The 72,089-nt window shown below is 41.5% G+C and overlaps 2 protein-coding genes and 1 long non-coding RNA gene across 8 annotated transcripts; 1 reads left to right on the top strand and 2 right to left on the bottom strand.

Moving 5' to 3' along the window:
* Positions 1-1,280: 1,280 nt before the first annotated feature.
* npy5r (neuropeptide Y receptor Y5) lies at positions 1,281-20,579 on the bottom strand. Of its 6 annotated transcripts, none has more exons than XM_062981344.1 (3): positions 20,482-20,579; positions 11,937-12,031; positions 1,281-3,424 (listed from the first exon to the last, which is right to left on the bottom strand). In XM_062981344.1, the coding sequence occupies exon 3, from the start codon at positions 3,413-3,415 to the stop codon at positions 2,078-2,080; it is 1,338 nt and encodes a 445-aa protein (XP_062837414.1). In that variant the 5' UTR covers positions 3,416-3,424; positions 11,937-12,031; positions 20,482-20,579; the 3' UTR covers positions 1,281-2,077. The 6 variants fall into 6 exon arrangements, with proteins under 6 accessions (XP_062837414.1, XP_062837415.1, XP_062837413.1 ...); XM_062981345.1 differs by having other exon boundaries at positions 20,142-20,574; XM_062981343.1 differs by having other exon boundaries at positions 19,709-20,573.
* Positions 20,580-35,225: 14,646 nt separating this feature from the next.
* Positions 35,226-46,092, bottom strand: LOC134299206 (uncharacterized). The gene is made up of 2 exons (XR_010006373.1): positions 45,951-46,092; positions 35,226-36,734 (listed from the first exon to the last, which is right to left on the bottom strand). It is a non-coding gene; the product is annotated as an uncharacterized LOC134299206 (long non-coding RNA).
* npy1r (neuropeptide Y receptor Y1) lies at positions 46,017-71,500 on the top strand. Its single transcript, XM_003221700.4, has 3 exons — positions 46,017-46,154; positions 68,813-69,669; positions 70,614-71,500. Exons 2-3 carry the CDS (start codon positions 68,974-68,976, stop codon positions 71,067-71,069), a joined length of 1,152 nt encoding a protein of 383 aa, XP_003221748.1. The 5' UTR covers positions 46,017-46,154; positions 68,813-68,973; the 3' UTR covers positions 71,070-71,500.
* Positions 71,501-72,089: the final 589 nt, after the last annotated feature.

Raw genomic sequence — 72,089 nt, 5'->3', positions numbered from 1 at the left:
ATTGTCATTGTCCTGTACATCAATCCAAAGTTTCATGGAGCATATGCTTCCACTCTACATGTTTCCAAACACCTCTTGGACCACAAAGACTCCATTTTTAGTATGTACATTATATCTGTACATTACTACTATATGTTAAAAAGGTCCAGTGTGGCCTCGCTCACAGCTTGGGATTGACAACAAAAAAAGGTTGTATTATTTTCCCCCAGTTGAATTTTAGAGTGCACCTACACTGCAGAAGGAATGCAGTTTCACACAATTTTAACTGCCATAGCTCAATACTAAGGAATCATGGGAGTTGTATCTTGGTGAAGCACCAGCATTCCTTGGCAGAGAAGGCTAAGGACTTGCGACAACTTCCATTATTGCATAGCTTTAAGCCAATACAGTTAAAGTGGTATCAAACTGCATGAATTCTAAGTATAGATTAGGTTTCTAAAACCAAGATTCTCACATTGAGGTAGTTTTCAAAAACGAAGCCATGTTAGTATCTTGCAGCATAAAAAGGAAGATGGGAAACAAAGGGTTGGGGGGGGGGGGAGAAATGTAAGAACCCCATAAACACTGACTCTGGGCTGAACCCAAAGGAACTGACTTTTGATAATCAGATTTATTCCTTTCACACATCAACAGCAACTGATCGCTGTAAGATCCTTATCACTTTAAGCAGCCTTTTGAAAATGTTGGGCAAGGTATATGGTATGTGACTTTCTGGAGCCAATTACCTTCTACCCCACTCCCACACTGTTTAAATGTATACCTAAGGCCTTAATATCACTTTGTACCAGTGAAGTGGATTTATAGCCACAAAGGTAAAGGTAAAGGTTTTCCCCTGACATTAAGTCTAGTCATTTCGGACTCTGTGGGTTAGTGCTCATCTCCATTTATAAGCTGAAGAGCCGGCATTGTCCATAGACGCCTCCAAGTTCATGTGGCCGGCATGACTGCATGGAGCACTGTTATCCACAAAAGCTCATGCTAAAATAAAAACCATTTAGTTTTACAGGTGCTGCTATGTTCTTTCTTCTTTCTCCCCCTGTGTCTCCCTGTTTTCTTTCTAATGACAGAAACCTGTATCTTTTATTATCCAAAGACAGGGCTGGGCAATTGCTTTACTTTACCTTTTATTACAATGCAGTAAAATCCTATTTGCTTTTAAAACTCAGTAGCAGTAAACTGTATGGAGCAGATGTCATTTCCACATAGGATTCCTTTCAACAAGCTTAACCCCCAAATCCTTATAACGAATTACTTAGAAATATTTTACATTATGTAATAAATAGAATACCAGTTTTATTTCCATTAATACAAACAAGCTGACATTTATTTTAATTTGCTTAAAATTTGTTTAAAGGAGCAATGAGTTTATTTTAACCATAAATAACTGCTTGATAGCTCATAGCAGTAATACATTGTTTTTCTACATTTAATAGCAAGATTTGTCATTTATGTATTTTCCAATACCACTAAAGCAGGATTCAACAGAAATGTGTGGACTAGAACGATAATCCAGTATTTCTGCCTGTAGCGAACATACTAACAATAGTATATCTTATGAAAAGACCCAGCATGGTGTAGTGATTTAAGTTTGGTACACAGACTTCATAAAGTTATGGTTGGAATCCGTGCTCAACCATGAAAACCCATTGGATGACCTTGGTCAAGTTATACTCTCTCAGCCTATGAGGAATTCAATGGTATACTCCACCTTCAATAGATCTTTCAATGGAACCTTATGAAGGGCTGTCAACTTGAAGGCAAAGAACAACAACAGCAACTACAACAAATCTTCAGAACCTCAAACAGAAGACTTTTGGCCTGAGTATCCAACTTAAAGATAGTCATAGTTGAAAGAACAAGACAGCCTTGAAGTGACTGCTCAAAACTTCATTATCTGACATGTCTGCCAATGTGGGGAAGTAATCCAAACATCATCCAATCAGTGAGTTAACCATTCTCACAATAAGTTCTCAGCCACTACTTGCCACCATCTTTTTTCACAAACTGGCTAAATACTCCACAGAACCTTGTGGGTATAACAATTTGTTTCACATTTTACTATTAACTTGTAGACCATTCATGATATTTGTAAGCATGAAATAAGGGACAACAAATCAGCTTTTATGCCATTGTTCAGAAACCCATACAAAATTGGGTTTAAACAGCAAGACATCATGCCCAACAAATGACAAATACAGTAGACCAATTTAAAATGCTTGTTTGAGATGAGGTTGCCATTGAAATCAGTTACAACATGGAAAACATGAAGGGGCATCCAGCTGACCGCAAAAACAACAATCAGCACTGTCAGTCGCCAGAACACCTTGCGAGATCTTTTCTTAATCTGAGTGGTGGATCGAGGTACGGTCATCCCATCTTGCAATTCTGAATTTTCTGGTTTTGCTTCAAAACAAACAGGTATTCCTGGAATAAATCTGCTGGATGAAGAAAGCTGGCTTTTTTCAGTACCTGATGTTTCAGGGAGGCCTCCAGAGTTAAGATCTTGGGGGCGCATTAAAATTGTTGGCATCACGCTAGCTGTCTTTTTACTGTACCTCTTTCGGTGCTTCCTGACAAATGTGTAACTCCACCTTCCAGAGCTAGAGAGCTCTCCTTGAGGCCCATGGTGCTTGGGGGCATGAAGGGTTAAATTTATCATCTCAGTTTCTTCCAACTTGTTTTCCTTACCTAGCAACCGGGAATTAACAGATCTACAAACTCTAGTATGACTTATGGTTAAACAAACCAAAGGCAAGACGTACTGCATGACTAATAAGGAAATAGTGAAAGCAATCCGGTACCAAGCAGACGGCCATGCTTCAACACACAAGTGTTTGCTTCTGAGTGCTTCCAGATTAAGGGCATCTTGGAGATTGACAATCTTGTGGAAAACAGGCAGAGGGGAACAAATGGCCAAACCAAGAGCCCAGATTATTAAAATGAGGTAACAGCCATGTTTCAAAGTCAAGTCACTCGAAAGAGGGTGGCGTATCAAGCGGTACCTGACCACCGCAATAGAAATCAACATCCAAGTGGAAACCAAGACAGACACACACTGGAGGAAGGGCATCACATGGCACATGATTCTGCCAAATACCCACTGATCAAGCAGAACAGATGTCAAGGTGAAGGGGGAGCAGAAGACTACCACTAAAGTATCTGAAAAAGCTAAGTTCCCAATGAGAAAGTTTATTATTGTTTTTTGCTTGCACTTCCCCAAAGCCACAAGAATAAGGAGGTTTCCCAGAAAACCAGCAAGACTGATCAAAGTATACAGGCCTATGAGAAAATACTGTATGTCATCCACGCTGTTCCTGTAGTCTTCCCAGGTAGGAAAATTGGAACCCACAGAAGGAGCCGAACTGTTCTCTGAGGCTACTGTCCTGTTAGTATAGTCTTGGAACTCTACATCCATATTAAAATCCTGTTTGGAACCAGAAATAGAATAATTATTAATTGCAGCAACAACAACATTTATGCAAATAAGTTTTAAAACTGTTCTTTCTGTATTTAAAAACACACATAGTATGATATTTAACTTATGTTTTTAATTTAACCAACAGTTAACAACAATTATGATTTCTTAAAAATGAATGAATAGTATTTTATCTAATGCTTTGCTATGAAGGCATTCTTCAGTGTTTCCAACAGTGAACATTTTTCAGTCATCTTTGAGAAATTACTTTTTAGATGTCTGCTTTTAAAATGTATGTCCCCTCTTGTTATGAGGGATGTTTGTAATAAAGGGCAAGTACAAACAATAATGCCCAAATATCCTAAAGGTACCAGATTCTGTCTAATCTTGGAAGTTAAACAGGACCAATCCCAGTTAGTTCTTGGATGGGAGACCATAAACCAATACCAGGTGCTATAGGAAGAAACTGGAAAAAGCACCTCTAACTATTCATGGAATTCCTATGACATTGATGGGGTCACCATAAGTCTATGGGCAACTTAAAGTCACAAACACGTACACTACACATGAAAGCCAAGAAAGACAATCTGTTTGAAATTAATTGAACTATCTTTGATACTTGTCTATCTTATGGAGCCCAGGGGAAGTAACCTCTATAGAAATTCTAGATTTTGGGTAGCCAAGTTGGGTTATCACAGACTTGCACAACTATATTCTGCTCTCATGCATTTAGGACAGTGGTTCTCAACCTGAGGTCCCCAGATGTTTTTGGCCTACAGCTCCCAGAAATCCCAGCCAGTTAACCAGCTGTTAGGATTTCTGAGAGTTGAAGGCCGAAAACATCTGGGGACCCCAGGTTGAGAACCACTGGTTTAGGACATTAAAGGTCACACTTGAAGTAAGTTATGAATTTCTGCAGCTGTCACAAGACTGAAGTAAGACAGGGCAGGATAACCTGTGGACAACGTCTCCAGGACTTTGGAGGACCATACCTGTCTTGCTGGGACTACTTCAGCCTATGACGACTACACAATCACTTTTTAAAAGGGCAATTGCATCATCTAGGGGGCAGGACTGGCATTTCTGTGTATTCTAGGTGCACAAGGAACATTTTTCAAAATCAGAAGTAACTAGACAATGAAATGTCTAATCACATAATTGACCTTTCAGTGACAAATTTTGTGGGACAATGTCAGAGACCAGTTCACTGGCCCTGCTATAATATGATTTGACTGACTGGCTCTACTCAGAATTATGGTGGCTTCATTTTAAACCAGTTGCAGCTTCTTCAGAGGCAGTCACATTACATCTATAATTCCTAACAGTATTAATAACTTTTATTAGATCAACAAATGGGTTCCAAGACATAGCCAAGCTTCCAAAATGTCTACAAGATCTCTTCTTCAGGCAAGATGTTACAAAAAGTTGGGTAAAAGAGGGAAAAGATGTGATGTTGAAAGTATTGAGCTTGCATGGTATGCTGAGATAAAATAAGGGAGGAAGATGTTTTGAATTTGAAGGTGAACCTATCATATCAGCTTCTATACACATTCATTTTGATGTTTTCAGATATCTGCTTCCCATTGCATCTTAAAATTTCACAACACCAATACCAAATCTGTTCCTGCACCAAACCAGCTCTTTATAGCATCATGCTTGTTGAACTTAGATGGTTTTTGTGTTTTTATACTCTTTTAGTTAATCTAATAAAGGTATTAAACTAATGCAGCCTTTGGGATTTTTATGATGGACAGCATGGTTAATTTGTTTGTTTTTGTTTTTTGCAATGAGGACTGGAACATGAATGACTAGACCATAACAAGAACATGAATGACAGTGATCAGGAAATTATTGTATGAATCCTTCTTCCACACTTAAAATCGGAAAGCTTCACCTTCTCACTTCTGGTAGATCATAATTTCTGCAAATCTCTCTCCTTCCTACTGTTTCTGCTGCGTTGCTTCATCTAAGACATGTAAAATGTCTGGAAATCATGATGCTATGGTGGTGGTGGGGAGCTCTTTCTCTTCTTGGTTCAGCAAGAAAAATCCCCCACAAATTTTCAGAAAAATTGAAAATGAAATATTAGCACCCTTTAAATATTGAAAATGACCTTCTTACTTTAAAAACATAAAATACACATGCATAGCTTGCATACCGTTCTCATATCTGATATATTAAAAGTACAATTTAGTGAGTACATAGTTACAAATTATTTTGGAAAAAAATGTTGCTACAGATAGAGATAGAAGGTTCTCAACTATAAGGAACACTCAGACTCAGACTTGGTTTTCCCATTATAAGGAATGGGGGGGGGGGGGCAAACAACCAATAAAAAGAGAACAAAAATCCTCAGTAGTCTCCACTAATTCTCCAAAACATTGGGCAGGTGTAGCATGCTTTCTCATGTTTCTCTTTTTCCCAGTCTCAGAAATTTTAACTTGAGAGAGCCTTATCCTCTTTTCTAGCTACACTGTCTCCATCATTACCTGGATATACACCAATACCCCTAATACACCGAAAGGGACCTTCTAATTTCCTACTCACCCATTCTTTATTTCAGGATCTTTTCAACAGCATTTGAACTTCAAAATCTTTAGAGCAATTCATTGCCCTTTCCAGTCTTCCCACTTATGTCCCTGCCTCAGAAATGTTGGCAGTAATACTTCAAGGAGATGTGTCCTGTTTTTCAGTCCTTCTTTACGTTATTTCCCAATGAGTTGTGTCAGTCCTCTTTTTGTGCTTCACAGAAGCCCCACATTTCATCACTTGAAACTGGCCAAATTGGCTGATCACCTAAACTACCCTGCAAATGTTGATGTATGATATTCCAAAGAGTCATGACAAGTTTCTTTTATTTTCTCTGGTAGCCCTTCCCTTGAAATTTCAAATTTTTGAATAAATGACATATTAAAAAAATACATGTATCAAATATGGAGGGGTCTACCACAATTTCCATCAATGTTTAACATTTACACAAATGATCAGCCACTGCCAGAAGAGACAGAGAGTTTCATCTATGCTGATTATAGTACCATCATTGCTCAAGCAGGGAGCTTTGAAATGGTTGAACAGAAGCTCTCTGAAGCTTTAGATGTTCTTACACAGAAGAATGGGTGACTGAAGCTTTAGGTGTTCTTGCACAGAAGAATGGGTGACTCGGAAGGCACTGAACAGACTGCACTCTGGCACCACGAGATGTAGAGGTAACCTTAAAGGAATGGGGCTACCAAATGTAGTCCATGACATGTGAGAGTGGAGAAGAGCAAACCACAGACCCTTTACAATGCAGTCTGAGCCCTGCCACATGCACAATGGAGGACCTTCTTACAGTGATACCAGAGGCACTCCAAGTGACCAGCTTCTGGTCAAAGGAAATTTAGTATGATGCCAAGTTTTTAACTTTGTTTGTGGTCTGTCTATACATTATAACTGTATTCTCAATATACTTTTGACACTAAAAATAAATAAATCACAATTTCCTTAAGACTGGTCTCTAGTGGCTTCCAGAAGTGCCTGAGGGTTTGGTATTATGATTTGAAACTCAAGAGCATTTAAATTTTGACATGTCTAGCATGATAGCTTGATGAATTATGGTTGTTCCCCTTCTGATTATTATGTATTCTTGTAATGCATAATGCCAGACAAGGACTTGGGTGACGCACATTCAAATCCCAGTTCGACCACCAAGATTACTATCTGAATTTCCTTGCTATCTATGAACCTAAGAACTTCATAAGTGTTGGAGTCACAGATGCCTTAAAAGGCCAGACTTAAAAGTGTCTTCAAAACAGAGTTTATTGAAACAAATGGAAAAGGACGCAGGGGTACTTAAATGCAGTTCCAATGGTCAAAAACTCAAAAACCCAAACCAGACCTGGTCCAAAAGGTAAACAGAAATGTAATCCAGATCAACTGGATACAAAAAGCAACAAGTCAAACAAAGTGCTCTAAGGCAAAACAAAAGGCACAGTACACAAATGGTTAACAGAGGGAGTTGCAAGTAGAGAAGCGTTGTCAGCCAAAGTCCAAGGTTGAAGCAGGAGGAATCCAAAGCAGCATTGCTCCAGTGTCTGCAGAAGCAGCGTCTCCAGCCAAACCGGTTCAAGTCCAAACTGCAGATCCGAGTCCAACACTGAACATAAAACAGGCAGCAGCAAGACTACAAGAAACTTTCCCAATACACAGCACCCAGCACACAAATGCACATCAACACCTTGCCTTCTGCAAAGACTCCTCACCCCTGATCCCACTTTTACCTACAATCCATCATCAGAGAATGAACTGACCACCGCCCCATCACCATCCCCCAAAGCTGCTCCCAGCTCTTCACGTGAATTCCTTTGACTCTCCCTCCAATTCCTCCATCTCCTGTCAAGACTTAGATCCCCCAAGAATCAGTTGGATCCCCTGATCGACAGTCTTCACTCCCAGAGAACCCCATAAAGGTATCACTAGTTGTTGGTGCCTCACAAATAGCTTGCACTTCTCTTATCTTAGTCCAATCCATGGTGTCTCCTTCTTCTCCTTCACTCATTGACCCATCATCCCCAGAGAATCCCTCAAACAACTCTTCATTTGTAGGTGCTGTAAGTATGTCCCGGATCCTCTTTCTCTGCTGCTCATCATCGAATTCCTGCTCCCGAGTAACCCTTTTCCCCCTTCTGACACCCATACATTTGTAACATTATTCACAGGCTCTACTACAACAATAAGGTTCTTGTGATGAGAACTTTGGGGAGTAGGATTGATGCCATATCCATATTATACCAAGTACAGTAGAGTCTCACTTATCCAACATTCGCTTATCCAACGTTCTGGATTATCCAACACATTTTTTGTAGTCAATGTTTTCAATCATGATATTTTGGTGCTGAATTCGTAAATATAGTAATTACTACATAGCATTACTGCATATTGAACTACTTTTTCTGTCAAATTTGTTGTATAACATGATGTTTTGGTGCTTCATTTGTAAAATCCTAACCTAATTTGATGTTTAATAGGCTTCTCCTTAATCTCTCCTTATTATCCAACATATTCGCTTATCCAACGTTCTGCCGGCCCGTTTATGTTGGATAAGTGAGACTTTACTGTATATTAGTTGTATTTCATGTGTTTATGTTTTATCTGTTTGCATACAATGTTGCTGAGAGGAAACAGTACACCTTCTAACAACTCTTTTAAGAAAGCCAGACATACTCAATTACATTATTTCAATAGCCAGCTTTTCCCATTGGACACCTATCACTAATGCAAACACTTTCTGGGTCCTTGATTTTGTCCTAAGGTCAACCAAGGCACTTTTCTGATTAGATGAGGGATTTTGTGTATAGTTGACATGATGATTTTATGATTTTCTTCCTGATCTGTCCTTTCTTCAGTCCGAAAGGAACTGGAAATATAATAGCCTTTTGTTTTTAAAGGGTAACATACATTCCTCAGAGATTATTGTCCTATATTTGATAATTAAGTTTTGCAACAAATAGAGATGAGACAATTCCAGAAGCTTGTCTTCTAGCAAAAGGTTACATTTTCATGGTGTGACAATAAATATTGCTTGCCTAACTTTCAGACATTGACTTCCCTGGTATTTGACTGCTGTGAAATAAAACAGACTTCCTATGTACTTCCAATAGCTGGTCATAATTTTTCTCCCCTCTGCCTCAAAACAGATTGTAAACATGTGTTAGTAGATAAACAACCAAATCATTCTGAACCTGTCGAGGAAAACAGGGCTGGACTGAAGGCGAACAAACATTTCAGCAAATCAATATTTCTAGTTTCCTAATTTCTCTGACCTACATTTGAGAATGCATCCTCAACTACATACACACAAAGAACTATACATTTCTTCCACATTGTGTTCATTCAATGTCTCAAATCCACAATGGTGTAGACAATGTAGTCAACATCCTGAATTTCATGATAGTCCCAACATTTCACATATAACAAGCTGGAAGTATAGCCTTTATGTCCAAGTGGTTTAAGAACAGCAGCTGTGCTCTAAATTACCTTTATTCGAAGAGTATGGCTCAATTCTCTTTTTCAATTGCTTCAAGGGGGTGTGTGCTCTATTTTGGCTCTGAGCCTTTGCCTATTTATATAAATTATCTTTCAGAGGCTACTAAGAATTATCATTTTTCAAATGTCTTGCTTGTAAAAGCTTAGCAGAGCAAGGGGGAGGAGCGATCAGGCAGCTTAGTTACTGGAAGTGCAGTCTGATTGGCTGATGAAAATGGAGGGAGTTACTTAGCAACTAGAGATGGGCGGAGCCAGGGAGGGTGTAAGAGCTATCCAGCCAGAGTTAGAGTCAGTTAGAAGTCTGCAGTTTTGAAGTTAGGAGTTTGGTGCTTGAAGAGAAGCTTTGGATATTTGAATTGGAAGGAAGAGAACTGTTATTAGAAAGATACCTCTTTGAGGAATATAGTTAAAAGCCTTCAGGGAAGAAGGGCTAATAACTATAGTTAGCCTCTATAGTTTAGAGTGTGGTGTTTCAAGCCTCAGGAGAGGAGGGTTTAAAAGGGTTAAACAGACCTGTTGTGTACTCCTGTGTGAAGGAACATTGTTTCCACAGAATTCAAGTTATAGAACCAATTCTCTGTAAGAGTAAAGCCTAACATTTTTATTGAAACCAATACACATCTTTACTGTTCAAGTATAAATACTGTAAACATCATATTCTTGTTTTACTTCATCTAAAGAATTTGTGTGCCTTCCTGAACATCCTAACAAAGAGGTGCCTCATGAAGTATTAAATTGTGGCAGCTAGAGAAACCTGTATAGTTAATTGGTGGCAGTAAATAAGAAATAAAAAATAAGAAATGTATAACACGCCATTTATAATATAATAAAGTTAGGCATCTCCCCTGCCTGTCTTTGACCATGAGTCCTCTGCAAATATTGGTGCAGGCAATCCCTAAGTTACAAACAAGATAGGTTCTGTAGGTTTGTTATTAAGTCAGAATAGGTACATTTTTCAGTGGAATTCCAGCCATATGTGTGTGTGTGTATGTGTGTATTATTATCTGAATGTCTGATCACTGTCTTCCAAAGCAGTTCATATACTCTCAACTCAAGAATAGAAAACAGAATGCTGGTGGACAGGAAAAGAGATTTAAAGGTGGGCTTACAGCTAACCTTAAAAACTCTGGCACAGACACTGAGAACTGGGTAGTCCTGGCCCTTGAGCACTCTAACTGAAGGTCAGCTGTGACTAGCAGTGCTGTGAAATTTGAAGAGACTCACATGGAGGGCAAAAGGGAGAAATGTACCAAGAGGAAGGCATGTCAAGTCAACCCTGACTGGGACTGCCTTCCACCTGAAAATTGATTTCCTTACTGTGGAAGAACATGTGGGTCAAGAATAGGGCTCCCCCGTCACCTACATATCCAGCGCCAAAACACTTGACTTAGAAGGCCATTGTACTCGGACAATGAGGGATCAATCGCCCAAGTGTGTGTGTGTATGTGTGTATGTGTGTGTGTGTGTGTGTGTATATATATATATATATATATAAACTTCGTGCCCCTGTTCAGAAGATTTTACTTCGCTTTCTGTCCCTGTGATAATTGGATTTTGAAAAATTTGGCCTATTGTGGAAACAAGGATTGGTGATAAAGATTCAGTGGAGACTTTTTCTTTCCGAGGGGTAGATTTCTTTAATTTCCTGTTGTCTTGCCCCTGTTCTTAACTATGAGTCATTTGTAAGTCAGTTGTTTGTAACTCTGACCTGCCTGTAGTTGGACATGTCACTTTTTGAGTCATGAAATCCCAGTGTCACAGAATTAGATCCATCTGTAGTAGTAGATTTCCTGAATTGGCATTAAGCTGGGTTAGATTGAGGGAAGGTGATCTACACTTTACCTGAGCCCTGCCCTACAACTCTCCCCCACACTACATCCCCAGAAACAACCAGATTTGTTAAGAAGCAGAAAGTACAGAGATGCTTCTAGTTGTAAACTCAACTTCTTCTAGGAATTGTTCTTCTTAGAAATGGTACAGGAACAGAATCATCCACCCAAGTCATTGTTCCCAGCAGAACTGGAACAAGAGCTGTCATATCCAGTGACGACAGGTTCAAATTTCCCTGACCCTTCATGCAGAGATGAAGGCAGTCTGTGCGTGTGTATATGAACACAGAAGAATGTGTCCATGATGACTGGACATGTACAGTTATGATGCATATTTTTGGCATTTGATGAACCACTTTTTTCCTTATGGAGTTTAAAGGTTTCTCCTCACTCCTGAAATTGATAATCTTATGAAGTCCCTTTGAAATCTATGATTCAGTCACAGAATTGAGACAAGATGAGCCAGGGTATCATTTTCCATGCCCTTGCATGAGCTGGTTTACAAAATGCCTTCTCATTATACTACTACTTTCTGCCAATAACTAAACAAGTATGACTCAGCATGCCAATAACAGAACACAGATGAATCAGAAGCATTTGATACAAAAACGATGGGCTGATAGGTTCTCAGATTCCATGCACTTTTTTTCAAAATAACAAACACTTGCCTGGCCCAAGCATTGTTCCGCATGAATGATGCTGGATGATCAGGGAACCTTCCTGGCCCCAGCTCAGCAAATTCTATTGCCACGTTAGCTGTGTTCTGCAGCAGAAATGAACAAAAATAAATGAAGAGACGTATGACCCCAGTGTCTTAATAACAAACTTATCAGTTTTAGTACATCCTGCCACAGGCAAATGTCTCCGCTAACATCTGCTTTCTTCTCATTGCAGCGTGTCTATTGCAGCACATGAATTACAACTGCACAAAGGCATTGGACAACACTTAAATTCTGAGTATGTAAGACGCTGCCTAATTAAAAATCAGACAATAGCTCAGCAGGGTCTGCCCCAGCCTTCTTCAGATACATTAGACAACAACTCTGCCAAATCCTAGCCATCAAAAGGATGGCTGTGAATGGTGGGAAGTAGAGACTGACACAAGGTGAAAAGTACAAGGTTAGAAAAATAATTCTTCCCAGGCATTCCCGAGATGTTATGGATTGAACATAGAACTTCCTGTTCATTTGAGTTGCTGTGAGTTTTCCGGGCTGTATGGCTATGTTCCAGAAGCATTCCCTCCTGACGTTTTGCCCACATCTGTGGCAGGAATCCTCAGAGGTTGTGAGGTCTGTTGGAAAACTATGCAAGTGGGGTTTATATATCTGCAGAAGATCCAGGGTGGGAGAAAGAACTCTTGTCTGCTTGAGGCAAGTGTGAATGGTGCAATTGGTCACCTTGATTAGCATTGAATGGCCTTGCAACTTCAAAATCTAGTTGCTTCCTGCCTGGGGGAATCCTTTGTTGGAAAGTGTTAGCAGGCCCTGGTTGTTTCCTGTCTGGAATTCCCCTGGTTTCTGAGTGTTGTTATTTATTTACTATCCTGATTTCAGAGTGTTTTTAATACTGGTAGCCAGATTTTGTTCATTTTCATGGTTTCCTCCTTGTTATTGAAATTGTCCATATGCTTGTGGATTTCAGTGGCTTCTCTATGTAGTCTGACATGGTGGTTGTTAGAGTGGTGCATCATTTTTGTATTCGCAAATAATATTCTGTGTTCAGGTTGGTTCATCAAGTGCTCTGCTATGGCTGACTTCTCTGATTGAATTAGTCTGCAGTACCTTTCATGTTCCTTGATTCGTGTCTAGGCAATGCTGCATTTGGTGGTCCCTATATAGACTTGTCCACAGCTGCATGGTATACGGTAGACTCCTGCAGAGGTTTTGTTTATTTAATTCTGTCATTTTTCCTTTCCCTTGAACATACAGTCCTATGATTGTTTCTCTCTTGCTACTTGAATCTTTTATTCCTGTTAATTAAGAGAATGTGTCCATGCTTTCCAACACAGATAATACTAGAGCAATTGAAAACTAGACAGAGCTGCAAGGTGATGTTTTCTGCTATGGGAATAAAATACTTTCAGCTGGAGTTATGACATCAATTAATTCCTATTCCAGTGAATGACATGTGATGACAAAGTTGAAATGTAAACTTCTTAAACTTTTTAAAAAACTTATATTACCTGGCCATGTTTTCATTTGTACCATATTTGCTACTAAATATCTTTCATGTATTTAGCTGTTTTCATTCAAGATGCAGAATACCTTCATAGAATCACAGACTTGGAAGAGACCTCGTGGGCCATCCAGTCCAACTTCCTGCCAAGAAGCAGGAAAATTGCATTCAAAGCAGCCCTGATAGATGGCTGTTCAGCCTCTGTTAAAAGCCTCCAAAGAAGGAGCTTCTACCACAGTTCGGGGCAGAGAGTTCCACTGCTAAACAGCTCCCACAGTTAAGAAGTTCTTCCTAATGTTCAGGTCTTGTAGTTTGAAGCCATTGTTCTGCTTCCTAGTCTCCAGGGCAGCAAAAAACAAGCCTGCTACCTCCTCCCTATGACTTTCCCTCACATATTTATGTATGGTTATCATGTCTCCCCTCAGCCTTCTCTTCTGCAGGCTAAACATGTCCAGCTCTTTAAGCCGCTCCTCATATGGCTTGTTCTCCAAACTGTTGATCATTTTAGTCGCCCTCCTCTGGACACATTCCAGCTTGTCAACATCTCGCATCAACTGCGGTGCCCAGAATTGGACACAGTATTCCAGGTGTGGTCTGACCAAGGCAGAATAGAGGGGTAACATGACTTCCCTGGATCTAGATGCTATACCCCTATTTATTCAGGCCAAAATCCCATTGTTTTTTTTTTTTTTTGCTGCCTTCAAACTGGGAATGATAAACTTCTCTCCTAACAACTTATACCAGGCATGGGCAAACTTTGCCCCCCAGGTGTTTTGGACTTCAATTCCCATACTTACAAACAACCAGTATGCTGTTAGGAATAATAATAATAATAATAATAATAATAATAATAATAATAATAATAATAATAATAACAAACAGACTACAAACAGAGGCACAACCATGTGGCCCAAATGATTCATTGGAACTTATGCCTCAAGTACCACCTCCCTGCAGTAAAGAACTGGTGAGATCACAAACCTGCAAAAGTATTGGAAAATGAGCACGCAAAGATACTGTGGGACTTCCGAATCCAGACTGACAAAATTCTGGAACACAACACACCAGACATCACAGTTGTGGAAAAGAAAAAGGTTTGGATCATTGATGTCGCCATCCCAGGTGACAGTCGCATTGACGAAAAACAACAAGAAAAACTCAGCCGCTATCAGGACCTCAAGATTGAACTTCAAAGACTCTGGCAGAAGCCAGTGTAGGTGGTCCCGGTGGTGATCGGCACATTGGGTGCCGTGCCAAAAGATCTCAGCCGGCATTTGGAAACAATAGACATTGACAAAATCACGATCTGCCAACTGCAAAAGGCCACCCTACTGGGATCTGCATGCATCATCCGAAAATACATCACACAGTCCTAGACACTTGGGAAGTGTTCAACTTGTATTTTGTGATGCGAAATCCAGCATATCTATCTTGTTTGCTATGTCATAATAAAATAATAATAATAATAATAATAATAATAATAATAATAATAATAATAATGACAACAACTTTATTTTTCTATCTTGCCTCCATCTCCCTGTAGGGACTCGGGACAGCTAACACAGGGCAAAGCCCGGATATATTAAAACAGAGTAAAACAGGTAAAACAACATATTCAAATAAGTAAGACACAATAAAATCAGGCATGAATACAAATGCAATACAATAACGGTGAAAAGGCCAATTTAAAACATGAAATGATGAGATGGAAAAGACCGCCAATTTGGAGAAAGGAGTAACATGGGAGGGCAATTAGAACTAAAATGCAATGATTATTATAAGGTGCCGATATAATTATGGGAGTTGAGTCCAAATCACCTGGAGGGCTGAAGTTTGCCCATGCCTGGCTTATACTCTCCACCCTGCTTCTCCCTCAAATCCTGCCAAACCAATTAATACGTTTTTTCCTATGAGATTGTGTGATCCTCATTGCAGAAGACAATTGCTGACCTCCGAGCCACATTCAACAATTAAGATTAAAGTTAAAATAACAGCTGCCAGAAAATGAGGAGAAATGAACATGGACAACTAATGAAGAAAAAAAGGAAAAGAAAAGTAGTACTTTTTGTTTAACTGTAACAGATTTGCCTCAATATATTTTTCTCCTCAATTACCACTAATTGAACTGATATTAAATCTACTTTTCTTTCCACCAGGGATGTCGGTGTTTTCGCACTACCTTTGAAAATGGTAATTAGTTCATCCAATCTCTTTCTCTGCAAGCAGCCTGCATTCTAATGTTCTATGACAATCTGCAGAGAGTGCCTTTATGTGAAAACTACCACAAAAGCCCCAGTCGTACATTTGTTGCAGGTTCGTGTCAGGGACGTGGCTACTAATGACAGCTTCCATGACAATCCTAAATCAAAGCTCCTCTTTTGGACTACAGTTTCCAAATTCCAGCGATCATGCCAGATGAGGGATTCTGAGGGCTGTAGTCCAAAAGAAAGAAGAGCTTTTTGAAGTTCTGCACTGCTGGACTAGAAACTCTCCACATCAGAAAGAAGAATCTTATGTCCCGCTGGCTGTGACACATAGGTTACGGAAGGCTGGCAGTAACACTGCATGGAGGCTCTTTTGACATGGCTGCATCCAGGCTCTTTTGACAAAGGTTCACATTTGCATGCAGGCCTCACAAAAATGTTAAAAGAAATCTGTTTCAGCTTTTTTTTTAACTTTCTGGCACCAAGACAGCGTGTCAAATATCATACTTTGAAGGAGGGGGATTAATACATTCATAGATTCCAAGAAGGAGTCAATGCTGTGGAGAAGAATCCTATACTTGGACAGTTATAAAAAGAGGAATTAGCAAGAGCTTTACATGCAGAACTGCCAGCTTTAGTCTCTAGTGCCAGTCCTATAAACCAGCTATCCTCAACAAGTGGCTGTGATAACTCCAATGTACTCTGAATGGGAGACAAGTGTTTTAACCATAAAAGGTAAAGGTTTTCCCCTGATGTTAAGTCCAGTCATGTCTGACTCTGGGGATTGGTGCTCATCTCCATTTCTGAGCCAAAGAGCCGGCGTAAGGTCATGTGGCCGGCATGACTGCATGGAGCACCGTTACCTTCCTGCTGGAGTGGTACCTATTGATCTACTCACATTGGCATGTTTTCGAACTGCTAGGTTGGCAGGAGCTGGAGCTAACAGCGGCCACTCCCGCCGCTCCCGGGGATTGAACCTGGGACCTTTCGGTCTCCAGCTCAGTGCTTTAACGCACTTCGCCACCGGGGCTCCTTGTTTTAACCATAGCCATAAACATTTCCAGTAATGTTGTCAAAGGCTTTCATGGTCAGAATTACTGGGTTGCTGTGGGTTTTCCGGGCTGTATGGCCATGTTACAGAAGCATTATCTCCTGACATTTCACCCACATCTATAGCAGGCATCCTCAGAGCTTGTGAGGTCTGTGGGAAACTAAACAAAGGAGGTATGGGATGTCCAGGGTGGGAGAAACTATCTACAAATCTACTAGGAAAATCCAACAAATGCTGTGTTCACCAAAGGACAAGTGGGATCCTCTCACCTCTGCAGGAGTCTATTGTACTGTATATCATGCAGCTGTGGATAAGTCTACATAGGGACCACCAAGTGCAGCATTACCCAAACATGATTCAAGGAACATGAAAGGCACTGTAGACTGGTTGATTCATCAAGTACTCTGCTATGGCTGACTTCTATGGTTGAGTTAGTCTGCAGTGCCTTTCATATTACTTGATTCATGTTTGGTCAATGCTGTGTTTGGTGGTCCCTATGTAGACTTGTCCACAGCTGCATAGAACATGGTAGACTCCTGCAATCCAATTCACCATGGAAAAAGAAAATGAACATTTCTAATGGTTGTAGTCATCCACAAACCCAATCAACAATTGGGCCACACAGTTTATAGAAAACTTACACAAAGAGACAGATACCTACATAAAAACCCCAACCATCACCCAAGTCAAAAAAGTAGCACAATCAAAGCTCTGGCAGACTGTGCAAAAAGAATCTGTGAACCCCACCTCTACAGGCCAATGGATACTTCACCATAGACATCAGAAGAGCTGCAAGACCAAGACCAAGCCAAGAGAGGAAAGACAAAGATCTACCCAGAGGAAAAGTGTTCTTGCCACTTTTACATCAGGGCCAGCTAACACCTCCTAACAAAGGATTCCCTCTTATCCTACATCAAGGGAACCACTGACCGCATTGGAAAACTGATGAAGAAACACAACCTACAAACTATCTACAGACCTACTAAGAAAATCCAACAAATGCTACATTCATCAAAGGAAAAGGAGCCTCCGATGGCCTAGGGGATAAAAGCCTCATGACTTGAAGGTTGGGTTGCTGACCTGAAGGCTGCCAGGTTTGAATCCCACCCGGGGAGAGCGCGGATGAGCTCCCTCTATCAGCTCCAGCTCCATGCTGGGACATGAGAGAAGCCTCCCACAAGGATGGTAAAACATCAAAACATACGGGCGTCCCTTGGGCAACGTCCTTGCAGATGGCCAATTCTCTCACTCCAGAAGCAACTCCGGTTGCTCCTGACACGAAAAAAAAAAATCAAAGGAAAAGAGGGATCCTCTCACCTGCAGGAGTCTACCCTAAACCATGCAATTGTGGACAAGTCTACATAGGGACCACCACACGCAGCATTTCCCAAACACTTATCAAGGAACATGAAAGGCACTGCAGACTAACTCAGCCAGAGAAGTCAGCCATGGCAGAGCACTTGAACCAACCTGGACACAGCTGGACCACTCTAACAACTACCATGTCAGACTACACAGAGAAGCCATTGAAATCCACAAGCATGTGGACCATTTCAACAGAAAGAAGAAACTATGAAAATGAATAAAATCTGGCTACCAGTATTTAAAATAACTCTAAAATCAGGACAGTAAATAAAGAACAACACTCTGAAACAGGGGAATTCCAGACATGAAACAAACAGGTAACTAATAAGAAAATGGATTCTCAAAATCACAAAGACACAAATCCACTACAAGCAGTAGTAAAACAATCACAAGGTAAATATTTTTTGCAACTTATATACAACAACAATGAAAATGTATACAAAGAACCTATGGGTGTTTTATACACAGTGATTGATTATAGCCAAGAGAGTTCTACCAAAGAATCTTATATCAATGATTTTCTTCTGGAGAGCAGTGAAAAGATCTTTAAAGTTTTTGTGCTTGATGCCTTCATCCCAAGCAAGAAAGAACATTCAATACACCATGTTATAAACTCTTGACATTCTTTGAAGATCTTTTCACTGTGTATATAACAGTCTTATGCTCTTTGTATACATTTTCATTGTTGTTGTATATAAGTTGCAAAAAATACCTCTGTGATTGTTTTACTACTGCTTGTAGTGGATTTGTGCCTTTATGAAACAAACAGGGCCAGCTAACACCTCCCAACAGAGGATTCCCTCAAGCAGGAAGAAGCAAGGCTTTGTATCAACAAAGCCATAAAATGCTAATCAAGATGATCAAATGAGACAGTCACATTTGCCTCAAACAGACAACAGTTCTTTCTCCCAACCTGGACTTTCCACAGATATATAAACACCACTTGCCTAGTTTCCAACAGACCTCACACCTTTGAGGATGCTTGCCATAGATGTGGGCAAAAAGTCAGGAAATAATGCTTCTGAAGCATGGCCATACAGCCCAGAAAATTCAGAGCAACCTAATCCTGGAGTTGGTGTTCTATCAAGTCCTTCCCAGTAGTTTGGGGCCTCACCAAACTACAAAACCCAGGATTCCACAGTGTTGTGCCACAGCAATTAAAGCAGTATCAAAAGTGTGTTTAGATGCCTCCTAAACCTACATTGATCATGGAAATTTTTTAAAAAGGATTTGGCCATGGAAAGGGGCATTTTTGTGCTCCACCCAAGATCTAAATCCAGTTATAAATAGAGTCAACACACTAAATCTAAGGCCCCTTCCACACAGATGAATAAAATCCCACATTATCTGCTTTGAATATATGGCAGTGTGTGGACTCAGATAACCCAATTCAAAGCAGATATTGTGGGATTTTCTGACTTGATATTCTAGGTTGTATGGCTGTATGGAAGGGCCCTAAGGTTGCATTTACACTGCCACATAAAACCCAAATGACCTGCTTTGAACTGGATTATATGGTAGTGTAGACTCATATAATCCAGTTCAAAGCAGATAAAGCGGATTATCTGCTTTGACAATCTGTGTAGAAGAGGTCCAAGGAACTTTCACCAGTATGGACTTTTTCATAGCTTTGGTTGGGGCTTACCATGGAAGTGATGCTATCCTGTCCACAGTGGTGGGGGAAAAATATCTTTTTTTGGAAATTAGAAAAGCTGGAGGAGGAGAACCCTCTCCACAGGGCAGCTGGCAAGCAGATCCGAAGGCTTGGCTTGGTCAAAGGAGGAGGAGATGCTTCAGGAGGCTTCTTCTGGATCTGGAAGGAATGCCACACCTTCCCTTCCTTGAAGCCGGAGCCCTTCCAAGTTCCTCTTTCTTCTTCGGAGGTCCCCAATGATTCAGGTCGGAGGGGGGCAGGGAGATCTTGGCTTTCCTTTCCCGTTCAGCCAACAGATCTGTTGAAGCTCTTTCCTCTGGGGGGGGGGCACCCTTTCTCCCTCTCCTCCCTGGGCAGGCGTCAAGTCTGGAAGGAGAAGCGCCTGTGTCCTCGGCAAAGCTCTCCGCCGCGCAGCTTGGCTCACCTGTCTCATGGAAAGCCTCCCTGGGCTGGACTCTCTTCTTCCCTTCTCTCTCGCCTTCGCAGGGAAGCAGCTCATTCCTTGCCTCCGATGCCTTCGCAGCCCATTCAAAGCGCAGAGCTCTCCAAGCCCCGCCGCGGAAGGCAAGGCGCCTTGGCTGCTTCCCTCTTCCTGGGAGCCAACGCTCCGTCTGTGGAGCTGCTACTCGATCCTAGCATCCAAAGGCCATCCAGTCCAACCCCTTCCCACCCTCCAAGCCACCCACCTTCTGCCTGGACAACCCCAGAGAAGAAGATTCCAACACACTCCCAGGTACCATCTCTCAGACTCCCACCTCTCTTACCGTCTTCTCAATGTTTAGCTGGCATCTCTTTCCCTGCGGTTTGAATCCACTGTTCCCTGTCACTGGAGAAGCAGCACAACAGCTTTCCCCCCTCCTCACCGTGACATCCTTCCCAATATTTAAATATGGCAATCATGTCACCTCTTCACCTTGTCATCTCCAAGCCAAACATTCCCAGTGCACCTCCGAAGGCTTGGCATCCAGATCTTTGATCATTTCAGTCGCCCTTCTCTGGACACATTCCAGTGCCCTTCTTGATTGGCAGTGCCCAGAACTGGAGGCAGTGTTATTCCAGGTGAGGTCTGACCAAAGCAAAATAGAAGGCGACTATGACTTTCCTTGATCTATTCCAGTGGTTTCCAACCTTTTTTTGACCAGGGACCACTTTGACTTGGGCCCACTATGATCAGGGCCCACTTTGATCAGGGCCCACTTTGACCAGGGCCCACGTAACCAGGGCCCACTTTGACCAGGGCCCACTTTGACCAGGGCCCACTTTGACTTGGGCCCATTTTGATCAGGGCCCACTTTGATTAGAGACCACTTGACCAGGGCCCACTTTGACTTGGGCCCATTTTGATCAGGGCCCATGTTGACCAGGGCCCACTTGACCAGGACACACTTTGACCAGGGCCCTCTTTGACCAGGGCCCACTTGATCAGGGACCAATTGACCAGGGCCCACTTTGACCAGGGCCCACTTTGACCAGGGCCCACTTTGACCAGGGACCACTCTCCAACATTAGTACCAAAAGGGTTATGAATCAGTTTTTGTTCAACTTTAAATTTGGTTTGTGTATCTGAGATGCTGTTTCAAAAAATGGCATTGGATAAACCACATCACCTCTAGTTTCTGATACATAACATATGGCATCCAGTAGTCGCCATCTGCTTGCCCACAGAAAACCATAATCTAAAAAATAATCTAGAGTTTATGTGGTCTATCCAGTGCAATGGTTAGCTCTGCGGAAAGGAGTGGAAATAAAATCAATTCAATAAATAAATAAAGAGGAAGGAGGTTCGTGGACCAGATTTTCAATCTCACAGCCCACTGCTGGGCCATGACCCACAGATTGAGAACCACTGATCTATTCTCTTGATGTAGCCTAGATTTGCACTGGCTTTTTAAGCTGTTTCATCATACTGTTGTGTTTAGTTTTGAGTTGCTGCACTTCATCATTATGTGAGGGCACATCCACATTTTATTGGATTCAAGGCATAGTAACAAAGATGGCACAAAGTGTCCTTCCTGTCTAGTTAAAAAGCAAAAAAAAAAAAAAACAGCAGAGGAAAGGTTCTGGTCCATCTACTTCATGCTATTAAAAAACATAGTACAAAGATGGTACAAAATGTTCTTCCTGTCTAGTTAAAAAGCAAATATATATATATACTAATTCAGCAGAGAAAAGGTTCTGGTCCGTCCACTTCATGTTCTTCTATCTGCAAGGAACTGTTTCCAAAGCCTCTCTTCATTTTTGAACAGAGGAGCAGTTGGCCCTCCATCGCCACAGAGTCTGTATCCATGGATTCAACCAATCAGGGCTTGAAAATATTGTATTTCCCAAATAAAATCCAAAAAGCAAACCTTATTTTTGCCATTTATATAAGTGACACCGTTTTGCTACACTGTTGTATGCAAAAGTGTTGGAAACAGCAACCTTCTTCAAGCTTCCACTAGTTATTTGTTATGTATATAATTCAGATTGCTTACTGTATTGTATATGTGTATATTGGTTTGCAGTTTTCTTTAACTCCATGCTGTAGGAGGGGCTGCAGACCATGTGATCAGATCTGGGCTTGTTCAGGTCTCAGACTCCGTTTTAGAAATAGTATGGTTTTAGACTTTGTAGGAAAAGTTTGCTTTAGATGCCAGTAGGAACTGTATGCTAGAGACTTCAGTAGGAACAAATATATGCTTTAGATTTCAGTAGGAATTATATTCTTTTAGTAGTCTGCAGGAACAGAATGCTGTACAGAAACTATCAGACTCCACTGGACTTTCAGACTAGACAGAGACTCTATTAGGCTCTCAGAACAGAGATATGCTTTAGATTATGGACTGTTGATTCTAAGAAAGATGTCCTGTGTTACTTACACAGAGAAACTACATCAAATCCTATTTGTAACTGGATTGATAGGCAAAGTACCATGCTGAATACATGAAGTCTGTGAGTAAACCAACTATGTTACTTTTAAAGAAGTCTGCTTATTTTTGTCTCTTGTAAGCATGGTTTAAAGGCAAATATATTTTGAGGGTGAGTGAATGTTTTTGGGCAACTAAAAACACTTTTGAAACTGCTATATGTGTGTGTGTGTGTTTCTTTTTGCATAAGCATATCTTTGTCCTAACCATCAAAGACATACCTAGGTACATCAGTTTAACAGCTGAGAAATCTAGTTGCCTTGTAAGAATGCCATTTCCCCAAAAGGTTATGACTTCTAACAAGGTTATGCCTTTCTAAAGATCATAAAATCTCCAAAAGGTTATGGAGATTTCCATTTTCCAAAAAAAAGGGGGGGGGAGGGGACTTGAGCATCCTTGGATTTTGGAATCTATAGGGGTCCCAGAAACAAACCCTAGATACAATTTACATTTGACAATGTGCATAGTCAATTATAGAGTCAATTACACCAGTCCAGGACCTTGCTGCCTCATTTTGCTGCACATGTGTATGAACTGTATCCATGGCATCAGAATAGCAACTGAACACTCGGAGAAGCTCATCTGCCCAATTTCATTTTGGTGACCTGAGATGAGCATCAACTTTGCCCGCTTCAGCTTAAAAGTTGACCTACTTTTCAGGGCTCTTGTCAGGACTACTGGGATTCAGGTTGGAACACTTTGAAAACTTCAAGATGCTACAGGCATGATAAGTAAAAACAATAATATACCTGGCATGCCTTTAAATCTAACGGATGATTTTCTTTGGAATGAGCATTTGCAGGCTGAAGCTCACTTTGTCAGATGCATGCATTTAAAAACACACACCCCTTTTTAGCATACAGAATGATTAGTGTATATCACATATGTTTCAAGGGCAATAAGCATTTTGAAACCTCATGAAGCACCCTTCCAAACATGTGTCAGTTTGAATTCTAGGTTGCCATTCAAAATGTTCATTGCTGCAGTGAGAAATAAAGAGATAACAAACATCAAACTGTTATCAAAGGCTTTCATGGCTGGAATCACTGAGTTGCTGTGAGTTTTCTTGACTGTATGGCCATATTTCAGAAGCATTTTTTCCCTGATGTTTTGCCCGTATCTATGGCAGGATTCCCCCAGGCAGGAAGCAGCCAGGTGTTGAAGCTGCAAAGCTATTCAGTGCTAATCAAGTTGGCCAACTGCAACATGCACACTTGCCCCAAATAGACAAGAGTTCTTTTTCCCACCTTAGACATTCCACAGATATATAAACCCCACTTTCCAAATTTCCAATAGACCTCACAACCTCTGAGTATGCCTGCCATAGGTGTGGGCGAAACGTCAGGAGAGAATGCTTCTGGAACATGGTCATACAGCCTGGAAAACTCACAGCAACCCAAACATCAAACTGTCTGACATTTCCGAATTTGCTGTTTTTCCAGATTGTGTGCAAACTTGTCAGAAGAGGCTATTGTTTAAATATTGGTCATCTGTTTCCCAAAGGTGTAACCTTCCAGCATTTTTCAGCAGAATGCAGCTTTCTGGAGATGTCTGCAGTGGTACTTTAAATTGCAGATTATTGTGACAAATAAAGCTTTTTGATCTTCACGTTGCCATAAAACTTTTACTGTCTTTGCTGCAAAACACTGACACATTGTCTCCTTTGTGGTTGTTGTGTGCCCTCAAGTCAACTGCAATTTATGGCCACCCAATCACAGAATGTTTTTGTCAATATTTATTTAGAGGACGTTTGCCATTTCTTTTCTCTAAATACATCCCATAGGGCCTGGTGGGCTTCTTTCCAAGTATTTATTTTCGTTTTAACAGTTCAATAAAAGAAAACACACAAGCTGTTTACATTGCAAGATGTATATATAATACAATATAAACTCAACATCAGCAATATAAAAAAACGTTTGAAATAATGAGCAAAACAATCCAAGCAACTATTAAGAAGAAGGAATATAAAAATATGCTGAAGCCATCCATAAGTGAACCCAAAACGTCAACCTACTAGTATTCAGCTATGGATAGTTTTCATGTATGGTTATATTCCATCTTCCTCCCTTGCTTGCATTAACAGCTGAATCCCATGGTTGTGTCATGATTGATTACCATTTCCAGGTCCTCAAATCTGGGCATCTAATAATTGCATATTAATAATTTATATTTAATTATGCAAATCCAGAATATTAGTAGTTGCATTTTTCCTAACTGTTTCAACCTCATTTTTTTTGGAAAAAATTAGTAACTACTTTTCAAAGAGAATCAGTACAGAGCAGGATTTTAGGTATTGGATTTGAAACATGGAAAAAAACAAGTTCAATTTTCTACTTGGCCACAGAATGTGCCATGTGAACTTGGTACAACACTAACTCTCAGCAAATGTACCTCACAGAGAAGAATTACCATCAAGAACGTGGTCATGTACATTCCTGTACCATCATGATCTTTTTCATACACTGTTCTAATACTATTGCCATCAGATCACTCCAGTTTTGTTGGTTTTCAAAACCAGTTTCTTTACTGATGGCCAAAAGCTGTAGATCTGTGAACATATCACAAGAAACCCACAAGGTGGACTGTCATCTGATTGATAAGGAGATATTAGAGGAAAGAAAGGACAAATATGCAAACTACATTTTCTTTTCTTGCATTTGTCTCACCTGTCCCTGCGTCTCTTGCTGCTTGGGTCCTCCCACTTTGTTTCTCACTCTTTATTTATTTATGTATTTATTTATTATTTACTATAGATCTACCCCGCTCTTCTCACCCCAAAGGGAACTCAGAGCGGCTTACTGTTTGGCCACTTTACTGCCGTGAGAAACATGAGCCAGTGAAAAAATTAAGAGAAGTATTCACAAAATAAAATAAAATAAAATAAAATCTGAAAATAAAACAAAAACAAAAGTCCCCACGAAAGCCCAGGAGGAACAGAGTCGAATGTTGAGTGTCGGCAGAGAAGTCAATGGCCCCAAGCCAAGCCAAGCCCGGTTTCAGTACTAAGTTGATGGACAAAGGGGGGCTGGTTGGTAAAAATTCCCCAGTAATGTCATCCTATAAGGTATTAGTGACTTGAAGTAACTTTGGGCTATGGCTAGCTAGCAGCGAGGTCACTGATTGGTAATGCGAAATGGCAGTGATAGTAGAGTGGTTCTACTGTGCGGACCTCTCCAGGTCAATGCTGGGCAGTGGGAGAGAAGGCTGAGTGGAGTGCAGCTCAGGGAAGCCGCCAATCAGGTCGCAGCACTCGTTGCTCTCGCCGGTGGTCAGGTCTGCGTGAGACCATAGGTGCCCCAATGGAATTAGGTCTTCAGTAGAAACCTAGCCAGCCGGCCAGCCAAAGGAAAAGGCTGCCCTGGAGCAGTTAAAGATGGCAGGAGAGTTTCTCAGTGGCTGTTGGACTCTTTCCTTCCTCTCCTTTGCTTCACATTAGGTTTTCAAAATATCTCCATCCCTTATTCTGTGCCTAAATCCTTTTCTTTAACTTGCCTCATCTTGCTCCTTTGCCATATTGTCTCATTTAGCTAATAGTATCCCCTTTCTTCTCTCCCTCTTCCTCTCACCGTCTGCAACTGCTCTTTCATCTCTTCACCTTCCATCACTTCATGCCTAGCTCTTTAGCTACTTATGGTATCTCGCTGTGCACTTCAACTTCCCCTTTCCTTTTGCTCCTGCCTTGCCTCATTTCATACCTTTATCTTGCATTTCTCCATTTTTCTAGCACTCTGTCATTTGCATGTCTCACGTTCCCTCCCTTGACTTGCCCCTTCACCTTACTTCTTTTGAAACTTGGTGTTCCTACTACCCTCCCTGCCTTTCCCCAGGTTGCTTTACCTCGTTTTATCCTTCCCTTTTTGCAAACCAAAGTTATCAGCAGGTAAGAGCCAGGTAAGTAGGCTGCTGATGCAAAGCAAAGAGCAGTAAGAGAGGAAGATAAAGCCAAGTGAGGAGAGGTGGTTGCAAGAGCAACAGTTGAGTGGGACAAGCTGGGGTGGAGAAGAGGTGGCAAGAAGGGCAAAGTCTTTTCTTCTCTCAAATCAAACCATGTGAAAACTAAATGGCCCTTCAATTAATTTTTTTCTAGCTATCTAATAAAAAGGATTATATTGGTAGGTTAAACAAGTCATTAAAAAAGTTAAATACTAATCACTATAGAATCTTAGAGTTGGAAGAGATCTCATGGGCCATCCAATCCAACCCCCTGCCAGGAAAATCGCATTCAAAACACCCCCGGCAGACGGCCATCCAGCTTCTGCTTAAAAGCCTCCACTGCACTCCAGGGCAGGGAGTTCCACTGCTGAACAGCTCTCACAGTTAGGAAGTACTTCCTAATGTTCAAATGGAATCTCCTTTCCTGTAGTTTGAAGCCATTGTTCTGCATCCTAGTCTCCAGGGCAGCACAAAACAAGCTGCCTTGGAACTATATTGCAGCTTTTACCCCACTTTATTGAAAGATCACTCCAGCAGCTCAACTGTTTTCTGTGCAGTCCTTTCCAGGAGTCCTGGAAAACAGACTTCAGTTAGACTTTCCTCCAAAAGATAGATTTTCCTGTAAAGCTGTAACACTGTCCTATGAAAACGGAACTGAGAAAGGTTACCCAAGCGAGTCATGGGTGTGAGACTTCACCCATTGGCTAAACACAAAAAGAGGAAGCCTTCTCACATAACAGTTGGACAGGATCGTGACTGTGTATTTTCCAGCATAGCTCCACTTTTACAATGATTGGAGATGTACCTTTTAATGTGTGTGTGTGTGTGTGTGTGTGTGTTTGTGTGTGAAGTTTGGAATTCAGGCTCAATGAAGGTTTCAATGAATTCAGGCTCAATGAACGGGAAATGGGTGGATTGCCTAGAACTGGGAAAAATCTACTAGAGGTGTGTGCGAAAAAGTTTCCTTAATTTCCTTCATGCTATTATTTTGTTTCGACCGTTTGTCTACACAAAACGAATGATGACATTTTCGTAGGAAACGAGAGGTGACATGAAAATAAAAGCTGCACAATCATCATACTTGCTTTCGTTTTCCTTTCATTTCAGCCCTGTAACAATAAGCAAGTACTGGCAGAAGGCTACTTTCCCACTACAACTGATGTGTACCAATGGGTGCTAATAATAATATTAAGATAAATAACCATAGTTACTCTGGTACCCTAAGCTGAATCTGAGAGAGGAGTGCCTCCCAATTACATCCGATGTGGATCCATGGGCCGTGATAATAATATTTATATTAATAACAAGAATACTTTGGGGGAAGACCCAAACGTTTTAAAAGTTGGTGGGCTAAAAGGGGTCGAAATGCCTTCCATGTGTGGCAATTTTCATCCCCAAAAACTGAGCCGGGGGGGGGGGTGAGCCTTGGAAGCCCCCCCTTTGCAGCCAATGGTCTGAATATTTTCATTTTTTCGTAAGCCAGATGAAAATTTGTGTTGTATAGGCAGCCCATTTTCGTTAGCGGGACACAAATACAAAAATGAGTTGACACGAATGAAACTATACATAATGGACAGCAATTCTATATGAATGCACACCTCTAAAATCTACTCAGTTACTTAGCATGGCAACTATACTCTTGATCCACACATAAATTGTTTATATTTCATTGTACATATATTCATGTAAAGCCAAGTTGAACATAAGTTGAAGTACACAGTGATCATTATTATACCATGGTTCTGTAAAAGTACATGAGTCTCAAACTAGTACCTTTGTAGAAGATTGTTCCTTGACAGAACTTTGTCTAGTAGTTAACCATGTCCAGAGTTTTGAACTCTATTTTTTTATCAGTGGAAGGAAGCCGCCATAATGCTGGGAGACAGTGTTCCACACTTATGGGCCAATTATACTGAAAAGGCAACTGTTCATTTGAAGGGGTAGGATCGGGGCGGGTGAGGTAGAAAAATACCATCAATCAGCTTGGCTTTGATAAATCCAGATCTCTTTATTTATTGATATACTTGCTACAATAACTGAGAGAAAGAAAGAGTCTTACATTAAGAGCTCACACAGTGAGATTAAACAGCTCTTCTACCAAAGAACATTAACATCAAACAGGTTTGCATAATGTTGAATAATAACAACAATTATTAAAATATTTATATCTTTCCTTTCCCTCCAATTAATGTCATTGAACTCTTCTCAGTGAAGCAAATCCTTGTTGCCATGGCACGAGGCAGCAATGACTGCAAGCCTTATTCACCCATTCCTGTTTGCAGAAACCATTGAAAAGGGACACTTTCTCTGAGGTCTGCAGAAACCAGCATTTGTAACATTATTACTGGTGACATCAAGGCAAGAGTGTTTAAAAAACAGCTTCATTAAAAGGGCATCTCTTGGCAAATGTTGTAGAAGTGCAACCCCCCCCCCCCTTAGTTCCACACCTCACTTGAGTGGGCTTTTTGGAGTCTTGTGAATGAATGTTTCATACTGAAGTTATCCTGAACTTTAGATTATATATTCTGTGGCTGCTATGCCATTTCTGCCAAGGTAGCTGATCCTCGATGGAACATTCAGGCTAAATAATCCACTCCACTGCCAGAGGAACAGAAGTGGCACTCTCTTTAAAGATGGAAAATGTTGTTAAAAGCATCCTTGCCTTGTCAATTTAAGAAAGTGCCGTGCATACAATATCTCCAAAACATTTGATTTAAGTCCAGTGGCTATTCCCATTGAATTAATAATATTTGCTGCACAGCACTTGGTTCAATGGACACTTCCCAGGTTGAAAAAAATTAACAAAACATATGTTAAAATATAAAGGATGATATATTAAAATAAAATAAAATAAAATAAAATAAGCCCAAATTGTACTACCTTCAAGATGTTGAATGGTGTTCCCTCCTTTATGATTTTCGGACATGCTTGTGCAAGTAAAATACAACCTTTCCATACACAAAAGGAAGGCACTAGCAAGATTAAATGTGTGTATGTATGTCTTCGGAGCCCCCCGATGGTGCAGCAGGCTAAACCACTGAGCTGCTGAACTTAACGACCGAAAGGTTGGCGGTTCGAATCCGGGGAGTGGGGTGAGCTCCACTGTTAGCCCCAGCTTTTGCAAATGTGAGTAGATCAATAGGTACCACTTCGGCACGAAGGGAACAGCACTCCATGCAGTCATGTTGGCCACATGACTTTGGAGGTGTCTACGGACAATGCTGGCTCTTCAGCTTAGAAATGGAGATGAGCACTAACCCCCAGAGTTGGACACAAGTAGACGTAATGTCAGGGGAAAACCTTTACCTGCCTTTACCTACCTATGTATGCCTTCAAGTTGCTGGTTTAATTATGGCAACCCTATGAAATTCACAGGTCATTCTTAGGCAAGGAATACTTAGAGGTGGTTTTGCTAACTTCTTCCTCATTGATGGCCTCCCATCCATGAACTAACCAGGGCTGACCTGCTTTAGTTAAATTTTGGTTTATAGAAATAACTAAAACCATTGTTGCCAGCCTGTTTTTTAAACACTTTCTATTCTTGAAAAAAATTTTTTCACCCTTTCCATAAAGAAGCTTAGTTCATCACCATAATAAAATAAATGAGAAGACATATGTAGACTCATACTATTAAAACATTATGAACAAACTCAGCATCTGAAATCATGCCAAGAAGCTATTAATAATAGGAAACAATTCATACAACAGACCACTAGCATTGTATATGCACTGGGATCAACTACTTTGGCAGAAACAGCATAGATGTCATGGATGAGTCATTCTCAACGTTCTCAAAAAATGTCATTCCTGTCAAATTACACCCAGAGGTAGATTATTTTAGAGTAGGAAGCAAAATTTGAAAACATTATTTGGGAACAACTACAAATCCCAGAGTTCCACAAATGGCATGGCCAAAAATCATGGTGGCTGGTTAGGATATTCTGGGAACTATAGACTAAAGAAATAATGTTTCTAAACTCTAGATGCAAATTGGAGATGAATGGATAATAAAACCATCATATTGCATTTATGGTCTATGCCCCCCCCCCCCCCCCCCGTGCTGAGGAGGAGATAATATCTATTTTGATTTCCTATTATATTTTGATTTCTCATTCAAAGGTTGAATGGGCAAATCCAGTAGGGGTGGGGGCCAGTTTTATAATCAGCTGAGCCAGATGATTGCATTTTGGGGGCCAAAAGAGGTGTCACTTTCTAGAAAGGAGTTAAATTGCCTAGAGGTTAACTGTTTATGCCTCACATGGGCCTCAGGAATGACAGAACTGCTTTGATGCCATATGTGGGCAAAAATCTGCCCTCCTGTCTCCCCAGGCATGTAAGAGACAGAAAGACTAAATTATGAATTAGATGAGAAAAATACCTAAAAAGCAATCAATGTACAGGAGAGGAATAAAGATGATTGCTTTCCCTTTGCAAACGACATGGCAAATTTGAACAGGCAATGTAGTAATGGACCATGAGAGCTGCCTTTATCTATTTATTGCATTTTTATGCAGAGACCAACCTATGAATGCTTGTGTATGCATGAGGATTACTTGAAAACATAGTATTGAGGTATAAAGTAAGATTGGGAAAACCCTCTTTTGGATCATAATTCCCAATATCCATCACTTAATGTGTAGTGAAGGACACCAGAAAATAGCATCAGCAAGGAAGTTGGGCTTGGTTCTACCACAGTGGTTGATCAATGAATGTGATACTCACTTACCCTGAGTAAACTCCACTGAATGAAATGAGGCTGCTTCTGAATAGGCCTGTGTAGGACTGTTCTATATTTGTCTATGTGTTACAGAAGGGAGAGTTTTTTTTTTCATGTTGAGAAGCTGCAAGTCGCTTCTGGTGTGAGAGAATTGGCTGTCTGCAAGGACGTTGCCCAGGGGACACCCAAATGTTTTGATATTATTATTACCATCCTTGTGAGAGGCTTCCCTCATGTCCCTACATGGAGCTGGAGGGATAGAGGGAGCTCATCTGGGCACAGGGGGAATGAGGCAGTATTATACCCAGTATGATCCCATGCCTAGTGGATAGTTCCATGACAATCTGAATATCTGATCTTGCCTGCTTCCAGAAGCTAAGAAGGACTGGTGTGGTAAAGGAGACCATCAGAGAATAGCAGAAAGGGCTAGGAAAGATTACCTAAAATATTGGGAAATTGCTTTCAACCAGAACTGTCAGTACTGGGCAAGATGGACCAATTTTTGAAGATGGCTTCCTATGTTTATAATGGATGGAAGGAGAACAAGATCTTTCCTTGAATCCATGGTAGATTGACCTGGGCCGAACACATTAGTGAGACTGGTCACTTCCATGTCTATGAGATGGTGAATCTACTTCAGACTTTAGCCCAAATTTTAAAGGAGAACTCCAAAGTGCTGGACCTGTTTAATAGTAGAGCTTACTCCATCACTTTGGACAACTTCTTTACAATTTGACTAAAACTTAGAGTTACGTGAAAACCCCACTGGCACTGAAGCCACAAGCTTCCCCTATGCAATTTGACAAAGATTTCTATATACTAAAAATCTAGTTTAAGAAACAACAGCAACCTGAACAGAGTTAGAAATAAAATCAATTTTGATTAAAGAGAAGTCTCAAATTACCAAAAATACCGTGACCTGTCCAGGATCAGAGACCAGGACTGCCAATGAAGTTTCCGTGAGTAATGGTTATATCCTGCTTGTTATCAAGGCAGCAATAAAACCAGTGATGGGTACTGGGCTTTATTTACTCAACATTTATTTATAGAAACTTTGTCTATAAAGGGTGTGCAACTGCCAAGTCTTAAAAGAACAACCCAATGCAAAAGAAGAAGAGGTCCCTGTACCTCTACACAGTTTGGTAAAAGGGAGAATTCTGACCAGAATGTTTAGTGCTACCATTAGATACAGTAAAACAGTAGATTTTGATTTAATGAAAATATACTGGCATGTGGAGCCCACAGCGGTGCAGTGGGTTAAACCACTGAGCTGCTGAACTTGCTCAGCAATTCGAATCTGGGGAGCAGGGTGAGCTCCCATTGTTAGCTCCCACTTCTGCTAACCTAGCAGTTCGAAAACATGCAAATGTGAGTAGATCAACAGGCACGGCTCCAGCAGGAAGGTAAAGGTGCTCCATGCAGTCATGCTGGCCACATGACCTTGGGGGTGTCTACGGACAATGCTGGCTCTTTGGCTTAGAAATGGGGATGAACACTGCAAATTGGCTATCATAACATCACATCACCATCACAATCATCATTCAATCATTCCTCTATCACAAATTGGTGGCAGCGGTGGGATCAAAAGGATTTCTCCCTGTCACATCATCATCCATCACAAACACCAACCCCCAGAGTCAGACACAACTAGACTTAATGTCAAGGGAAAATCTTTACCTTTACCTTTATATTGGCATGTAATCTGTTACTTTTTTTTTAATGGTGAAAAGTGCTTCAGGCCTCTAGTGTCAACATAATATGCACTGTAGCTTTGGGCAATATGCACCGCAATTTGGATGGGTGGAGAGTGTCTTTTGAGAGCATATCTTGGGTAGCACTATCTGTGGTGTAGATCACCATGCTGAAATTGAAAACATTGCTCTGTTGAAATGATCTCATTTGGCTGCCCATGTCTTGGAAAGTATAATGTTCTCCATGTGTCAGTTCTGTGTTAACATGTCCATCAGATTGACATTTTTCTCTCCTTCCCAGTTATAGTTCCATCAATAGTCTTTCCAGTACTTCTTCATTATCCATCAGTTTAGTGGGAGTCTGTTGTGTATGACTGATCATTATTCACAGCAGTCATCTGGCACTCTAATTTGACAAGCTGGCCCTCAGCATGGGCCCACTACAAAAAGTACAAAACAAGATGCTTTCACATTTTTGTTGCTTGTGTGTGATAGAAGCTACTTTTTGAAGCTTGGTTTGAACACATTTTCTAATGTGATTTATGTTGGCCAAATACCTCCGTTCTCGGCTGTTAATTAACAATAAAGGTACCATGGGATGAGTGGGACATTACCTTTTAGACAGTAAACCATCTAGGCTGCCTTATACCATGTGCGAGGCTCCATTTCCAGTCAAAGAGGTGATGGTACCTGAGCGGGGAGATGTATTTATGTTACTACCTTCTGGGTCCTCGGGCACTTAGTCACGTTCCTGGTGTTTTCACATCTATGTCAATGGAAACTAAACTTCTGCTGTTCCTCATTGTTTTGTCTTTAAAGCAGGGACAGTCAACTGAGGGCCTTCAGATGTTTGCAGGACACAGTCCCTCAATGTCTCACCATTGGCTATATTAACTAAGGTTACGGGCGATTGCAGGCCAAAAACTCCTGGGGCCAGAGCTATTTCTGTTGCTCCTCATTGGAACAACTGTTGCTCCTAATTGCTTTGTCTTCAAAGCAGGGATAGTCAACTGAGGTCCTTCAGATGTTTGCAGGACACAGTCCCTCAATGTCTCACTATTGGCTATATTAACTAAGTCTACAGGTGACCGCAGGCCAAAAAACCCCTGGGGCCAGAGTTATTTCTGTTGTTGTAACTTGTTGTCAAGTCAACTTTGACTTATGTTCACCCTATGCCTGAGACAAGTCAGTGTGGCGTAGTGGTCTGAGCACTGAACCATGATTCCAGAGACCAGGGTTTAATTTCTCACTCCTCCATGGAACTCCATTAGGTGACCCTGAGTAGGTCATTTTTGTGTGTGTCAGGAGTGAGTTGAGAAACTGCAAGTTGCTTCTGGTGTAAGAGAAATGTTGCCCAGGGGATGTCCAGATGCTTTTACCATCCTTGTGGGAGGCTTCTCTCATGTCCCCACATGTAGCTGGAACTGATAGAGGGAGCTCATCCATGCTCTCCTCAGGTTGGATTCGAACCGGCAACCTTTAGGGCAGCAACCCATCCTTCAAGTCAGCAGTCCTGTCAGCACAAGAGTTTAACCCACTGTGCTACTGGGGAGCTCCTGAGCGGGTCATATGACGATATCACATTAGAGTTCTAAAGTGCAGGTCTGTGTTTCCCAATTCCCCGGTGTGCTCCTGCAGAATTCTGGGAAATGTAGTTTAGGGAAGCCAGGACCACTTTGGCTGAGAATTTCAAAGACTCTGCCTTAAACTATATTTCCCAGAATTCTGCAGGAGCAAGCCAGGTGACTGGAAAATTGGGACCTGCGCTTTAAGCTCTAGTGTGATATTGTAATACGAGGCTCAACTTAGGGTCGACAAAAGTCAAGAACAACTTGAAGGCATGTAAGAACAATGAATGAGTCACCTCCAGGAACCCCAGTCATCAACCTCTCAGATCTTTCAGACTAAGGGCTGTTGCTTCCTTTGCTGCCTCCTTCTGCTCCAGACAAGGGCCAGGTCATGCTACTTGATTCCTGCATACGTTTATGTAATATGCTCCAAAAAAACTGGTGTTCATTTTAAACAAATATCAAGGATCATGGCATGGATCCTCTTAAATAGTTAATGAAAGGGGGAATGATAGCACTTCTCTATCAGTTCAGGACGTCCTTGGCCAAATCAGGTGTAGAAGTGTAGTGCTTCCAGGGAGCAGGGCTAATGGGTGCATCAGTGGGGTAATGCAAAGTATGTGGACATCAATCATTGAGTTGGGATGGAAAGAAGAGGTTTGAGTATAATAAGAAAGGTTACTAATGAAAATCTTCACAGATTTGGAAAGATTATTTATTTATTTACATCATTTATATTCCGCCCTTCTCACCCCGAAGGGGACTCAGGGCGGATCACATTACACATACTGTATTAGGCAAACATTCAATGCCTTTTTAACACAGGACAAAGACAAACAAACATAGCTCCAGCGGGCCTCGAACTTATGACCTCCTGGTCAGTGACTCATTGCTCTCCCGTCTGCGCCACAGCCCCGGGCTGTGTGAAAAGTGTATGTGGTTTTCTGCATTTCAGTGCAGAAAATAACATTCCTGCTTAGAAAGTGTCATTTTCAGTGCAGAAAAACAATGTGCATTTTTTTAAAAAAAATTCAGCCCAGATTGCAAATAACACAAAAGCTGCACAGCTTTTGACAACTTTCTTGCTGCAAGGAAAATAATTGGTATTTATTCTTCCCTGCAATAACTAAATTTATCAAGATTTATATCCCTATCACTCAGTCACAGATGCTGTCTTGCAATCTTTACAACACTCCTATAAATCAACATTAGGGCCCAACAAGATATAACAGTGGAGTAATCACCTATGCAAAATCATTTTGTTTGTAAAGTAAGGTAGAAATGGGAGATGCTGTCAAGGACAGCGTGTGTTGAATAGAGAATGTCTTCCACAAATGCACACACTTGCATCACTTAAAATCATCTTCAGCTGTTTTGCTCTTAGTGGATGCCAAGATTGGAAATTACCTAACAAGAAAAAGGTGTGTGCATTTAAAGTGGCTTCAAATAGAAAATGATCTCACCTCTCTCCCTTTACTTTGCAGGAAGGCCACAGCCCTCAACAAGGCAGATGGTGAGAGGGTTCCCACCGCTTCTTGCAACTTTCCAGCATCTGTTGCCTGGGGTAATTGCTTCATTCTGCGCAATTGTGAGATTGTAGAGAAAAGAACATTAAGTGGACCTTTGGCATCTTCTGGTGTTTGGTACTAGAACCACCCATCTCTACTCCCATGGATGCTCAGCTCGAAATGTATACAGTGATGTAGCAAAATCATGTCCCTTATACAAAATGGCAAAAGCAAAGTTTGCTTTTGGATTTTGTTTATATACCACGCCTTTCCCCGAAAGCTCAAGGTGTCTTATAACATAAAATGAATTACAGGTAGAAATGCACAGAGCTAAAAACATTAAATAATATAAATTGCCTATAGAATTAAAACAGTTTAAAACATTGATTAAAAACAAAGAACAAAAACAATAAAAACACACTGGGAAAAGCATAAATATGGATAAATAAGCTAAGAATAAAAGTAGTATAGTATCCATCTCTCATTAACGGATCGGGCAGAATTATAACATAATGTCTTCTCTAATAGGTAGGATAAGAAACTCAAAGGGCTCGTGGAATATCTGTGCCTTCTGGCCATCCGCTCTCAGTAACAAGGTGGCATTCACTCTAAAGGCATGCCACATTGGGAGAATACAGGCTGTAGATCTGAACAGGAAGAAACTGTGAGACTGGGTGTGCCAGGACAGAGCATCCTGCATAGGTAAACAAGAGAAGAGGAGAAAACACCGACTGTTAAGTATAATTGCTGTGACTGTCTGCTGTGTCTTCACTATATTTAGAAATTGTGTCTCATCTGGACTTTTCTACTGCCAACAGTTTTTTTTCTTCCAAGAAGTGTAGGAGCAGGGCCTCCTCTTCTGTTTACATACCCAAGTATATACTGTCGGTAGCCAAAGCTCAGGTACACTGTGCAACGATCACCACTGCCAAACAGATGTAGTGTCAAGGCCACAACCTAAGGCATAATCTATCTGAGTAATCCACAAAGGATTACTGGGGGGCAGCATGAGAATTCGTCAGAAAATGGGGGAAACTGGCTTTAAGTGCTTCGCATTGCCCTTATCATCCCCTTCTCCATAACATGGGGGTAAACATCACTGTCTGGCTTTCCCTTGTGCTGTCCCTGGCTTAGGTAATAAGAACACAGGTAATGTTCTCAGGGCTCCATCCTACGATGCTTCAGGATGGAGCACCGCCAGAAATAGCCTTGTGTCATGTGATGGGCTCCATCGGACTCTGTACTGGAAGCGTCATAGGTCGGGAAAAAGCCCCATGTGATGAGGTCGTATGATGCCAAATACTCAGAGGAATAATCAAGAGGGAAAGCTAAGTGTTCATTCTAGGGTCAAAAGCCAATTACCAGTAATATCTAAGAAGCAGGGTTAAGTCTGCAATTCCAAAGCCAATGTTGGAGAGCAATATAAATTCCAGAGAGCACGAGAGTTAAGGGTCCAAGGTATTGGCTCAAATACTGTTGTTGCAGCCAGCAATCAGGTAACAAACTCGTATTTTGCTGGCCATCTTCTCACCTAGCCTTAACCATGTCCTTTCTTTTCTTAACTCCTCCTCAGCCTTCTCAGCAGGAGTCTCTTGTGTTTGGACAGCAGGTTGAGTAAATATTCCTTCAATAGATGTTTCTTCAGGACATGGCTGAGGGAATGCTTTTCATTGCTAGACTCTAGTTCAGGCATGGGCAAATTTCAGCCCTCCTGTTGTTTTGGACTTCAATTCCGAGAAATCCCAGTCAACTGTTAGGAATTAGGAGAAATCCCAGCTGTTAGGAATTGTGAAAGTTGAAGTCCAAAACACCTGGAGGGCCAAAGTTTGTTCATGCCAGCTGCTATAAATCACTACTGACCAAGAGGTCATGAGTTCGAAGCCCGGGTTGGGTTAAGCCTCTGATCATTAATAGCCCTGGCTTGCTGTTGACCTATGCAGCCCCGAAAGACAGTTGCATCTGTCAATTAGGGAATTTTAGGGACGCTTTATGCGGGAGGCTAATTTACAACACCATAAAACTGCCAGCAAAACACGAGGAAAGGAATGCGGAAGTACAGCCACTACTGGACGGTGAAGCAACAGCTCCCCCTGTGGCCGGAATCGTGAAGCTGGAAAAATGTTAAAAATGCCTCTGAGTCTGTCTAATGTATGTTGTTTGTCTGTTGGCATTGAATGTTTGCCATATATGTGTTCATTGTAATCCGCCCTGAGTCCCCTTTGGGGTGAGAAGGGCGGAATATAAATACTGCAAATAAATAAATAAATAAATAGTTCCATAGCTGAGCCTTCTATCAGCAACCTCCCATCCACACTATCCATGTGAATATGTGGGTTTTGTCTTGCATAAACCCCATAAACTACAACCTCCAAGTAGGAAAGGAGGCTTACACTTATTTATTACAGCTCATCTCTGTCTCATTGAGCTGTAGTCTCATTTGCACTCCTTTCCCCAGGACAAATGTTCAGGTTCAGCCTTCTGAGAGTTGCCATCTTCAAGGTGTGTTAGACTACTTCAATCACCCCAACTACTGTGACTATTGAATTGCTGGATGGGAATAGGTGTCAAGTAGGGGAAACTGGGTTATGCAGTCCAGTTGTGCTTTCCATCTCTCTCCACACAGGCAGTTGCCTTGCAAACCAGGGTGTGCTTCTGATCATGTCTAATTTTTATTTTTATTTCCTTTATTCTCCTAAGATTGGGTAAGCAACAGCAGCAGGGACATTGGTGCACACATGGTGAGCCACATGATAAGAAGCATTGATTCCCTTCCTCCCACTATCCACCCATTCTATGTATATTACCCTTTTTTGGAGAAACAAGTGCTTTACAAAAGAGAGTTACAATAAAATACACAAGTGGAGATTAAAACAGCAATAAAGTAACAACAAACAGTTCAAAACATTATCTGAAAACCAATATAAACAGTAGAGCACCATAAAAATTCAATGACTGATGCTTATACAAACAGTATACAATTTTTTCTGCCCAACATGGAGCTGATGCTTTGAGGCACAGCTTGCAAAGTAACTTTTTTTGGGAACTAGAACTCCCAGAATCCCTCAGCTGGCATGCACACAGGTTCTGCACTAATAGAGGCTCCATCTGTGCCCCATAGTTTGTCCACAGTGCCCCATCTCTCCAACAAACCCATTTGCTACCCATCTTTTCAAAGGGTGGAATACTTGGAACACAACAGCCATCAATGCTCATACCCTTCTGATACCAGCTTCAGGAAATACATCAAATACATTGAGAGCCAAAACTGTCTGCATAAATCCAATAAATAATATTTACAAAAAGGCTACTGTCTTCAGAGCATAGTAATATTCTCCCCCCTGCCCCCCCCCCAATACTCTTTTTAATGAATTAATTTTTTAGGTGAAAACCACAATACTTGAATTGTCTTTGTTAAAGGTCAGTGCTAATAATATCATTGTCCCTGGATGCATTTTCTGTATCCAGTTTTGCTCTGATCCCATGCCTGTTCATGCAGACTGTGCATATGTTCCTCTTCAGATGATACTTGTTCTGTTTCCAATGAAATCCACAAAAGCTCAGGCTATAATCAAGCGATTGCACAATCTTTGTTGTTTTGCTGCAACAGACTGACAGGGCTACTCTTTTCAAATTATTTTCTTTGTCAATGAAGCCAGATTTTACTTTCTTTTTTAAATGTACCCCCATCAGTTGAATTTTATCATGAGAAAGGCAAGTGTTCATTTCCAATACATCAGAAAATGCTGCCTTAACCCAGGGTTTCAAACTGCAGCCTTTCAGATGTTTTTGGAGTGCAACTCCCAGCATTCCTTAACATTAATTATGCTGGCTGGGACTGTTGGGAGTTGCAGTCCACCATATTTGGAAGTCCACAGAAGAGAGGACAAGGATGTTTGGAAATCCACGCCACTGTCATATCCCAATCTAAACATAACTAGATATGTGTTATCAAAGGCTGTCGTGGTCGGAATCGCTGAGTTTTCTGAGCCCTATGGCCATGTTCCAGAAGCATTCTCTCCTGATGTTTTGCCCACATCTATGGCAGGCATCCTCAGAGGTTGTGAGCTTTGTTGGAAACTAGGCAAGTGGGGTTTATATATCTCTGGAATGTCTAGGGAGGGAGAAAGCCCTCTTGTCTGTTTGAGGCAAGTGTGAATGTTGTATTTGATCACTTTGATGTGGGTGAAACGTCAAGAGATAATGCTTCTGGAACATGACCATACAGCCTGGAAAACTCACAGCAATCCAATAACTAGATATGCCCTTAGCCTCCTCTCACCTTGCAACTCTTGGTAGGAGGGCATTTTCAAAGAAGCTGTTATTGCATGCCAGTTTTCGCATTCAAATGTTTTATGTATGAAGATTGTGGCATTTGGATGCTGGTAAATGTGATTTTAAAAAATGGAGTGACAGGTGGGAATGCAGCCTCGCAGACCTATTTACACACAAAACTAGCCTTGGCAATTCTATTTTCATTCGCTTCCAGCGCTTGACTCTAAGACTCAGACTTTTAAAAAGTTGCTTAAAGCACAACCATTTGGGGAGTAGGAAAAATATACTTGGGGTTTTTTTGGGTTTTTTTACTTTGCAGTTACTTAAAGAAGGTATTAAAATTACCACACAGGGCATAGTGAAAACAAAAAGAATCATCTAATGCTAGAATGTTATGTTTGCAGTGGAATTGTTTGTGGATGAGACAGGATTGGAAATTCTTTGCATCGTTTTTAAAATACTGTAGTCAGAGAACAATAGTTACCTTTCACTGAGAATTTCTCTCTCTTCTCCCCATTCTTTGCAGTCTATTTACAAGTACAAGGCTTTTGTAGCTGAAGCTAGCTATCTTGCCTTCCTTCTCTTGTTTTCTTTCTCTCCCACACACATACAGAATACCCTAGTTTCCCAAATGAATTTGTGTCAGGCTTCAGCTCTGGAGCAATGTGATTTCAATGCCAGATTCAGTCCTAATAACATAACATCACTATAGATTCTCTATAGGTGAGAATCACTCCTTTCCTATAGATGTCAGCATCACATGGATTACACAGCCCCAAAAAATATTTTGATGTCTTGGTTTTTAGGACTGTTCTTGGTGTTATTTGGGGCAGTGATTCAGAAAATTGCATTGAATAGATTGCATCAGCTCTAGTTTCTTAGATATGATTTCTATGGGCGAGCAAATGAAGACTGATATATGGCATATGTTCTGTATATCAAAAACCAGACCTGATAGGGGAAAATGGTGCAGTTTTTGGAATCAGCAGGTCAAATATACCCAGAAAGAGGTTGAACATTTAAGGCACGAAAATGTGTGTTAGCTGGTATTATAGGTCACTTTGAATTTGCTGGTCATTTTCATGGACCTTGACCCTGTTATCACTGAAAAAAGGGGGCAAAAAAGGAGAATTTCCCTATTAGAACAAAAAAAAATCCCCAACTGGGGAACATCCAAAGGAATGCTTAGCACAGCAGGCTAAACCGCTGTGCTGCAGAAAAATCCTGCCGATCAAAAGGTCAGCAGTTCGATCCTGCAGCACCCGCTGTTAGCCCCAGCTTACCTGCCCACTTAGAAGGTCGAAAGCAGAAATGCAAGTAGATAAATAGGTACTGCTTTCAGCAGGGAGGTAATAAAGACGTCTTTAAGGACGTTGATTGATCGATTGGAAGAAGCTCCTTGGCATGGAAGATGGAGCAACCACACCTCCCGTGGCCAGAATGGAGTACAGCATCCAAGATGCCAGAAATAAGATGGGAACAACCGTCTTTACCTCTGTTTGTGTTTATCTGTCCTTGTTAAGTGTATAATCATCATTGAATGTTTGCTGTATTTGTGTACTTTGAGTTCCCTTCAGGGTGAGAAGGAGGGGTTATAAATACTGTAAATGAATAATAAATAAATTCACAAGACACCATTTCTGAAGATGCTCAAAAGATGGCTGTTTGTGGCAGAAAAGCTCATCTTCTTCCAACATGCTTTTCCATCAATAATCAATACCTTTCAAGCATCTCTTGTTCCTCCTTCTTTGAGAACCTGCGCATACTACCATGCTTTGTTTTGTCCATGTACCTGAAAAATGAGCCTGCAACCACATTTAGATTTGGGTTGGGGATGATATTGCGTGCACCTGGAAGTGGAAAATAGCCCAGATCCATTTAGATTATGCCCACTCACGACGTAAATGTATCTGGGAACCAGACTCATTCCCAAGTAAATAGCCACTGACCTGTGCATTGGATCGATTAATAGCTTCAGTGGATGGCAAGGTATCCAGTGAATTGAAACTTTTGAGCTCAGTGAATTAAGCACTGACCTCTGAACATTGGCCGAGATTGCTTCCCACAGCACAGTGTGCAGGGAGACAGACTTCATTGAAATATGTATGTATTTCCCAGAAAGGCTGGCAGTCTGCAATAATCCCATGGTGTTATTCTTTTAACTTGCCTCTAATGCTGTGTCATTTGTCTTCCAAATGTCACTTACATTTCCTACTTTCAGCCATTTCTCATCTGAATTTGGGTTCTGGCTCCATTGATTGAAACTGTGTGCATCTACTTGTGGTCCCAAAAACGATAATGGTGGATGGTGTGTGTGTCTTCATTTAGACACACAACTGTTGAACAAAATACAGTTGCTTTTTCTATATATTTTAACAATGATTTAATTATATATTTTAACCCCACCTTGAACCACACAACTGTTAACTTGAATCATATACAATTGCTTTCTCTATGAATTTCAACTATGCTGTTCCACATGTTGAGGAGAGGTGGTTAAGAAATAAAAATGTATTTTATTTAGTTATTTTATTTTCTGAAGAGGGGATAGACTTTATTTTTTAGTTTTAGTTGATGGGGTGAGGGGGAGGTTATAGGGAAGGAATATTATGGGATTATTATTGTAACTGATTCCTTTCTATCTTAATGTATGTGTTTGCAATTTTTTTAACTTTCAATTTAGGTTGTATTTTTGCAATTTTAATAATAAAGTAAAATTATTATTATGGATTTTTATATACTCCAGATTATTATTAGTGACTTTTAACATAATGTTCATGCTATTAGTATTATTATTAGTATTATTACTGACATTTTAAATAACCCCTATGTTGTTATTGTTGTTATTATTAACAATGGTTTATTATTAACAATGGCTTCAAACTACAGGAAAGGAGATTCCACCTGAACATTAGGAAGAATTTCCTCACTGTGAGAGCTGTTCAGCAGTGGAACTCTCTGCCTCAGACTGTGGTGGAGGCTCCTTCTTTGGAGGCTTTAAATAGAGTCTGGATGGCCATCTGTCAGGGGTGCTTTGAATGCAATTTTCCTGCTTCTTGGCAGGGGGTTAGATTGCATGGCCCGTGAGGTCTCTTCCAAACTCTGTGTCACAGACAGAACGCCACCAAATAAGATTCAACACAGTTTATTAAAGTTACAGAACCAAAAATGCCCGTAAGAAACAAAGGGCTAGGCAAACACTTGCCTTCGATGTGAAAAGATACAAAAGACTTTGCTGGAACTAAAAAAAAGTTCTAAAGATAAACCGGATTAAACAGGAGTTTAATCCGGGTTAAATCAAAAATGCTTACTTCAGCGTGGCACTTTAAACAAACAAAAGTTGATAAACAAAGATTCAATGAAACATAAATAACTAGTAGCAGATTCCTCTTTGCTACTCAAAAGCTACGATTGAGTAACTAAGTTGTTACTCCTCCGTGCAACGAGCGAACTCCGGGTCCAAACACATCAATCAGGATAGCAGCGGTCAGCAGGGTCCCAATCCGGTCCAAGGTCGAAAGCCAGGTACAGACGTCTTTAGTTCACCAGTTCCACCGATAGCCACAGAAGGGATAGTCCGAGGTCGAAGTCAGTCAGTCAGTCCAGCGTCAATCCAGAGTAGGCAATTAATGTCCGTCAAAAAGACGACGGAGGTCCAAGCTATCAAGATTAAACACAGGTTGCACAACAAAAGCCCACACAGTTCCTCCCGCCGTCTATGCCCAGTGTCCTTGGTAACTTACGTATTCAGCAAACGAATCACACCCGTCTTCAGGAATTTCCCCAACAAGAGCCCAAGCGTTCATCCAGATTACCTTGCCCAACGCAATTAGCCATTGATTCCATTTTATGCCAGTTCATAACTCCTCATCACTATCAGCTGCTATCCTAATTCCAGGTGCCTCATCATCATCATCCTCATCAGAGCTAAAACACCTTTGACTACGCCCCACAGCATCCCCAGCTGTGGATCCCGTTCCATCCCTCCAGCCCGTCCACGGGTCTGATCCTGCAACCCGCCAGTCGCCTCCCATGCTATCATTGCCGGTGACACCCAAATCCTCCCTCACACGAGTCCATTCCATATCATCCTCCTCTGAGCTAACCATCTCTTCCTCCATTCTCTCGGTAAAACCCTCAAAGGAGTCTTCGTCTGTTGGTTCTGCAAATAAGTCTCGGAGCCGTTTCCTTTCGCGCTCCTCAAGAGAGTCTGACTCTCGAGGAGTCTTACGACCTCGTCTCCCAGTATCAGAGCCATAAGGCTCAACCATAACACTCTGTGAATCTATAATTATTATTAATAGTATTTTACATAACCTACATATTATTATTATTATTTACTTTTTACATATCCCCCATATCATCATCCTTAATATTAAGGACGTTTTACATTACAACCATGTCATTATTAACATTACTATTAATGCTAACATTATTTGTTGACATTACAATTGTATTATGTTGTTGACATTATATATTTGTATAATATTTGTGTGACATTGACAACCATGTCATTATTAACATTACTATTAATGCTAACATTATTTGTTGACATTACATTTGTATAAAGTTGTGGACATTATACATTTGTATAATATTTGTATGACATTGACAACCATGTCATTATTAACATTACTATTAATGCTAACATTAATTTTCGTGACATTATTATTACTATTATTAAGAGGACGTTTACATAACCCCAATGTCATTATTACCAATATTAATATTACAGTAGAGTCTCACTTATCCAACATTCGCTTATCCAACATTCTGGATTATCCAACGCATTTTTGTAGTCAATGTTTTCAATACATCATGATATTTTGGTGCTAAATTTGTAAATACAGTAATTACTACATAGCATTACTGTCTATTGAACTACTTTTTCTGTCAAAATTTGTTGTATAACATAATGTTTTGGTGCTTAATTTGTAAAATCATAACCTAATTTGATGTTTAATAGTCTTTTCCTTAATCTCTCCTTATTATCCAACATATTTGCTTATCCAACGTTCTGCCAGCCCGTTTACATTGGATAAGCGAGACTCTACTGTAATTACTATTGACTTTTTACATAACCCCATGCTATCAATATCATCATCCTTAATATTAAGAACGTTTTACATTACAACCATGTCATTATTAACATTACTATTAATGCTAACATTATTTGTTGACGTTACATTTGTATAATGTTGTGGACATTATACATTTGTATAATATTTGTATGACACTGACAACCATGTCATTAACATTACTATTAATGCTAACATTAATTTTCGTGGCATTATTATTACTATTATTAAGACGGTGTTTTACATAACCCCAATGTCATTATTATCAATATTAATATAAATGACTATTTTTTACATAATCCCCATGGGATCATGATTATTATTTTGGCTTTTTTATATACATAACCCCAATATTAACAAAAAGGCATGGGCGGCAGTATTCAGCTCTGGCCACTAGATGGCACTCGCTCTCAAATCAAGCCAACCTGGGCAAAAGCAAGAAGGAGAAAACCCACATTGCTCAAGAAGAAGAAGCAGCATTGAGCAAACTCTCTCCGGCTCCCAAGCGCTTCAATCTTTGATTGCCTTTCTTCCAGAATTACCAAGCAACAGCAACCCACCTCCAGATGTGCAGCTGAAAGGTCTTCCTTCTCTTCCTCGCCTCCTCCTCCTCCTCCTCCTTTTCCCCATCATGTGATCTCGGGAGGTAAATAACGTGGACTCCACTTTGCTGACTCCAGTAAGGATCCAGATGCCAAAAGGCAAGGAATGCCCTTCGTGGGGAATGAGTCCAGCTCCACTTACCTGGAAACAGAGGCAGACAGGTGAGAGACTCTTTTGGCGGCGGGTTTGAGCGCAGAACTCTGCATTCACACGTGCACGGGCTGGGTTTGCGTTCTTCCCGGTGGGTTTCTGCCTTGCTAAGTGGGGTGAAGGGTTGCAAAGGGGGTGGGAGACATCTGGGGCGGGGATGGAGGCGCGACCTCCTCCCAAGCTCGCTGCCCAGATCTGACACGTGTCGCGGAGGAGGTCGCGCCTCCATCCCCGCCTGCATCCTCTAATATGTAAAATAGCCTTCTCGAGTTGCATCTACACTGTAAAATTAACACAGTTTGATACGACTTTAATAAAAGGAGGGCAAAGGTGTGGAAGAGGAAGCCAGTTGAAGGAAGAGTCCCAATCTAGCATTTCTCAGTGCATCTTTTTAATTTTCTATTTTTTTAAATTCATACATTTGTGAGTGTTTGTTGCACACAGTGCAATATTTTCCAGCTATTAGCTATAATCATTTCTCAGATAATATATTTCCATTAACAGCCTACTATTTGAATTGTACATTCAGTAGAGTCTCACTTATCCAACATTCGCTTATCCAACGTTCTGGATTATCCAACACATTTTTGTAGTCAATGTTTTCAATACATCATGATATTTTGGTGCTAAATTCGGAAACACAGTAATTACTACATAGCATTACTGTGTATTGAACTACTTTTTCTGTCAAATTTGTTGTATAACATGATGTTTTGATGCTTAATTTATAAAATCATAACCTAATTTAATGTTTAATAGGCTTTTCCTTAATCTCTCTTTATTATCCAACATATTCACTTATCCAGCATTCTGCCGGCAGGTTTAAGTTGGATAAGCGAGACTCTACTGTACATATAAAGGTATGATAGGTTCCAGATTAATGTGTTTCCTCCTTGTATACAGATTTTTTAGATTAATTTTACCTTGAGATATTGGATCATTGGTTGCCATTCCTTAACAAAGTTTTCTAAAGGTTTTCCTCTTAAGAGTACAGTTATTTTATCCATTACCTGCAAATACCTGTAATATGTTTCCAGTGCTTCTAATGAAAGCAATCTTTTTCCTCCCTAATAAACCAGGGATTTGCACTGCATTTGTGCCCATTAGCTCCAGTTGTTTCGTTCTGGACCTGGAAATACGCCAGGGAGTGGGAGCCAAGGGCTCGGGCATGGCTCTGCTCCAAGGACTGACACTTTGAATATTTCTGCACTATATACATGAATGTGTATTGTCAGCATCAATGCGTTTATATAGTGAAATCAACGTAAATAATGGCTCAGCCCCACACTTCAGTTTCATTGATTTCAGTAGAGTTGGGTTGCTGTGATTTTTTCAGGCTGTATGGCCATGTTCCAGAACCATTCTCTCCAGACGTTTCTCCTGCATCTATGGCAGGCATCCTCAGAGGTTGTGAGGTCTGTTGGAAACTAGGCAAGTGGGGTTTATATATCTGTGGAATGTTCAGGGTGGGAGAAAGAACTCTTGTCTGTTTGCGGCAGGTGTGAATGTTTCAATTTGCCAGCTTGATTGGCATTAAATAGTCTTGCAGCTTCGAGGCCTGGCTGCTTCCTGCCTGGGGGAATCCTTTGTTGGGAGGTGTTAGCTGTTCCTGATTGCTTCATGTCTTGAATTTCTCTGTTTTCTGAGTGTTGTTCTTTATTCACTGTCCTGATTTTAGAGTTTTTTTAAAAAATACTGGTAGCCAGATTTTGTTCATTTTCATGATTTTCTCCTTTCTGTTGAAATTTTCCAAATTCTTGTGGATTTCAATGGTAGGGTTATTACTGCCTTATAAAGGTGCCTCTACACTGTCAAATTAATAAAGTTTTGACAGCACTTTAACTATTTATTTATCGTGTCAGAAGCAGATCGAGGGTATAAGTTGTAATGTATTTGAAAACACAAACTAAGTTTTTTTAAAAAAACTTTGGCATTATACTAAGTGTCCTTTGACCAGAAGCTGGCCACTTGGAGTGCCTCTGGTGTTGCTGTAAGAAGGTTCTCCAGCAGAAGGTCTGTGGTTTGCTCTTCTCCACACTCGCAATTTGTGGATTCCACTTTGTAGCCCCATTTATTAAGCTTGGCTCTGCACCTCGTAGTGCCAGAGCACAATCTGTTCAGTGCCTTCCAAGTTGCTCAGTTTTCTGTGTGCCCAGGAGCAAGTCTTTCATCCAGCAGCAGCTCCTGATTGAGGTTCCGGGTTTTAGCCTGCCACTTTTGGACTCTCGCTTGTAGCACTTTAACTGCCATGGCTGATTGCTTTGAAGTTCTGGGAGCTGTAGTTTGGTGAGACACCAGCATTCTTGGGCAGATACAAATACAACTCCTGTCATTCCATAGCATTGAGCCATGGCAGTTGAAGTGAGGTCAAACTGCATTAATTCTACAGAGTAGATGCATTCTAACAATTGATCTCTCCTCCACCCCCACCTCTTCCTCCTTTACTGCCACCACTCCGAAGACTAGTTCTGTAGTCAGGGGCAAAATGAATGAAATCAGTGCAAAATTGATCCTTGGTTAAGATCATGCTCAAAACCATGGGTCAGATTTGCATATCTCCAACTCTCTTCATCAGGGAAGATGTTATTATTGAACAGTGGAGTTATTATTAGAAGGTTGGGGTGACTGAGAAGAAGGAAAAGGATATGAGGATCCTGAAATCAGTGTGGTTTGAAGACATTGGCCCAGACTTTGATGGAACCAGGTTCAGTGACAGGGTTGGGGAACATCTGGTCCTCCCCATGTTCTTAGGATGCAACAATCACCAGAAAAGTCAATGATGAGAGTTTTGATTCAATAGTATCAGGAATATTGTAGTTCCTTCACTTTGTGGTGTAGTGACAAAAATTGGAATCAGACGTTGAAGATTGTGACACACTGAGGGCCAGAGCTTGAAAAAGCTCCTTGCAGTCATGCTGGCCTTAGAAGTGTCTACACGCAACTCCGGCTCTTCAGCTTAGAAATGGAGATGAGCACCAACCCCCAGAGTCAGACACGACTAGACTTAATGTCAGGGAAAAACCTTTACCTTTACCTTACCTTAAATCAACTCAGTGTCATGACACACCTGAGCCAAGACCTGGAAAAATTACTCTTTTTCTTGCAACTTCCTAAATGTACTTAGTTATGACATACCTGTGTCCAGAAACTAGAAAAGTTCTTTTTTTTTTTTTTGAATCACACCTCTTCTAACCAAAAAGTAGTTTCACAAGTCTCACCTTCCTAAGCTCTGCCTGGTATCATTAGCATAAACAAACACTCAATAGTTGGCTCTCCCTTCTTTCTCTCTCTCGTTTTACCTTTTTTGCGCAGGTAAAATCCATTTTTTTCTCAGAGACAAGTCACTTTCCTTGTCTACCAGAGCATTGCAACCAGCTTCAATAGACAGCTAAGGATTTTGCAAATTGTAATCCAAACCCTAATTTCAAGTTCGGGATTTTTCTCCTAACTAAGTCTTGATGAAACACATTTTTCCCATGTAGGCAACAGAGCTTGCTTCCAAGAAGCTGCGGCAAACAACTTCAGCTCCTATCCAAAGTATTTTTGGTTTAGCTGGTTTTCTGGATCCAGTTGCCTGAGTCTTTTCAGTAAGTTGACAGCTCCCTTCCAATCTGCATTTTCAGTGGAAGGAGCAAGGCTGAAGCCTGGCCAAGGGCTGCCTTTTGCCTGTTGTCTCGGAGTGGAAGCAGGTTGCTCATGGTGACAGTCAAAATCACTCTGGATAAATAGGAAGTGATGGCTGAGTTGGTTCGTTTCCCTCCAGGAGGATGATTGGTAGCTCACGCTTTGGCTCAATGGCTTAGGAATCTAGGCGGTTTTTGGGAAACGAAGACTAAGGCTGCACCTACACTATAGAATTCATGAAGTATGACTCCACTTGAACTACCATGGCTCAATGATATGAAATCATGGGAATTATAGTTTTACTAGGTCTTTCACCTTCTCTACCTAGTAAAAGTACAATTCCCATTCAATGCCAGGAACAAACCAATAACAAATCAAACCTAGTTCTAAAGAAATCCATATGCTTCTTGTTTTCAGATGGTTATTATATTCTACCCTTCTTTGTAGGAGGTCAAGGTGGCTAACAATTTGCATAGAAAGAAACAGTTTAACTCTCCGTTTACGAATATCTAATGTCACATGATTATCCTAACATAGGGTTTACTTGCCCTGAGTTATTCTACACCAGAATGATATTTGGCTGAACGTAGCAATTTTCTACCTAACTCCCAAAGAAGGGCAAACACTGTTACTGCTTTCCAAAGTTCACAACAGCAGTCAGATGCTATTTTGGCATACCCTTGCAGTCAATCAGTGACCAGGGAGGCGAAGCTGTGCCCCAGAGATCCTGGCTTCTCTTGTGTACTAGAGCCAAGAGTTTTGCACAAGGACATATTGGTTGCTCCTTGTGCAAAAACTTTAAAAGTACCTAAGTTGGCAGTTAAGGATTCCGGCAAAATTTTCAACTTTTATGTAATACTAGCTTGGATCTCTGGCGGTGCCCAGGTTATTTGAAAATTGTTTGTTTTTGGATGTGAGGTAATATCAGTTTGATCATATGTTACACTAGAAAAAAACTCAGTCTTTCCTGTTGTTTATTATAAATGCTGCCATTAGAAAATGCATAAGTATGTGGCTGAACTACAATTCCCAAAAATCTTGGGTCAGTCCTCCCAAAACTACCCCAGTATTCACAGTTGGCCATGTTGGGTCTGTGTTCCAAGTTTAATCCAGATCCATCACTTGCTGGGTTCAATGTTCTCTGGATAAGGGTGAACTACAACTCCCAGATTCCCAGGATAATCACCCCAAAACAGTGCCAGTATTCACACTTGGCCATGTTGAGTCTGTGTGGCAAGTTTGGTCCATATCCATCATTGGTGGGGTTCAGAGGGCTCACAGAATACAGGTGAACTATAACTCTCAGAGTTAAAGGTCAATCACCTGCAAAGTCCACCAGTGTTCCCAGTTGGCCATGTTGAATTTATATATCAAGTCTGGTCCAGATCCATCATCAGATGGGTTCAGTGTTCTCTGAATAAACGATAACTCCTGGATGTCAAGGTCATTCACCCCCCCAAACCCTGCCAGTATGTAAATTTGGGCATGTTGGATCTGTGTGGCAAGTTAGTTCCAGGTCCATCGTTGGTGGAGTCCAGAGTGCTCTTAGACTACAGGCAAACTATACATCCCAGGACCTACGACTCCTATAAATCATAGTGAATTATCCCCAAACCTCTCTAGTATGTTCATTTGTTGATCAATTCTTCTGTTTGCTGTGTACCATAGAAAAGGGCAGGAAAGGGTTAGGGGAGAGGTTAGGGAGTCATGCAAATGGAAAGAAAACTGGGATGTGCTTGCTGTAACCTGCAATGTCCTGGGAGGGAGTGACTTGATGGCTCCTTAGCACTGGGAACTACAGCTTGTTTGTGGAGGCCAGAGGCTGACACCTGTGCCACATACACACATACAGATTTTCACTTTTATTATGTGTATAGATACTTGCTGGGGTGCTAATGTTATAGGGCCTCTTAAACTTCGTCGGGCTTAATATCTCAGCATGCTTCAATCCCATTCTGGTTCCTCAGTGTGTTTCACACTCTATCAAAGTAAAAGATCTTACTTTTTACTGGAAGAAATCCAATGTATTTCGAATGGTCTTTGGATTTGGCTGATGGCTCCATAAGCCTCCAAGGACAACATGCCTAAAATACCCTAAAAGCAGCAGATCCTGTCTGACCTTGGAAGCTAAGCAGGGTCAGCCATGGAGAGAACTTGGATGGGAGACCATCAACAAATACTAGTTACTATATCTAAGGAAGGAAATGGCAAACCATTATTATTGTTTTAAAAAGTCTTTTGAAATTCATGGGGTTGCTGTAAGTCGACAGACAATTTGAGGGCACATGGATGGCCCTTGTGGTCTTCTCCAATTTTGTGATTTAAAGCTGGTTGCAAAAATCATGCACAAGTGTACACTATAGTTTACTTTAAATGAAAGCCTTCCTAGGACAGAACATCATTTGAATCCAAACTGACTCTCCCCAAGCTGACATAAAAATTAAAAGTCAAATTGGGTTTTGGTGTCTGCTTGGTCCTGCCATTAAGAACACTTAGGGATTCAGCTGATTTTGAGTTTTATTAAAGGGAGACATATTGTGAATTGAGTTGCTGTGAACTGTGAGTTTTCCAGACTGTATGGCCATGTTCCAAAAGTATTCTCTCCTGACGTTTTGCCTACACCAAAGGTTGTAAGGTCTGTTGGAAAGTGGGCAAGTTGGTTTTACATATCTGTGGAATGTTCAGGGTGGGAGAAAGAACTCTTGTCTGTTTGAGACAAGTGTGAATGTTGCAATTGGTCAACTTGATTAGCATTTAATGGCCTTGCAGCTTCAAAGCCTGGTTGCTTCTTGCCTGAGGGAATCCTTTGTTGGGAAGTGTAAATTGGCCCTGATTGTTTCTTGTTTGCTGAGTGTTCTTTATTTACTGTCTTGACTTTAGAGTTTTTAAAATACTGCTAGCCAGATTTTGTTCATTTTCATAATTGTGAATTATTTTGATTAGCAATGCACTTTTACACCTAGAAAGGGGGAGGATTGGGGAATTATCTGCCTCAGGTGTAAAAATAGTTTGACCAGACTTTGGTGTTACACACTTTGGAGAAAGATGGGTGAAATATGTTATTCTAGTTCAGGCAGTAAGGTTCTATCTCAGGCAGCAAAATATAAATGGATGTAAATGGGGTATGTAGTTTTCCATTTATAGGAAACCTCTACTGTTCATCTGTCCCAGCCATAAAAAATGGGACCTAAACCTAAAAAATAAAATAAATATGGGAAGGCTTCTACACAAGTCAGCAAACTGGCATCTTGACTGATATGTTTCATTTTAGACTATGCAGTGTGCCCTAAGCATGTTTATTTGTAAATATGGCTGCAATATTTGGAATGCTGTCTTTTTTCTACTGATGTTTGTGGGGCTTAATTCCAAGTAGGTGCACAGAAGATTGCAGTCTTAAGTGGATTCATTAGGTAAATTAATGAATTAAATTGGAACATTTGGATTATCAACAAAGCATTCCCTAATTAATCAGTGAGCAGCTTTGTTTTTGTTTTTAAAAAGGTGAGGGAGTAATCCATATAAAAATTGCAGATTCTGTTTCACAGGAGACAATGTCTTTTTGCGTGAGAAGGAAGGAGGAAGGCCAGCCCCTAAAAAGTTACCTGCTTCAACATATGTCTACATTGCTTTTGTTCTATTCAGGAAAGGTTTTGTAATTTACTAACCTACCTTTAATATGAGATTTTATGTACAGTAGAGTCTCACTTATCCAACATAAACGGGCCAGCAGAATGTTGGATAAGCGAATATGTTGGATAATAAGGAGGGATTAAGGAAAAGCCTATTACACATCAAATTAAGTTATGATTTTACAAATTAAGCACTAAAACATAAAGTTTAACAACAAATTTGACAGAAAACGTAGTTCAATATGCAGTAATGCTATGTAGTAATTACTGTATTTACAAATTTAGCACCAAAATATCACGATGTATTGAAAAGATTGACTACAAAAATGCGTTGGATAATCCAGAATGTTGGATAAGCGAATGTTGGATAAGTGAGACTCTACTGTATTACTGTAAGATTAGTGATTTGAGCATTGGACTTTTGTTTTGTCAGGAGCAACATGAAAAATTGCAAGTTGCTTTTGATGTGAGAGAATTGGCCGACTGTAAGGATGTTGCCCAGGGGGATGCCCAGATGTTTTGATGTTTATACTATCCTTGTGGGAGGCTTCTCTCATGTCCCTGCATGGAGCTGGAGCGGATAGAGCTCATCCGCACTCTCCCCCGGGTTGGATTGAACCGGCAACCTTTAGGTCAGCAAGGGTTTAACCCTCTGTGCCACTGGGGGCTTCAGCGTTGGACTAAGGCTCCATGAAACTAGGATTAACTTAGCCATGAAAACTCACTGGGTGAGCATGAGCAAATCACACACTCTCAGCCTTAGAGAAAGAAGTGGGGGGGGGGAGCAGCTACACCGACAAAGATGATGTAACTGTTATTCCCTGAACATCCACATGAAGTTATTTTCCTGGGCCCGGTGGTATTCAGCATCTTTATCAAGAACTTGGACAATGGAATAGAGAGCATGCTGATTAAATTTGCAGATGACACAAAATTGGGAACGATAGAAAATATTACAGAGATCAGGATCAGAATCCAAAATCACCTTAACAGATTACAGAGTTAGGCTAAAACTAACAAAATGAATTTCAACAGGGAGTAATGTAAGGTACTACACCTCAAAAGAAAAAAATGGAATGCAGAGCTAGAGGATGGGAGACACCTCACTTAACAGCAGTATGTGCGAAAGGGATTTAGGAGTCTTAGTGGACTACAAGCTGAACATGGATCAACCGTGTGATTCTAGGTTGCACCAATGGGACTATAGTAGTGGTTCTCAACCTGGGGTCCCCAATGTTTTTGACCTTCATTTCCCAGAAATCCTAACAGCTGGTAAACTGACTGAGATTTCTGGGAGTTGTAGGCCAAAAACATCTGGGGACCCCAGGTTGAGAACCAGTGGACTATAGTGTCAAGATTGAACAAAGTCATAGTCCTACTCTATTCTTCTTTGGTCAGACATCACTTGGAATACTGTGTCCAGTTCTGGCACTGCAATTCAAGAAGGATATTTCCAGGCTGGAAGATGTCCAGAGACAGGTGACCAAAATGACAAAAGGTCTGGATCCAGAAGCCAAGTCCTATGAGAAATGGCTTAGGGAGCTGGGTATATTTAGCTTGGAGAAGAGAAGGCGAAGAGAGAATGTGATAATGGTGCTTAAACACCGTTATCATGCTGGGGAGGAAGCAAGCTTGTTTTCTGCTGCTCCAAAGACTAGGATACATAGGAATAGAGTAAAATTACAGGAAAAGAGATTCTATCTAAATCTTAGGAATTATTCTCTGACATTAAGGACTTCACTACATGGGTGAAATTACCCATCCTAGGGTGCTTTCAGCACAATTCGGGGATGGAGCCTGCTGGATCCCATCAAATGATGTACAACTACATCCGGTGGGACTCCCTCCCCAAATTGCTGAAAGCATCCTAGGATGGAGCAACAAGAACATGGGAGGCTTCCTGTGTTCTCATTGCCAAGTGTGGAGAGAAGCTGAGCAGCAACGCTTTCCGCCGTGAGACGGGAAAGTGGCAATATCGGGTGTGGGGTGACAGATTCCCCCACTGCCCACAGATTCACTGCGATGCCTGATGAATCCCCCCTGCTTGCCCGCGTTAGGGTATCTAGTGTGATGAGGTCCTAAGAGCTGTTGAATAGTGTAATATACTGCCTCAGGTGATGGAGGAATATTTTCTGAAGATTTTTAAACAGAGGTCGTCAGGAGCACTTTGATGGTGTGTTCCTGTATGGCAAGGTATTGGCCCTTGTAGTCTCTCCCAACTTTATAATTTTATGATTCTAAGAGTATGTTGGTGGAGATCTATGCTCCACCAGAAGGGATGGCATGCCACCTCAGTATCCGAACCCTTAAGGCCAGGGAAGGAACAAAATATAACCTTCTTGAGAATCTAGAGCAGGCATGGGCAAACTTGAGAATCTAGAGCAGGCATGGGCAAACTACCGGCTGTTAGGAATTGTGGGAGTTGAAGTCCAAAACACCTGGAGGGTTGAAGTTTGCCCATGCCTGACCTAGAGGCTACTGTATAGCCCTAGCGAATATTGCCAATGATAAGGAATGTTGGGAGTTTCCATTCATCAACATCTGAAGGGATGCACTTTCTCTGCCCTTGCTCTCATGCAGCTCTCCAGATGTTTTGGGTCGGCAACTCCCATCATGGTGTCTAGGGCTGTTGTGACTTGCAATCCAAAAGCATTTGGAGGACTGCATGATTCACATCCTCACCCTGAACTGTGTATTAAGTAGGACAGTGCTGTTAACCTTGCCCTCCACTTTGGGTTTTTAGCATGTTGAATCAACTGACCCTTCAGATTGGATTTGAGCATTTCAGAAAAGGGAAGCATTCCAGGTATTTGCCATCCACTGCGTGAATCAAATGTAGGTCAGTTAACTGCTGAGTTCTGTTTCCTTTGATCCTTGGGTTGTTTGTATTCTGCCTCTCCATAAATGGGCAAGTGTAGTATAAAAAGAGGTGGCTCTGTTGTGTGTATCTGTTTGAGTTCCATGGGTAAATATTGATTTCCTTGCACTCTCTTAAAACCCCCTTTAATTTCCATATTTTCCTTTTTGTTCACCCCGCCTTTCCCCTGCTAGACATCAGTTCTAACTGAGATTAAAGAGAGCTGGGGGAACTTATCAGTGTTTGGTCCTGTTGCTCTGCCAGGAGAAGCAGAAATACTAACTAGGAAAGCTGTTTGCTTCTTGTAAGAGCTGCTTTGGGAAAAATCTTTGCTTAAAAGTGTCACACTTGTCCTTCGGCTCTCATAAATGGAGAGTTTTAACAACAGAAATGACAGAAAAAAAATCAGTCAGAAGGATTAACAAAGAAGAGAATATAAATGTTGGAGAGGTTTGGAGAGAATCAGCAATCACAACAACAATAAAATACAATAGAAGTGTATCTCTGACAACTTAGTTGTGATGTTACGCACCATCCTATCTGGGTGTGCACTGGAGTTCAATGAGGCTTACCATACTAGCATGTATGCTTCAGCCTAAGTGTTTCTCTGATGGTTGTGCTCCAGATTCCTTCTGAAAAATAAAACAAAACTGAACAGCAGAAGGTTTTTTCCTTTTTAACATGAGTAGCAAACAAGAACGTGGAGGAAATTTGGATTAAGTAAATAGTGCATAAAGTGTTGACCCCTCAGTGCCATGAGGATGACAACCTTATCGCAAAGGCCTCATCACAAAGGCTTTGCCTGGCTTAGCAGAAGAAAAAGAGAGCAGTGGGGTGAATCCATCGCCCCATGTACAGCTCCCTCTCGGCAACGCTTTACCCATCACACGTGGGAAGGCTCCATTGGAGTGTGATGACTCATGGGCCTTGTAGTCCTGCTCATGACATTGTAATGCCTGATGAAGAAGAAAACTTGGGTTTTTTACCTTCCCAGTCAGAACTGGAATCTTCTCAGCCAGATCTTTCCCAGGCAGATCTGGGAACCTTGCACCTGCAAGAAAGTTGTGTCCCAGAAGTATGTCAAACAAACCCTGAGCCTACATCTCCCGTGTTCTCTCGCCATGAGTTTTGTAAACAACAGAGGGGTTTGGAAGCAGCTTCGCGCAGGAGTGCTAGAATAGCAGCTAAGAATGTAGCCAATTAAGCCTGCTTTTCGTGAGAATCTTTAAGGAGTCAAACATCTGGTCTCAGAGTTTAGCTTTCGTTTCTGGTTCCCAGAGAACTGCTTCGGCGGGAAAGTTAGACTCTATATAGGTGTTTTACCCGCGAAGTAACTTCGCGGAGTCAATTCGTCAGCCTCCGGAGCGAGTTGTGTCTGGACAGCGCGCTCCGTTTCAAGCCTCGTTCCTGCTCAAGCCTTGTCCTGGTTTCCAGCCTTCGCTCCTGTTTCCCAGCCTTTGTTTACCTACGGACCTTGCCTTGTTTCCCAGGACTAAACCTTGCCTTGTTTCACGGATTTTACCAAGCTATTCCACGGACCTTGTTCTTGTTCCTCGTTACCTTGTTCCACGATTCAAGCCTTGTTTCAAGTATCAAGTTATTTCCTAGCCTTGCTCAAGTTCATGGACTAAAGGACCTTGTCATCTCCCCTCACTTTGCCTGGCAAAGTGAGTGTTTCGGTTATTGGATTACAACTTTGGACCTTAATATTTTATATTGGACATTGCTTTTTTGGACTAATTTTGACCTTTCCTGAAAGGTCTGCTTCTGGACTAACTTTTACATCTGCTTTTATTAACTTTATATATTTCCTTAATAAAGATATTAGATAGAATCTGGCCTCTGCGTATGGTTATTGGTGCTCTGTTGCCTGGGTCGTGACAGTTTGACTCCGCCACCCATAAGCACCAATTAACCAAGGCCAGAATGTCTACCGGAACCGTGCCGGGTGGGCAGCCGCTTACCTACACCATCGACAAGGATGAGGTGGACCGAATCCGTGATAAGCTCAATGCACAGGATGGGGAAATAAAGGGTTTGAAGGAACGCGGAATCCGTCTTCCGGCCATGGCGTTGCCAACCAAGTTTACTGGAGAAGCTTCTAAGGTTCATGTTTTCCGTCGCCAATGCCAAGCTTATCTAGAGGCCCGTGCTGCCGAGTTTCCCCAAGAAGACATCAAGGTGGCGTGGGTTTACAGTCTCCTAGACGGGCCAGCGGCCAACTGGGCGACGGCACTGTTCGACCAAGCCTCTCCACACCTAAGATCAGCGCAACGCTTCTTGGACCACCTTAAGGAGACTTGGGGAATCGAGGACAATTTGGAGGCAGCCGGTCACAAACTCCGCCGCCTCTTCCAAGGAGACAGACCCATGTCTCAGTACATAGCCGAGTTCCGAGTGCTGGCCCACAACACCGGCTGGAACGATGTTGCCCTCAGAGGACAATTTCGGGAGGGTCTCAACATTGAAATGCTGGAGGAAATCTCCAAGGTGGATCCTCCCCAAACGCTTGAGGCACTCATCGATCAATGTTTACGGGCTGAAGTCATGATTGCCAACAGGAAACAGTGGGTACGAGGCCAGAGCGGTAGAGCTGGGGCAAAACCCCCCGCTCCCGCCAGCGTTCAGCCGCGCCCAGTGTGGAGACCCCCACCACCATCCCCATACCCCAGAGGGGGCGAGGAGGTGCCGATGCAGTTGGGCAATGTGCGTCCCAGATTAGATGCCGCCGAGAAGGCCCGCCGCCAACGCCTAAATCTCTGTTGGTATTGCGGAAATGGGGGCTACTTCGCCAGAGAGTGCCCAGCCAAAGGGAAGCCCGCCGCCCGTCTTGCGGCGGCGTCCTCCACGGAGACGAAGGTGTCTGAGGCGGCTGGCACACAGCCGGCGGGGGAAGCCAACGACCGGGCGTAGAGAGGCTCGCCAACCCGGTCAAGAAACCCATTCAAGAGCCGCCAACCGGGGTCCTGTTCCTTCTAGTGGTCACCTTATGGTCAGTAAAAAGGGGACCCGTCATGATCCACGCCATGATAGACTCAGGAGCTACCAACAATTTCATTGATAGAGAGTATGCCGACTCTCTGGGATTACAATATCATGACTTCAAGAATGCCCGTGTGGTGCAAGCCATCGATGGCCGCCCTCTCAAGACGGGCCCCGTAAGCCAGTGGTCGGAACCCACCAGGATGTGGATAAGGGAACATATGGAAGAAATTTCCTTCTTTGTTACCGAGGTTCCCCATTTCCCTGTGATTTTGGGGATTCCATGGCTGACACTTCACGACCCAAGCATCTCCTGGACCAACAGAGAACTGCAGTTTGCTTCAAAGTACTGCCAAAACCATTGCCTCGTAGCCAAGGTCTGCCATGCCACAGACACCGAGCCCATTATCACCTTGCCAAAGAAGTACTCCGAGTATTGGGATGTATTCAATGAAAAAGAAGCCGAAAAATTACCCCCACATAGACCTTATGACTGTGCCATCGACCTGGTGGAGGGGGCCCCAATCCCGCGAGGGCATCTATACTCCCTGACTGAACCAGAGCAAGAAGCTCTCAGGGAATTCATAGAGTCAAACCTTCGTAAGGGATTCATTAGACCCTCTCAATCCCCAGCCGCCTCCCCAGTGATGTTTGTGAAGAAGAAGTCAGGGGAACTACGCTTGGTGGTGGACTATAGAGCATTGAATAATATCACCAAGCGGAACAGCTATCCCCTGCCCTTAATCTCGGATCTACTAGACCGACTTCGAGGAGCCAAGGTTTACACCAAGCTGGATCTTCGGGGGGCTTACAACTTAGTTCGCATCAGAGAAGGGGACGAGTGGAAGACCGCCTTCCAGACTAAATTCGGATTATTCGAGTCCCGAGTTATGAATTATGGATTATGCGGAGCTCCCGCAACGTTCCAGCATTTTGTCAATGACATTTTTCAGGACTATCTAGATAGGTTCTTGATAATCTACCTGGACGATTTTTTGGTGTTTTCTAGATCACAATCAGAACATGAGAACCACGTCAAAATGGTGTTACAACGATTGCGGGATCATGGACTTTATGCCAAGCTGGAAAAATGCGCTTTTGATCTACAAGAGGTAGATTTCCTTGGATACCGTATCTCGCCTCTAGGGCTCTCCATGGATCCAGCCAAGGTTTCAGCAGTATTGGAATGGCGGGCGCCAACTAACAAGAAGGAGGTGCAGCGATTCTTGGGGTTCGCGAACTATTACCGCAAGTTCATTCCAGATTTTGCCCGCTGGTCTGACCCAATCACTAGCTGCATCCGTGGAAAACAGCCCTTCCGCTGGACTGATCAAGCAGAGAAAGGGTTTCAGCAACTAAAGAAATTATTCACGTCCCAGCCAATCCTTCAGCATCCAGATCCTGAAACCCTTTTTGTGGTGCAAGCGGACGCCTCTGATGTGGCAATTGGGGCTGTGCTCCTACAACCGGTGGGAGATCACCTTCATCCTTGTGCCTATTATTCTCGTCAACTAACCGCACCAGAGAGGAACTATACCATTTGGGAAAAGGAACTATTAGCCATAAAGGCAGCTTTTGAAACTTGGAGACATTGGCTAGAAGGGGCCAAATTTCCCATTGAAGTCCACACTGATCATCGGAATCTAGAACATCTAAGAACTGCCCGCAAGCTAAATCAGAGGCAGCAACGTTGGGCTTTATTCTTTGAACGTTTCAACTTCCAGATTCATTATGTGACCCCAGCCCAAACCAAGCAAGCAGACGCCCTGTCACGTAAACCAGAATACGCTGCAGGACGTAAGGAGACCCTTGAATCCCAACTATTACAACCCGAGAACTTTGCCACGCTCACAGTGGGGAACACCAAATCCACTCCCATTGGTTCAACTTCCTCTACTCCAGGGCCCATCTGTGCTCAAGAAATCAGGGCTAGTCAGCAAGCAGATGCCTGGGCGCAGGACCAACTTCGTCAAGGTCTGCATTTTCCCTTTTCGCTTAAAGATGGACTGCTTTGCTATAGAAATCATGTTTATATCCCACCCGGACCGGGCAGGGAAAAAACACTTCGTCTGTGTCATGACTGCAAACCAGCAGGGCATTTCGGACTATTTAAAACCATGCATCTGATCCTAAGAGATTTCTGGTGGCCCAAGATCCGCAAAGATGTGGAAAAATATGTCAACACCTGCCCAGTATGCCAGCGCTCCAAGATAAGAAGGGAGAAGCCCTCAGGGCTTCTACACCCCCTTCCTACCCCATCTCGCCCATGGGAAATAATTTCTGCGGATTTCATCACTGACCTACCACCTTCCTGTGGATTCACCACGATCCTAGTGGTGGTGGACCTTTTCACCAAGTTAGCCCATTTCATTCCCTGTGAAGGCCTCCCCACGGCCAAAGAGACTGCAGATCTATTCCTTCAACATGTTTTCAGACTACATGGATTGCCCAAGAGTTTGGTCACAGACCGTGGATCTCAATTCACCTCTCGTTTCTGGAAGGCACTACAAAAACTATTGGGCATAGACTCTCGTTTATCTTCAGCTCATCATCCCCAAACAGATGGGCAAACGGAGCGCACCAATGCCACTTTGGAACAGTATCTTCGCTGTTATGTAAACTACCAACAGGACAATTGGGCTTCTCTGTTACCACTGTCAGAGTTTGCCTACAACAATGGAGTTCAAGCTTCTACAAAAGAAACGCCGTTCTTTGCAAACTACGGCTTCCATCCACGTTTCTTTCCCCCTGTCATTGAAACTTCAGAAGTTCCCGCAGCAGAAGATTGGCTGCAGGAACTCACAGCGGTGCAACAACTTTTGCTCCAACAACTAGACCAAGCCAAGGAGGACTATAAACGTCACGCGGACAAACATCGCCAACCGGGCCCCGAAATCAAGGTAGGAGATCGGGTTTTTCTGTCCACTCGCTTTTTGCCCTCCCATCGCCCTTGCCGGAAGTTGGATGCCCGTTTCATTGGCCCCTATCCAGTGGTAGCGCAATTAAACCCCGTGACTTTCAAACTCCAACTCCCGCGTTCAATGCGCATTCACCCAGTGTTTCACCGCTCCCTGCTCCTTCCGGCGGATGGTGTGCGTCCTGATACAGACCAACCGGCCCCCCCTCCTGTTTTGATGAATGGGGAGGAGGAGTTCGAGGTTGAGGACATTTTGGATTCTCGCTTTCACCGCCGCCGCCTACAATATCTCATTGACTGGGTGGGTTTTGGCCCTGAAGAACGCTCTTGGGAAGACGCCTCCACAGTCCATGCTCCTGATCTAACCCGTCGCTTTCATCAAACCTATCCCGCCAAGCCGCGACCTCGCGCCTCGGGGAGAGAGTCCCAGTTTGGGAGGGGCCTTGAGGAGGGGGATAGTGTGATGACTCATGGGCCTTGTAGTCCTGCTCATGACATTGTAATGCCTGATGAAGAAGAAAACTTGGGTTTTTTACCTTCCCAGTCAGAACTGGAATCTTCTCAGCCAGATCTTTCCCAGGCAGATCTGGGAACCTTGCACCTGCAAGAAAGTTGTGTCCCAGAAGTATGTCAAACAAACCCTGAGCCTACATCTCCCGTGTTCTCTCGCCATGAGTTTTGTAAACAACAGAGGGGTTTGGAAGCAGCTTCGCGCAGGAGTGCTAGAATAGCAGCTAAGAATGTAGCCAATTAAGCCTGCTTTTCGTGAGAATCTTTAAGGAGTCAAACATCTGGTCTCAGAGTTTAGCTTTCGTTTCTGGTTCCCAGAGAACTGCTTCGGCGGGAAAGTTAGACTCTATATAGGTGTTTTACCCGCGAAGTAACTTCGCGGAGTCAATTCGTCAGCCTCCGGAGCGAGTTGTGTCTGGACAGCGCGCTCCGTTTCAAGCCTCGTTCCTGCTCAAGCCTTGTCCTGGTTTCCAGCCTTCGCTCCTGTTTCCCAGCCTTTGTTTACCTACGGACCTTGCCTTGTTTCCCAGGACTAAACCTTGCCTTGTTTCACGGATTTTACCAAGCTATTCCACGGACCTTGTTCTTGTTCCTCGTTACCTTGTTCCACGATTCAAGCCTTGTTTCAAGTATCAAGTTATTTCCTAGCCTTGCTCAAGTTCATGGACTAAAGGACCTTGTCATCTCCCCTCACTTTGCCTGGCAAAGTGAGTGTTTCGGTTATTGGATTACAACTTTGGACCTTAATATTTTATATTGGACATTGCTTTTTTGGACTAATTTTGACCTTTCCTGAAAGGTCTGCTTCTGGACTAACTTTTACATCTGCTTTTATTAACTTTATATATTTCCTTAATAAAGATATTAGATAGAATCTGGCCTCTGCGTATGGTTATTGGTGCTCTGTTGCCTGGGTCGTGACATGGAGCCAGCACAACATGGGAAGCCTCCTGTGTTGTGAGAGAAGTGTCTAAGGACGCTTCCACCCCAATTAGGGGCGGGGCATCCACTGGAAGTCACATGATGTTGTTTGATGGCTGGCATGGGCTCCGTCCCCCAAACAGGTCAGAAGCGTCCTAGGATGCTGAATTTGGTGAGTGTGATGAGATCATGATTCAGTTACCATGACTGTTTTTAGCTTAACTAGAAAATTTCATAGTAGAGCAAAGCTTTCCAAACATTTCACGTTGGTGACATACTTTTTAGACATGCATCATTTTGTGACACAGTAATTTCTATTGTATTCTACTAGCAAACCGGAGGTTAAACTAATCCCCTTATAAAAGATATGGACATAGACATAAATTGTAATAATAAAATGTATGTAGATTTTTAATTGATATTTTTAAAACATGCTTTATTGTTTATTTTACATGGACTCAGGGGTTTCTTGTTATGTTCATGCGAGACACCTACACATGGTAACTGACACACTAATGTTTGGAAAGCTCTGTAGTAGATGATTCAAATATGTCTTTAGCATGACAGCTAGATCAATCTCGACAACTCAATTTTCATAACACACTTTCATGCAACTGGGGGCCTATTACTATACCAAATTCAGCCTACCAGACCTGTATTGTGTTTTTTGAAGTACCAGGTAGACACTAAACATCATCAGATGGTATGAAACAGTGCTTAATGAAATATCCGATGTGTATGATGGTTTGCAAAGATACTATATGTATGTTAACTGGAAAATCAAATGCGTGAAGCCGATCGGCTGAGTTTGCAAGGACCTGGGAATTAGTTTGTAACTGTTGCTGCCCTGCTGCTGGAGAACCGGTTTGAACAGGTTTCTCTGTGTGTACGTAAGTCTACTGAGTACTGGCTGGAAAGAAGATGGCTCTGTACTCAGAGAGGCCTGATTATTTCTGAGACCTTGTTTACTTCTGATCTTCACTGAAACAGATTTATGGACTAAGAAAGGACTGCTTATGACTACTGATTTCTGTAAGCAAACAGAGGTACTATTGTAAATACCATTGTTCTGTTGAGGTCTTGGAATCAGTAAATGTTCCTGTGTTATTTGTTCTGCAAAGCTGAGTGGTGCATCATTATGCAGGGTGTCTCTGGGACACGTAAGAGCTTCTATCTATCATCCACAATACACAACAATGTGGGGACTAGGAATTACTTTTTTCCAGTATTCTGGGCTATGATAAATGCCAACTGAATATGATAAAAAATCTTTCCAGGAAACTTACCAAAGACTGCAGCCATCACCAGTCCAGTGAGTAGCATTAATGCAACACACTCTGAATAGGCTACCATACATAGTTGATCATTATCTTTCACAAAGCTGGAGCTGGGGGAACTTACCAGTGTTTGGTCCTGTTGCTCTGGCAGGAGAAGCAGAAATACTAACTAGGAAAGCTGTTTGCTTCTTGCAAGAGCTGCTTTGGGAAAAATCCTTGCTTCAAAGTGTCACACTTGTCCTTCAGCTCTCATAGACTGAGAGTTTTAACAACAGGAACAACAAAAAATCAGTCAGAAGGATTAACAAGGGAATATAAATGTTGGAGAGGTTTGGAGAGGATCAGCAATCACATCAACAATAAAATGATGAAATGCATGCATTTAATTTTGACTTCTTAGATTATTGCTTGAGTTAGAGAGTCATAGAATAATAGAGTTGGAGAGCTGGAAGAGACTACAAGAACCAATAGAGAATCAAACCACTCCTGACAGATGGCCATCAAGCTTTTGTTTAAAACCCTTATCTTAAAATGGGGTGAAAAACACATTGGGCTGCAGATTTTGTTGAGGTGAAACTCACATCATCCCTTATTATTGGCCATGCTGGCTGGAACTAATAGGCATTGAATTTCTTGAGAACTACAAGTTACCAATCCTGTCTTAGAGCTTGTCTTCATTGTAGAAAAAAATTGTACTCACCTTGTAGGTGTTGTGATCCTGATACTTAGTGTTCTTGAAGATTTGCTTGAAATGCAGTTTGAGGTGAGTAAACCACGGGAAAATGTATGGCCACTTGTAGCTGTCTCACCATGATGCATGTGGTATGAGTAGCATTAATGGGTTATTGCAAGGGCGATGCGGACCACGAAAATGTGTCACTACACTTTTTTTTGTCAGTGCAGACAAATCTGAAGAGACATTTTCTTGCAACTCCAGCTAAATTACCTGACTATGTACGCATCTGTAGATGGCCAGCTGACCTTATACTTGCTTGGTTTGACCTCCAGTCCTAGGTAAATTTGTATTTTTAGTTACCCAACACTCTGAATACATACTGAAAGCAGAGTAAAATAAACAATAACTCATTGACAATAATATAAATGTTTTCACTCACTTGGAAAGCAACTTTCTAGGAATAACATTATTTTCTACCTAATAATGAGTTTTGTGAAACAGTACAAGGATGATGTAGCACTACATCAGCCTAATTTATTCCAGGAAAAGAAAACATTTTAAATCATAACTATTTTGGTGCTATTTTTGCAGTGTTAAGAAGTACTGCAGTAGTGTTTTCAGAATGCAATTACCAAGTTTTACTATAATGAAGATAACTTTTCTACCTTTATTACATGCTTGTTCAATGTCATGGGGAAAGGAAAAAAGTTATGTAGGCTCATATTTTTTTGAAAACTTTGTTCAAAAACTAAGTTTTATTGGTAACTACAAATAAAATTGCATTAAAATATTAATGGATTACTTCTATGCCTTCATGGAAGAAAATTCAAATCAATCCCAATATATAGCCATGCCATATAAAGTAAAATATCATGAAGAAGAGCACTTAATGAAATGTAACAACATCTATCATAACTAATTAACTAATAAATATTTTCAAACATGCAAACTTCTCTTAACCCCCCCCCCCCCAAAGGCTAGAATTATAACATTTTTTTCATACAAATAGTGCAATTTGAATTTTCCTTATTGAGCTAGTCCTCCCTCCCACCTTCCTCTCCCCAAATCATGAAATCAATCCCCATAAGTATAGATTTGCTTCTGAATAATTCCATATTGTTTGTATAGTGGATCAAGCGTATCCATGAAGTTTGGTTCCAAGACCCACCATGGATACAAAAAATGTGGAGAATTACAACCCATATTATTAAATTGTGGCAATATGAACATGGATGTGTCAATATGTCTGTGTTCACATAGCTGCATTTACAACGCAATGACCTGTGGCTATTGGAAATGACTGATCTGGATCACGCAAATGTGGAAGGCCCACTGTAAGATACATTTGAACTTCAATGTGCCTTTGACTACTTAATATCTAGCCTTTGCACTTTATTACCAGCCCCGTCCCTGCAATATATTACACAAACTCTGGCTCGCCCACTGTCAGGACCCAGGCTACAGAGCACCAATAACCATGCGCAGAGGCAAGATTCTATCTAATATCTTTATTAAAGGAATATATAAAGTCAATAAAAACAAGTGAAGAATATAGTTCAGAAGTAGACCTTTCAGGAAAGGTCAAATATAGTCCAGGAAAACAATGTCCAATATGTGATATTAGAGTCCAAAGTTAAAATCCAATAACCGAAACACAAACTTGCCGAGCAAGTGTGGGGAAATGACAGGGTCCTTTAGTCCAATGGAGCTTGACAACAAGGCTGGAAACAAACTAGATTCTTGGCAAACAAGACTTGATACGTGGCAGCAAGAGGCAAGAAGCAAGGACGAGGTCCGTGGCGAGGTCCGGGGACAAGGCAGGCTTGGAACTAGAACAAGGTCCGTGGCAAGGTCCTGGAAACAAGGAACTGGAGTAGCGTAGTCCACACACGATCTCACTCCTGAAGCTGACGAATTGACTCCGCAAGGATTTCCTTGCGGGTAAACACCTATATAGGATCTTGTTTTCCCGCCAAGGAACACTTTCCCTGGGGAACAAGAAGCGAAACCCATACTGTGTCCAGATGCATGACTCCTTAAGATTTCCCAAGGGAAACAGGCTTAATCAGTAATTGTCTGGCAGCGATTCTGGCGCTTCGGCGATTCACCTCCCTAGCGCCTCTATCTCGATTATAATTATCCCGGCGAGAGAACGGGGGAGATTTCTGCTCAAGGCTTGTTTGGCTGACTTCTTGTGGGCAAACATCTTGCAGGTGCAGGGGCTCCAATTCTGGCTGAAACAGTGGGAAACCCAAGTTTTCCTCTTCGTCTGCCACAATAATACTAGGAAGGGGACTACATGGCCCATGAGACATCACACCCTCATAGCTCTGACCACACCCACTGTACTCGACAACTGGTATCAGTTGTTGTTGAGTTCATGTTTTTATGGTGTTTTACATGTTTTTATGTGATTAATGCCTTGTAATGCAAATGTATTTTATGGTAATGTATTTTAATTTTTGTTAAACTGGCTCGGTCCTCATGTAATCCACCCTGAGTCCCTTTGGGGAGATGGGGTGAGATATAAGAATAAAGATATCATCATCATCATCATTATCATTATCATCATTATTATCAGTACTACTACTACTACTACTTCAAGGTCTCCTTGTTGAATAAACAAGCTTAATATTGGGCTATGGCCCAGAAAATATATGGCTGATGGGAACTGCAGTCCAACAGTATCTGGATAGTCATGTGTTACCCAAAAGTCAGCTTGTTTCTGTCCTGAAATTTGAAAACCCTTTGGAGAAGTTCTTGCCTCATATGTCTGTGGGTTAACATGAGTCTAATTGCTTGCTTTGAGTTCACTGCTACACAATTAAACAATGCAAGGAGGAATATATGGGTTATTTGTACGGATACTTCAGAAAAAAATAGAATGAATTTTAGGAATTATTAATTGATGGCCTCCTCTGAATGTAAATCTGACTGCTAATTTGTTCATTTTTGACAAACATTTCATCTTTGAAAGCAGATTGAGCCAAATTGCTCTATCCAGTTGAATAATTTAAAGATATAAATAATTCAAAATGAAAACTTATTGAGATTAGCTAAAATAAATAAATTAGAACTTTCAATTTTCATTTTAAGCACAAAATAAGGGAGTGTGTCTCATCAATCTAAGTGTATAAGTCAACATGGTTAATATTACATGGCATACGTCTGGCAGCAAGATGAAGGAGTTCCCTGGGTAATGGTCCAAAATATTGGCATCTTTTCTTCCAATTGTGCAAACCAACATATAAATGCCTTTTTTGTTTACCTTCACAGATTGCACAAGATTTCAATGCAATATGAAAATGCCCATGACAACTTTTGTTGGGAGACTATGGTTTGTGTAATGAGAAGAAAGCTGAACTCTTCAATGTACTTCTGAGAACCTGTTGCAGAATCAGATTATCAGTGTGCTCCTAAATTGGGAAAACTCCAACATGAATACATCGCTTCTCTCCTTGGCAGGAAACTATTCTTTTCAAAATGTTTCTAAAGAGACTTCTGGCCTTGCACACTTCCAGAACGATGACTGTCCTGTGCCTTTGGTGATGGTCTTCACCTTGGCCCTGGCTTATGGAGGTGTTATCCTTCTTGGCCTTTCTGGAAATCTCGCCTTGATCATCATCATCTTAAAGCAAAAGGAGATGCGCAATGTGACCAACATCCTCATTGTCAACCTTTCCTTTTCGGACCTCCTAATCACCATCATGGGTCTCCCCTTCACTTTTGTGTACACTTTAATGGATCACTGGGTCTTTGGGGAGGCCATGTGCAAGCTGAATCCTTTTGTTCAGTGTGTCTCTGTCACAGTATCGGTCTTCTCTTTGGTCCTCATTGCTATTGAACGCCATCAACTGATTATCAACCCTCGAGGATGGAGGCCAAATAACAGACATGCCTATATAGGAATTGCTGCTATCTGGATCATAGCTGTGTTCTCCTCATTGCCTTTCCTAATATATCACATTCTAACCGATGAACCATTCACAAATCTAACAATAGAGGCATACAAAGGAAAATATGTGTGCATGGATTCTTTTCCAATGGAGTCTATCAGGCTTTCATATACCACTGCTCTCTTGGTAATGCAGTACTTGATCCCCCTGTGCTTCATATTTATTTGCTACTTAAAGGTAAGCAGAAACCTGTTTGTGATGTGCCGGACCTGTTCTTTGTTCTATCAAAGGAATATCTTTAGATTATATTGTATAATATGGTTATTCAATGTGTTGTTGAAGGCTTTCATGGCTGGAATCATTGGGTTGCTGTGAGTTTTCCATGCTGTATAGCCATGTTCCAGAAGCATTCTCTCCTGACATTTCACCCACATCTATGGCAAGCATCCTCAAACTACAGGAAAGGAGATTCCACCTGAACATCAGGAAGAACTTCCTCACTGTGAGGGCTGTTCGACAGTGGAACTCTCTCCCCGGGGCCGTGGTGGAGGCTCCTTCCTTGGAGGCTTTTAAGCAGAGGCTGGATGGCCATCTGTCGGGGGTGCTTTGAATGCGATTTCCTGCTTCTTAGCAGGGGGTTGGACTAGATGGCCCATGTGGTCTCTTCCAACTCTACTATTCTATGATTCTATGATTCAGTGGTTGAGGGGTCTGTTGGAAACAGTGAGGTTTATATATCTGTGGAATGTCCAAGGTGGGAGAAAGAACTCTTGTCTGCTTGAGGCATATGTGAATGTTGCAATTTGCCACCTTGATAATAATAATAATAACAACTATTTTTGTATCCCACCTCCATGTCCCCAAAGGGACCCGGGGACAATCCCCACAACATAGTTAAAATGTGACATATTAAAATTCATAAACAACCTCATAAAACAATATAAAACAAAACATGACACAGTATAAAAACAATAATCAGCAACAACCAGTGAATCTGAATTAGCATTTAATGGCCTTGCACTTTCAAGGCCTGGCTGGTTGCTGCCTGGAGGAATCCTTTGTTGGTGTTCCAGATTCTTGTCTGGAATTCCTTTTCTTTTTGAGCGTTGCTCTTTATTTACTGTTCTGATTTTAGTGGGGTTTTTTTTGGTTATTGTTTTTGAATTCTTGTTTCTCCACAGATATACATGCGCTTAAAAAGAAGGAACAACATGATGGATAAGATGAGAGATAATAAATACCGATCCACTGAAACAAAAAGGATCAACATCATGCTGATTTCTATTGTGGTTGCATTTGCGGTATGCTGGCTGCCTCTCACCATCTTCAACACAGTCTTTGACTGGAATCACGAAATTCTTCCTGCATCTTGCAGCCACAACTTGTTGTTTTTGATCTGCCATCTTACGGCTATGATCTCAACCTGTGTGAACCCCATCTTTTACGGGTTTCTCAACAAGAATTTCCAAAGGGATTTGCAGGTTTTCTTTCGTTTCTGTGACTTCCACACAAGGGACGATGACTATGAGACGATTGCCATGTCCACAATGCACACAGACATTTCAAAGACATCTTTGAAACAAGCCAGTCCGATCACGTTTAAAAAAATCAGTGACAGTGATGATGAAAAAATCTAATTCCCATACATATGTCATTGGGGAATGGACAAGCACAATCCTTTGAAGAAATTAGCTTCTACTCCTACCCAAAGGGAATCTTGGATGTTCATATTCATATCTCTGCTGTTCAGTTGCTTTTTTTTGCTGCTGTAGAAACATAATATAAAGAAATGTTAGCTTTATTCTCTGTGAAGCTTCTATCAAGAATCTCATCACCCTTTCAGTCCTGGAATATTTCTGTCTAAGATTAACTGTATTTATGTAAAAGAATGTAAAAAAAAATAGACGGCTTCCCCTAAGTCCTTTGGCATAAAGACTCTCTCGTACAGAACTGGATCCTTCTGCTTTGAACAGCTCTTTTTAGTCTTTTAAAAACCCTGTATTCAAGAAGCAAATGATTGTCTTGAAAGTGTTATTTCAAAACATGCAGATTAAACTGAAGCAAAACAGTTCTATGTATCTGAGTTATTTAAAAATTTAATAATTCAAAATGAATTAAAATTAAAATAAGTAATCATGGATTCATTCCTTTCTCAGAAGGCACTTGTAGGGTTGCAACTTTAAGGCGATATCCAAGAGATGTGGAGCTTGTAGCACGTGCAAAATTTACATGTGGCTGTTTTACATAGGAAACAGATTTTTTTCATGCAGGAAATACTGTAATTGGAAAAAATACATGATTGATTTGTAGCATTTTCAATTCAGAGCATTTTCAATTCAGGAAATAATTCAGCACAATCACCTAGGAAGTGCTATTTTTGTGCTGAATTATTATTTCTCATGCAGAAAATACTAGTTTCTTCACAAAACAACCACATGTGAATTTTCCACAGAATAAAGTCTCGAATTCTGAATGGTCTTGAAAATTAAGTGGGAAGAATATTGCTCAAATTATTTGTTGCTACCTTTGAGAAGAAACTTTGTGAGAAATTACCATATATACTCTGGTATAAGCCGACCCGAATATAAGCCGAGGCACCTAATCTTACCTCAGTAACTGAGAAAACGTATTGACTCAAGTATAGACAAGGGTGGGAA

The sequence above is a fragment of the Anolis carolinensis genome, chromosome 5 (genome assembly GCF_035594765.1).
Source record: "Anolis carolinensis isolate JA03-04 chromosome 5, rAnoCar3.1.pri, whole genome shotgun sequence".
Lineage (NCBI taxonomy): Eukaryota > Metazoa > Chordata > Lepidosauria > Squamata > Dactyloidae > Anolis > Anolis carolinensis.
The sequence above is the reverse complement of the archived record's forward strand: the minus strand, read 5'-3'. Positions and strand labels throughout refer to the sequence as shown.

Excerpts from the sequence above, each read along its gene's own strand:
- npy1r (XM_003221700.4), top strand. The coding sequence starts at position 68,974 with ATGAATACATCGCTTCTCTCCTTGGCAGGAAACTATTCTTTTCAAAAT. Across the intron at positions 69,670-70,613 it reads TATTTATTTGCTACTTAAAG|ATATACATGCGCTTAAAAAG; the intron begins GTAAGCAGAAAC and ends GTTTCTCCACAG.